The 70,488-nt window shown below is 34.7% G+C and overlaps 9 protein-coding genes and 1 non-coding gene across 10 annotated transcripts in view; 5 read left to right on the top strand and 5 right to left on the bottom strand.

Moving 5' to 3' along the window:
• LOC112723453 (translation initiation factor IF3-4, chloroplastic) overlaps positions 1-3,363 on the bottom strand; it is a 4,255-nt gene extending 892 nt beyond the window's left edge. The window contains exons 1-8 of the mRNA XM_025774837.2: positions 2,776-3,363; positions 2,610-2,649; positions 2,388-2,447; positions 1,565-1,617; positions 829-884; positions 697-730; positions 139-211; positions 1-35 (exon numbers count right to left, since the gene is read on the bottom strand). The exon at positions 1-35 is cut by the window's left edge and continues 58 nt beyond it. Coding sequence (XP_025630622.1) covers positions 1-35; positions 139-211; positions 697-730; positions 829-884; positions 1,565-1,617; positions 2,388-2,447; positions 2,610-2,649; positions 2,776-3,047 — 623 coding nt within the window. The 5' untranslated portion in view covers positions 3,048-3,363. The remainder of the gene's footprint in view (positions 36-138; positions 212-696; positions 731-828; positions 885-1,564; positions 1,618-2,387; positions 2,448-2,609; positions 2,650-2,775) is intronic.
• A 10,288-nt stretch (positions 3,364-13,651) lies between these two features.
• Positions 13,652-16,076, bottom strand: LOC112723452 (heat shock 70 kDa protein). The gene has a single exon (XM_025774836.3). It carries the CDS (start codon positions 15,779-15,781, stop codon positions 13,820-13,822), a length of 1,962 nt encoding a protein of 653 aa, XP_025630621.1. The 5' UTR covers positions 15,782-16,076; the 3' UTR covers positions 13,652-13,819.
• Positions 16,077-33,183: 17,107 nt separating this feature from the next.
• On the top strand, positions 33,184-38,822 carry LOC112723451 (eukaryotic translation initiation factor). Its single transcript, XM_025774834.3, has 9 exons — positions 33,184-33,856; positions 34,711-34,782; positions 35,234-35,335; positions 35,650-35,862; positions 35,961-36,058; positions 36,424-36,511; positions 36,597-36,947; positions 37,047-37,292; positions 37,372-38,822. Exons 1-9 carry the CDS (start codon positions 33,656-33,658, stop codon positions 38,404-38,406), a joined length of 2,406 nt encoding a protein of 801 aa, XP_025630619.1. The 5' UTR covers positions 33,184-33,655; the 3' UTR covers positions 38,407-38,822.
• Positions 34,375-34,479, top strand: LOC112725753 (small nucleolar RNA snoR103). The gene has a single exon (XR_003164839.1). It is a non-coding gene; the product is annotated as a small nucleolar RNA snoR103 (small nucleolar RNA).
• Positions 38,823-41,866: 3,044 nt separating the features above from the next.
• LOC112723448 (protein MULTIPOLAR SPINDLE 1) lies at positions 41,867-44,854 on the top strand. Its single transcript, XM_025774831.3, has 10 exons — positions 41,867-42,034; positions 42,122-42,179; positions 42,252-42,398; positions 42,487-42,552; positions 42,700-42,770; positions 42,869-42,923; positions 43,415-43,528; positions 43,660-43,852; positions 43,990-44,060; positions 44,406-44,854. Exons 1-10 carry the CDS (start codon positions 41,900-41,902, stop codon positions 44,588-44,590), a joined length of 1,095 nt encoding a protein of 364 aa, XP_025630616.1. The 5' UTR covers positions 41,867-41,899; the 3' UTR covers positions 44,591-44,854.
• Positions 44,855-46,539: 1,685 nt separating this feature from the next.
• Positions 46,540-48,352, bottom strand: LOC112723450 (F-box protein SKIP1). The gene is made up of 2 exons (XM_025774833.3): positions 47,709-48,352; positions 46,540-47,364 (listed from the first exon to the last, which is right to left on the bottom strand). The coding sequence occupies exons 1-2, from the start codon at positions 48,062-48,064 to the stop codon at positions 46,791-46,793; spliced, it is 930 nt and encodes a 309-aa protein (XP_025630618.1). The 5' UTR covers positions 48,065-48,352; the 3' UTR covers positions 46,540-46,790.
• Positions 48,353-50,936: 2,584 nt separating this feature from the next.
• On the top strand, positions 50,937-51,749 carry LOC112723446 (UPF0057 membrane protein At4g30660). Its single transcript, XM_025774826.2, has 2 exons — positions 50,937-51,114; positions 51,426-51,749. Exons 1-2 carry the CDS (start codon positions 51,025-51,027, stop codon positions 51,570-51,572), a joined length of 237 nt encoding a protein of 78 aa, XP_025630611.1. The 5' UTR covers positions 50,937-51,024; the 3' UTR covers positions 51,573-51,749.
• A 3,254-nt stretch (positions 51,750-55,003) lies between these two features.
• Positions 55,004-55,782, top strand: LOC112723447 (UPF0057 membrane protein At4g30660). The gene is made up of 2 exons (XM_025774827.3): positions 55,004-55,179; positions 55,490-55,782. Exons 1-2 carry the CDS (start codon positions 55,090-55,092, stop codon positions 55,625-55,627), a joined length of 228 nt encoding a protein of 75 aa, XP_025630612.1. The 5' UTR covers positions 55,004-55,089; the 3' UTR covers positions 55,628-55,782.
• A 1,111-nt stretch (positions 55,783-56,893) lies between these two features.
• LOC112722144 (putative F-box protein At5g55150) lies at positions 56,894-58,012 on the bottom strand. The gene has a single exon (XM_025773115.1). The coding sequence runs from the start codon at positions 58,010-58,012 to the stop codon at positions 56,894-56,896; it is 1,119 nt and encodes a 372-aa protein (XP_025628900.1).
• An 8,779-nt stretch (positions 58,013-66,791) lies between these two features.
• LOC112722143 (putative F-box protein At5g55150) lies at positions 66,792-67,886 on the bottom strand. The gene has a single exon (XM_025773114.1). The coding sequence runs from the start codon at positions 67,884-67,886 to the stop codon at positions 66,792-66,794; it is 1,095 nt and encodes a 364-aa protein (XP_025628899.1).
• Positions 67,887-70,488: the final 2,602 nt, after the last annotated feature.

The raw sequence follows: 70,488 nt of genomic DNA, 5'->3' as shown, positions 1-70,488 counted from the left end.
TTTTCACGACCTTTGAGATTCACAATGACCTTTACCTGAATGTAAGTGATCCAAACGATATGAATAATTTGAATATAATATACTTTCTCTTCTATGTATAATAATAGGGCATGGATAAATAATTCATATATAATATACCTTGTCACCATCTTTCAAGAATTTTCGGGCAGCTTTCAAACGCACAGAATAATCGTGTTCATCAATGTTGTATCTATTAAAAATAAAAGACAAAGCTAAGAAAGAAATTAGGAAAAAGGCACAATACCCCATGTAACTAAAAACTAACCCAGCAAATGAAAACCAATCTCTACCACTGGTCTAATTGAGTTTATGTGATCATTAGGATTCAAAAATTAAAACAAAGCTTAACCTTTATATGATGTAAAATGATATGCCAATCATTTAGGAGTATCTATTTTTAAAGATTAAGATGCACCATATTGTACATATCTTTGGGCATCACAATTATACAAACTCCTCTTCGTGTATCCCATCATAATCAATACAAGTCCAAAAGCATGAAATCATATTGCACAATGAATCAAATAAATATCACATGCCAGATCTAATCATGAAAGAGTATAATATAATTTGGAAATCTGAGAAACAAAATCCAGAACATTTTATTGCCAAATATTCCCTTTGAGATAATAAAAGTAAAGAAGGATTATCTAGGCTCCTAGCCTAGGAAATTACCCCATTTTGAGCTCCTTCAAATCCATCCGACTGGCTACATTTAAAAGATCATTTTGTCAGTAATAAATTATTTGCGCTGAGTTCTTACATAATTCGACGAAAACATCATAGTCCAGCTACTACAATGCTTACCAGCACTTTTCTTCTGCTGATCTCTTTTCTTCTTTTGTTGTTCATATCTATATTTACTGTAAAACAAGGGAGAAACTATTCAAATCACAATCTTCAAGGTCCAACTATCCTCAAAGCATAATATAATTCAAGTAGGTAGGTGGAAAAGTAACTTAAGTCCCCTTCCCCACCCCCTTCCTCTCCCCTTCTCTTCTCTCTCAACAGTCAAAACACTTCCATGAAACAACTACATATATGTGCCAATTCTCCATTACTGATAGCTCAATCTCATTGTGACTTGTGATGATATCCCCCCGCAAAACAAAAAATAAAAGAAAAACAAAACAAAAACAACAAAAAATAAATGAATAAATGAATAGATGAAGAGTGAATCTTAATGAAAAAGTGACCTTTTATAATCGAATGTTCTGACAGTACCAGACAGAAGCACAAAACACATCTATACATAAGTTCAATGCGAATTGTATGCCTAGCTCCCCCACTACTCCCAAGTCCCCCTTGCCTCGAGAAACCAAATTTGTTTATTTGTCTACGAAATGCAGACCGAACTAATGATTATCTGATCTTACGCATAGAAACATGCCATTGACTACTAAATTTATCAACAGATGTCTGAACATTTAAAATTTACACATATGGTCACGTCTTTGAATAACTTCATACATAATAGCCATTAATATTTTGATATGAAAAAAAAAAAGTGCACAGCCTTTCTAAGAACATACGGAGATCATACCTATAATCCATTATGCGAACAACAGGAGGATCTGCATCTGGGGACACTATTACCTGCATAAAATAAGTTTCACTCAAGTCAGAAGTATAACATTTTAACCAAACCCCATTAAAAAATTAAATGGTCCACTGAATCAAATCAAATATTATAAACCAAATTCAAATAGTTCAAACACCTCACTATCACTTCCAGGCTTCCAGCTGCAAACTTGTCTAAGTGAAACATCTTAAATCATTTATCACGTTCAAATTAAGACATTGCAAAGAAAAAAAGTAGATGGACCGAAACAATAGCTATTGAACAAGTCAGGGCAATACAACATTTGCATATATGTCTATTAGGTAGCGTTTGGTGGAGAGACAGAGACGAAAAGACCGAGACTGAGAGACAGAGACTAAGAGACAGAGATTGAAATAAATATCAGTATTCTGTTTAGTGCAAAGTGGGAGACAGAAATTAAAACAAAAATGAAATTATAATTTAATTTGTACAAAGAGTAAAATTGGAATTAATTAATTGAAATGAAGGTATTTTAGGTATAAAATGTTATTAAAATTTACTCTCTATAAATTTTAGTCTACTGTGTCCCCACTTTTTGGAGGTACTGAAATACTACCAGTCTCTGAACCAACAAACATGATAGTCTCAATCTCCCAATCTCTGTCTCAGTACCTCAAAACAAACGCTACCTCAGTTGACATTAAATTACATTGATAGGACAAACTGCATTCAAGTATTTCAGTTAAGAAAAATCAACAGCAAACTTTTTCACTCAACCTATCCCTAAACAAATAAATAACGAATAAAGGGAAAGGCTTCACACCAAGTCAAGTTCAGCATCTTCAGCCATTTGAAGGGCCTGACTGGTAGACACTACTCCTACCTACAAAAACAAAAACAAAAACATCTTCAAATGCCAGATTAATCACTACTCAAGCGTGGCTTTCTTCTCAAAGCACTTTACAAGCCAAAGTAGCCAATTAATTACTATAGAGACAATTTGAGTAAACGGAATTCAAATCCTAAATGCAACGAGAGAACTAACCATATTCTGGCTCTGGTCAATAAGCCTCACGGAATTCGAACTATTCCCAAAAAAAAAAAAAAAAAAAAAAAGAAGCCGAAGCAGTTATTGAGCGCGAAATTCCAGAGGCAATTGTGTATGAGAGTGAGAGAACAAAAATATAGTAGGAAAGAGTGAGGATGGAAACCTAAGAGAGGACATATCGAGAGCTTGGTCGTCGTCGGAATCGTTCCGGCGCTTCCTGAAATTGTTGTAGTCGGAAGAGCGGGAACCGCCGTAGCGAGCGGCAACGTAGGGGGAGGATGTGAAGGAGGCAGATATAGGAGAGTCGAATTTGAGGGAGTTGGGATTGGAGATAGGAAGACCGAAGAGCTTGGAATCAGAAAAAGAGAGAAGAGGAGAGGGTCGAGTATGGAGGTGGTGGAAGGGGAAGGCGGTGCTGGTGGTTATACCAGCCATGGTGGTGCTCCTCTTCGTTCACTGCTCCACACTGATGAAGATTTTGAGACAAAGCTCAAGTGTGAATTCAGCTGACACTAAACTTCAAGTTTGGCGCATCATTTCGTTTGGGGTCCTCTCTCACTCACTCTACTCTACTCTCTCTCTCTCTCTCTCTTATCCACAATTTTTGCTCCAATATCATTCTCTCAAACTGGGCTTCGTAAATCCCTTACTTTGGGCTCATAATTCATTCATGGGCTGAACCTATTCCTTCCGCCCTATATCACTTCTGGGTATACTTTTCAGCATGTATTCGTTCCAAAAATATTACTCTATCCATCTAATTACATAATACTACATTAAAAATAATTACTTTTCACATTCATCACGTAATTATCTTAAAAAACAGATTTAATTAGGTAAAACACTTTATACATCAAAATTAAATTCTTGCTCGTATAATTAATTATGAAAAAAGTATAAAAAAACAACACTTATTATGAACAACGTAAATAATGAATTAAAAAAATATTAAATTAATTTTAAAAATCATATTTTTAATTGATTAGGAGTAATTAAATTTTTAAATTTGGATAATTAAGATTAGACAATTTAACTTTCTCTAAACACACTTTCACAAGGAATGAATCCTCTCAATTGTGGAAAAAAATTGAAGGAATAAAGCGTAATTTATAACCTTTTAATATACTCTCTCATATTTTTTTTTGTCTCACTTATAATAATTAATAATAAAAAATCACACTTTACTCCTTCAATTGTTAAAAAAATCGAGAAAATCTATTTCCCACCTTCACACTACGTCCCGTTCTCTTTCATTGTACTGTCACACTGCGTCTTGTGTCGTCTCCGCCTCCACAGTTTGTCGCTGCCGCCGAGAGAGCTCTATGCAATATGCGCGTTAAAAAAACATCTAGTACAGTGAAAAAAGAAACACCCCAACGTATACAGAAAAAAAATTCTATATTCAATATCAATAATATATATATATATATATATATATATATATATATATATATATATATATAAAGAATAATCTAATATCTTATATGCATAGAAAAAAACAACCTCTGTAATATAAAACTCTTAACTATATACTAACTGATCTTGCCTGTGAAATAGGTCGGCCTCCACAATCTGCGACGGTCGAGCTATAACCTTGGAGACTGAGTGTCCAACAACTCGATTCCGAGCTTTTCCTTTTGCCACAGCGTGATGTAAACAATGAAGAGGAGGGGAGTGTACCTGCAAAGGCACTCCAAAGCTTAAGTCAGTATGTTGTCTTATTTTCAACTTAACCTAAAAGAAATACTTTACCTTCTTTTATATTATGAATTCTTCGTCGGTTATGTTCTCGGCAATAATCATCGGTTACCGAATTGATTTGTAACCGACTTTATTATGCCTGTTCGGATATCGGTTATGATAGGAGCATTAATCTGACCGAGTTATGGCTCATGAAAGGCCGAGCTTATAGCGGGTGACAGTTATAGTTTTTTAGTGACAACAGCTATAATGCCGAGCTATAGCTCGTGTTTAGATGGTGGCCATATCATAGCCTCCAAGCTTGACCTGAGGAGGGATTTTTAATGAAGCAGGTTGAGCTTTTGAATGAGTTATAATTCGGTCAGGTGTTTTATTTAAGTGAGCCCCCAATTCAACGTACTTCATTAAAAAAAAGAATGAGCCTTTTATTTAGGAGAGAGAAAGTGTCCTTGGAGCATTAAAGGCTTGTTAAATTCCCAAGGTAACTGCGTCGTTTGGTGTGATTGAGTTGGCAGTTACTTCTGGATGTGGTTAAGTTCAAATGTGTGGTAAGTTATCTCTGACTCTTGGTTTTTTGCTGCTTGGAAAACATAATGAGTAAAAGAGGTATGCATGCTATTTCTTTCGTCTTCTGCTTTGTCATCTGTGTCTTCTACCTTTCTGCTTTTCTGTTATGGTTCTCGAATGGGTTTAGAGAAGGAGAAAAAAGGGGAGATTGACTGGTCGTATGACTAGGTTAGTGACGATGTGAAGTCTCGTATTTCTTTATTTTGTGATGATGTTGCTATGAAGCAGATAGACGTGAAGAGAGTCGTCAGGGTTGGTTGTGGTGTTAAAGTGGAGTTGTTGCCATGTAGTAGTGAGGATAGGATTTACCATAGGGGACAGGGGTTTGAGTTTTTCTATATGCATAGTTGCGTGTTAGAGGAGTTGCGAGTGAGACTGCCTTTCACTATTTTTCAATGTCAGATTCTAAAACAACTTAACTGTGCTCCTTCACAAGTGCATCCTAATGGATGGGTGTTCCTTCGATGCTTTGAGATATTGATGGAATTTCTGGAGTTGGAGCCTTCTGTAGATTTATTTTTTTCTTTGTTCCAAGCTAAAGGGGTTTGGAAAGGGGGTGGGTAAATTTGAACAGTACTCCTGGGTTTGGTATTTTTAAACTGTACAAATCATCTTTCAAGGATTTCAAGGAGATGTATGTTAAAGTGAGGGGTGTGGAAACAGAATTTCCATTTTATATGGATGAGTTGTTAGCGGAGAGGTTCCCTTTATGGTGGTGCTCGGAACCGCAAAATATCCTCGGCGCCGAGGTTATTACTCCGAGGAATATCTGTATTATTGAGTTTTTAGTTGAACAAATTGATCGGAAAGAGTTGATTTCGATGTTTGAGTTGTTGAAGTGGGATGAGGATAGGAATTCTGTGGTAGAGTATATGGGTGAGTTTTGTTTTTGGTTTCTGTTGTTTTTATTGGTTAGTTATTTGCTGACATTCCGTTTTGTTTTCATGGAACTTGTAGGAGGTAAGTACCCTGGCGTTTCGGCTGCGTCGCTGAGGTCCCGGTTTAAGAGCAAGAACTTGGAAAAGGAAGTTTCTTCTACCAATCGTGAGAAGGTGGTAGTGGCTGGGGAAGTTAGTCAGCCTCCTCATGGTCGTCGGAAAGTGATCGTGAAAAAGAGGAAATCGGACGTGGTGGACTTATCTGACGAGTCTAGTGGGAAGGAACATGGTGTTCCCCTGGAGGAAATTGAGGCTTTTGTTGTAAATCAGAAAAGGCTTCATGAGATGTATGAGCAGAGTGGAGGTTTGTCTGTCTGGGGGAAGGAGTATCCTTACATGGCTGTGGCCGACGAATATTGTCAGTCCTCTGCCGATGTTTCTTTGGCAAATGAGGTTGGTGAGATGGCTGTTGGGCAGTACATGCAGGTAAGATGTTTCTTATATTGGTAGTTTGGTTTTTGCTTATTTCATATACCTTATGTAGTAGTTTTGATGTTTTTATAGGTGGTTGGTCTGAGGCTTGCTAGTTTAGGGCGAAGTCAAGAGCTGAGGCATAAGAAGATTGCAGGTGAGAAAGCAGAATGTGTTGTGTATAAAGAAGAGTTAATTAAGAGTAAGGGTATTGCTGCTGGGTTACAAAGTCGGCTGACTGAGACTGAGAAGCAATTGAAGGAAACAAAAGATAATTATGCCAAGGATGTGGAAGATTTGAAGAAAAAGGAAGCTGATCTGGCGAGTATGGAAACTCGGTTGATTGAGGTTACAGCTCAGCTAAAGGAGATGGAGAAAGGAAAGGTGATGAGATTTTGGATTCTTTTGTTGAAGGTTTCGAGAGGGCATGCTTACAAGTGAAGTTTTTTGTTCCTGATGCTGACCTGTCTGGAATGGATCCTGCGAAGATTGTTCGTGACGGGAAGCTAGTCGAAGATGATGGGGAGGCCGAGGATGAGGCCGAGAATGTTTAGTGGCTTTGCTGTTTGTTTTGTAAAAAACTCTAGTTAATAGTTCTTTTTGTTATTGGATATGTTATTAGACTTTGTTAAGGTTGTAAGCCTGTGATAATTGCTACTTTGTTGGGATATTGATCTTTTGTTTATTTGGTTGAATTGGTATTTAGAGAAGCATTTTGCTTATTTAATTGGAATTTTGTTCAGGATGTTATTCCTGTGTGTATGTTAGTATTGCCGAGTTATTTTGGATTTGATGATTGTTCGTCGTTGTAGACGAGTTTGTAGTTATGCTTTGATTTTGGAAAGCAAGAAAGTGATAGATGCGCATATGTCATGCATATTTGAATATGAAATGGATATGTTTTGATTTGGGAACCTTTGAATACAAAGGTGCAGGTAGGCTAGCCTCGTTAAAACCTCTCCAAGCAAAACCCTCTAGGGATAAAATCTTGGCAGTAGGAAAAAGAGTACAAGCCTGTCCCTGACTTTTTAACTATAGAATTTCTTTAGGGAGGATACATTCCAAGTGTTGGGTAGGGGTGTACCATTTACAGTTTCTAGCTTATATACTCCGTTGCCGAGGACCTGTGTGACTCGATATGGGCCCTCCCAGTTTGCGGCTAGCTTGTCATGTGATGGTGGCCGTTGGGCGACTTCTGTCTTTTGAATGACCAAGTATCCTTTGTCGAATATTCGGCTTTTGACCAATTTATTGTGGCGCCGAGATAATTTTTGCTGGACTGCGCGTTGTCTTAACGTGGCAACATCTTGGACCTCTTCGATGGTGTCTAACTCGGTTCGCCGAGCTTTATCGTGTTCGCCGAGTTGTGTTCTAATTGAGTTGTGGGAGATTTCTAGTGGTATCATTGCTTCAGATCCATATACAAGTCTGAATGGTGTCTCCTTTGTTGATGACTGGGATGTTGTATTGTATCCCCATAGGACTTCAGGTATTAGGTCGGCCCATAGCCCTTTTGCGTCGTCCAACTTCTTTTTAAGTGCGTACAATATCACTTTATTTGCTGCTTCTGCTAGTCCGTTCGTCTGAGGATGTTCAACAGAGGCAAAATGTTGTTTGATTTTGAGGTTCTGCAAGAAAGATTAAAATTTCTGATCGGCAAACTGGCGACCATTGTCAGTTATGACATGATGAGGAATGCCGAAGCGGCAAATGATGTTTTTCCAAACAAAAGAGATTATTTGATGTGATGTGATTTTTGCCAAAGGTTGGGCCTCGACCCATTTTGAAAAGTAGTCAATTCTGACTATAAGAAATTTTACCTGGCCCGGCGCCGTAGGGAACGGGCCGAGAATGTCTAATCCCCATTGGTTGAAAGGCCATGTGACATCGCTATGGTGCATATCTTCGGCTGGAATGTGGATGGTTGGGGCGTGCTTCTGGCAATTTATACAAGTTTGGACTTTGTTCTGACATTCTTGTTTTAGTGATGGCCAAAAGAAGCCGGCGCGGAGGATTTTCGATGTTAAGCTCCGAGCTCCTGTGTGTGTTCCGCAGATCCCCTCATGTGCTTCGGATAGTGCTATCTCGACCTCGAGTCTGCTGAGGCACTTGAGCAATGGGCAAGTGTATCCTCGTCTGTATAAGGCTCCGTTCAGTAATATGAAAAATGTGGCTTGTCTTCGGAACCTTTTGACATTCTCTATGGTTTCTGGGATGCGGAACGTTTGTAGATAATTTATGAAATCTGTTCGCCAATCTGTTTCCTGTGTAACACTTAGCACCTTTGTCAGATCAACACTTGGAGATGTTATAGTAAATTGATGTAATGTGGAGATCTCGGATTGGGTGCTGCCGAGCTTGGATAAAATATCGGCTCTTTGGTTTTGTTCTCTTGGTATGTGTTGTATTTCAAATTCTTTAAATTGTGAAATTAAATCTTTTACTAACAGCAAATATTTAGATAGAAGAGGGTCTCTTACTTGAAATAAGTCGTTTACCTGTTGAACAACTAACAGGGAGTCACAGTATACCTTAATCGTGGGTATATGGAGATCCAAACAAAGTCGGAGTCCTGCGACCAGGGCTTCATACTCTGATTGATTATTGCTGGCCTTAAAAGATAAATGTAAGGAATGCTCAAGGATGGAACCATCATCGACTTCCAGTCGGATTCCGGCACCACATCCTTCTTTGTTGGATGAGCCATCTATGTACAAGGTCCATTGTTTTGTGTGGTCGTCTTCGGTTGGTATTGTAAGTTCGGCGATAAAGTCGGCGAGGAATTGTGATTTGATTGGCCCTCTGGACTGATATCTGATGTCGAACTCGGATAATTCGATTGACCACTTTATAAGCCTTCCTGCAATGTCGGGCTTATGTAGCACTTGTCGTAGTGGGTGATCTGTCTTGATATTGATGACATGACTTTGGAAATAAGGTCGGAGTCTGCGTGCGGAGAAGACTAATGCCAGGGCCAGCTTCTCTATCCTCGGATAATTAAGCTCGGCGTGCTGGAGTGTTTTGCTGACGAAGTATACTGGATGCTAAATTTTGTTTCTTTCTGTTACAAGAGCAGAGCTTATCGCCCAATCAGTAACTGACAAGTATAGGAATAAATCTTCCCCCTGGAGGGGTTTTTGTAGAATCGGCGGTTGTGAGAGAGTTGTTTTTAGTGTGTTAAAAGCTTGTTCACAATCGTCGGTCCATTGAAATTTGTTTTTCTTTTTGATTGTTTGGAAAAATGGATTAGATTTGAAGCTAAACAAGGTACAAATATGGATAGTGCGACAAGCCTTCCTGTGAGGCGTTGAACTTCTTTTATAGTCTTTGGGCTTGTCATCTCCAAAACTGCTCGGCATTTGTCGGGGTTTGCCTCAATGCCCCTGTGTGTCAATAAAAACCCTAAGAATTTACCACCTTGTACTCCAAAGGCGCATTTTTCTGGGTTTAGGCGCATGTTGTAGTGGCGTATCTGGCCGAATATCTCTGTTAAATCATCAATGTGGTTGCTGCCGACCTTTGTTTTGGCGACCATATCATCTACATAGACTTCGATGTTTCTGCCGATTTGTTTGGTGAAAACTTTATCCATAAGACGCTGGTAAGTTGCTCCTGCATTCTTTAGTCCAAAAGGCATAACCTTATAACAGTAGTTGCCAAAGTCAGTAATAAAAGCTGTTTTACATTGATCAGAGGGGTGCATAAGTATTTGGTTGTACCCTGAATAGGCATCCATGAAACTTAAAGTAGCGTAGCCAGAAGCGTTATCTACCAAAGAGTTTATGGATGGTAGAGGATAAGAATCCTTTGGGCATGCTTTGTTTAAGTCAGTAAAATCGACGCATATGCGCCACTTACCGTTTTGTTTCCTTACCATAACCACGTTTGCCAGCCAGGTGGTAAATCTGATTTCTTTGATGAACTCTGCGCTGATAAGTTTTTGTGTTTCTTCTAATGATGCTCTTCTTTTCTCTTCGCCGGGTTTTCTTTTCTTTTGTTGCACTGGTCTCACAGATGGGTTTATAGCTAATTTATGACTGATGATTTGTGGGTCTATGCCGGGCATATCGGAAGGTTTCCAGGCAAATAAGTCGGCTTGCTCTTGCAGGAAGGCGGTGAGGGCCTGGAGCTCCTCTTGTCCTATTGATTTACCTACAAAAGTGAATTTGTTAGGGTCATTGTTAAAATATATCTTTTGTAAGTCATCAGACGGAGTAGGTCGTTCTCGGAAGTCTGTTCTTGGATCTAGGTCGGCTAATGCCGAGCTTTTTTTTGTAAGATCGACGTTGTTAACTTGTTGCTTCGAATGAATTTGGAATTTCATGCCGACGTTGTAACAATGCCGAGCTTCTTTATGATCTCCGTGGATTGTGACAACGTGGTCGTCCTGCAAGGAAAACTTAACACACAGGTTACTGTAGATACAATGGCGCCGAACTTGTTTAAGAAAGGGCGGCCAAGGATAAGATTATATGGACTGAAGCAATCTACTACTAGATATTGAATATCACAAGTTTTTGAAAGAGAATGCTCACCCAGTGTTGTTTGTAACCACACTAATTCCATTATTGGAACTCGTTCGCCCAAGAATCCGACCAGATCTCCCCCTGTTGACTGGAGAATGTTGTTACTGAGCTTCATTTTTTGAAACGTCGAATAGAATAAGACGTCTGCGCTGCTTCTAGGATCTAGGAGTACTTTCTTGACCAGTAGGTCTCCCAACTGAAGAGTGATAACCAAGGGATCATCCAGGTTCTGTATGTTAGACTTAAAGTCAGCTTGTGTAAATGTGACTTGTGAGAGTTGTGTTGAATTCTCAACCTCGCCTTGCGGTCCTTCTAACGAACATATTGCTCGGAATGATCTTTTTCTTGCCGAGCTTGAGGATCCTCTACCGGCGTACCCTCCTGAAATATAATTGATTATTCCCCTTGATTTTTCGTAATTGTTTGGCGTTACCTTTTCTTTTCCTCGGTGTTGCTGTTCGGTTATGTCACTGTTTGTAGAGATCGTCGTGCGCTTTTGGATGTGACCTCCAATATACTTGTCAAGGTGACCTTGCCGAGCCAATCTCTCTAGGAGGTCTTTGGCGACCACACAATCGTCAGTGGTGTGACCGTGCTTTTGGTGGAATGCGCAATACTTGAATTTGTCTGCGTGTTTAGTATCTTGGTAGGTGCCAGCCTTTCTCGGGAGCTTGATCAATTTTGAATTTAGGATTTCCTTTATTATGTCCTCTCTCCTGGTGTTGAACTGCATATAAGAATCAAACCTAGGGGTTAGTTTAAAATTTTGCTTACTGCTCGGCGCCTTATGTTCGTCTCTGTAGATTGTTTTGTCCGACTTCTGAGCTTGTCTGAGTTCCTCGATATCGATTTGACCTTTAGCTTTTTCGCGGAACTCGGCAAGGGTCTTCGGTTTTGCTACCGCAATGGTTTCTTGGAACTTTCCTGGTCGGAGTCCACTTTTGATCGCGTGGAGATGGACCTCGGGGTGAAGGTCTGGTATGCTTATGGCAATCTTCGTAAAACGAGTCATGTACTCCTTCAAGCTCTCATTTTGTCCTTGCTTGATTGTATTAAGATAATCTGAGTCGTGCAAATAAATTGCAGATCCTGCGAAATGTTCCTCGAATAGCTTGGCCAATTGCTGAAAGCGCGAAACAGAACCTGCAGGCAAAGCACACAAGCAATCAAGTGCAGGACCGTCTAAATAATTTGAAAAATAATGGCATAAAACAATATCTGATGCACCGTTGACGATCATTATTGATCGGAACTTTTTGAGGAATTTCTTCGGGTCTCCGAGCCCATCATAAGGTGTGAGAGTTAGTGGCAGGGCGAATCTCTTTGGCAACTCGAAGTTCATCACTTCTTCTGTGAAGGGTCCTACAAGTTTGTCGGACTCTTCCTTTTCATCTTTGGGTTGAATTTCGTCAGCTCGGACAGTCTCCGAGACGTGAGAGGGCTGGAAATGATGCTCATTATCCTCTGGCTGTTGGTGATGAGTATCGTTATGTTCTATCCGAACATGGTTCAGTTCAGCAATTTGAGCAGCCATTATCTGATTTTCATCGGCCATTCGTTGGTTGGCTTGTTGTAGCTCGGTTACCATCCGCATAAGCTCGGACAAGGAAGGAGGTGGCACGTCAGCCATGGGTGTAAGTGAGGATGATGGGACCAAAAAAGAAAGAATCGATTTCTTCGAGCCCCACGGTGGGCGCCAATTGATCTTGCCTGTGAAATAGGTCGGCCTCCACAGTCTGCGACGGCCAAGCTATAACCTTGGAGACTGAGCGTCCAACAACTCGATTCCGAGCTTTTCCTTTTGCCACAGCGTGATGTAAACAATGAAGAAGAGGGGAGTGTACCTGCAAAGGCACTCCAAAACTTAAGTCAGTATGTTGTCTTATTTTCAACTTAACCTAAAAGAAATACTTTACCTTCTTTTATATTATGAATTCTTCGTCGGTTACGTTCTCGGCAATAATCATCGGTTACCGAATTGATTTGTAACCGACTTTATTATGCCTGTTCGGATATCGGTTATGATAGAAGCATTAATCTGACCGAATTATGGCTCATAAAAAACCGAGCTTATAGCGGACGACGGTTATAGTTTTTTAGTGACAATGGCTATAATGCCGAGCTATAGCTTGTGTTTAGATGGTGGTCATATCACTAACCTTTTGTATACCAATAGAGTGAACTAAGACTAACAACGTAAGTGTGGAAACTTGGCCAGAGTTGCGGCGTGGCGAAACGAAGATTCTGGTGCGGCGAGATAGAGGAAAAGGCGAGCACTTTGCAGGCTTCAAAAGCGAAGATTCTGGTGCGGCGAGATAGAGGAAAAGGCGAGCATTTTGCAGGCTTCAAAAGCGAATGAGCAGCCACAGCATAGAGAAGCTTCGTGATTGACAACGATAAATGGCAATAGAAAGGAAAACCACGCTGAAAATGATGAAATTATGATTTAGTTAAGGTAAAAGATGAAAATTAAAATAGGAATGGATAATAAATTGAAATACCTTTTTTTATGCTTATTGACTATTGAGTATGAGAGTACAGTCCGTTGTTCACATTTTGAGAGTATTGTTCACATTATTCACATTATTCATATCTCCGTTTGCAGAACTTCTAATTATATTATTTTGGTTTTCCTTTATCGGGGACTTTTCAGTTTTTTAAGTTAACAGAATAACAGTTTATCGTTCTGATAATCTTTTCGTTCTCCAGTTTGCAAGTAACATTAATTATAATTTCATTTACAAATCGTATCGCGAGCCTTAATCCTCGTTTCATGCTTACATGTTAAATCATCAGAGTTCTGCAAAAATCTTCGCCGGAAGTATTTCGAGTTTTTAACGAATTTAATTTTTGTAGCAGAGATCTTGTTTATCTAGCTCCATATCAGAAAAGAAAAGAAAAAAAAAATATTTTTCATTATTTATCAAACACATCACTGTTACACTACTAGATGCGAAACTTTAACCGAAAAAAAGGGGAGAAAAACAACTGAATAACGAGCTTTCAACATAACCGCTATGAGTTCTTAATCATATAACAAAGATAAAGTCAAGATGCTTCTTGTTTAGTCAACTTCTTCAATCTTGGGTCCAGCACCAGAATCAGATGAACCACCAGCAGGCATGTCATGAGCACCACCCATTGGAGCATCTTCACCACCACCACCACCACCACCCTGATACAACTTAGCAATGATGGGGTTACATATTCCTTCCAACTCCTTCTGCTTGTCCTCAAACTCATCCACCTCCGCCATCTGGTTCCCTTCCAACCACTCAATAGCATCCTCCACCGCCTTCTCAATCTTCCCCTTATCCTCAGCACTCAACTTCCCAGCAATCTTCTCGTCCCTTATCGTGTTCCTCATGTTGTAAGCGTAGTTCTCCAGAGAGTTCTTCGCCTCCACCTTCTTCTTCACTTCCTCATCCTCTGCCCTATACCTCTCTGCATCCTTAACCATCTTCTCTATCTCATCCTTGCTCAACCTTCCTTTATCGTTCGTGATCGTTATCTTGTTCTTCACCCCTGCCGTCTTATCCTCAGCTGAAACATTCAAGATCCCATTCGCATCGATATCAAAACACACATTGATCTGCGGAACTCCTCTCGGAGCCGGAGGGATTCCGGTCAGCTCGAATTTCCCGAGAAGATTGTTATCCTTCGTTCTCGCTCGTTCTCCTTCGTACACTTGGATTAGAACACCAGGCTGATTATCAGAGTAGGTTGAGAAAATCTGCTCCTTCTTCGTTGGAATAGTCGTGTTCCTCGGAATCAAAACCGTCATGACTCCGCCGGCGGTTTCAAGTCCAAGACTGAGCGGCGTGACATCGAGAAGCAGCAAGTCCTGAACCTTCTCGTCACCTTCACCGCTCAGAATTGCGGCTTGAACCGCAGCACCATAAGCAACAGCTTCATCAGGGTTGATACTCTTGCAAAGCTCTTTACCATTGAAGAAATCTTGAAGAAGCTGTTGAACTTTCGGAATCCTTGTAGATCCTCCAACAAGAACAACTTCATGAACCTGACTCTTATCGATCTTCGCATCACGAAGACACTTCTCCACCGGCTCCATGCACTTCCTGAACAGATCCATGTTCAATTCCTCAAACCTCGCTCTCGTGATCGTTGCATAGAAATCAATCCCTTCGTACAGAGAATCGATTTCAATCGTCGTTTGCGCAGTTGAAGAGAGCGTTCTCTTGGCTCTCTCACACGCAGTTCTCAACCTCCTCAAAGCCCTAGGGTTGCCGCTAATATCCTTCTTGTTCTTTCTTTTGAACTCCGCAACAAAATGATTCACCATTCTGTTATCAAAATCTTCGCCACCAAGATGAGTATCACCGGCAGTGGCTTTCACTTCGAAGATCCCTTCTTCAATTGTTAAGAGCGAAACATCGAAGGTTCCGCCACCGAGATCGAAGATGAGAACGTTCTGCTCGCCTTTTCTAGAAGCTTTCTTGTCCAAACCGTAAGCGATAGCAGCAGCGGTTGGCTCGTTGATGATCCGCAAAACATTCAATCCCGAAATTGCCCCTGCATCCTTCGTGGCCTGCCTCTGAGAGTCGTTGAAATAAGCAGGGACGGTTATAACCGCGTTCTTGATCGGATGGCCAAGAAACGCTTCCGCAACTTCCCTCATCTTGATCAGAACCATGGAAGATATCTCCTCCGCCGCGAAAGTTTTCTCTTCTCCTTTGTACGTCACAACGATCATTGGCTTGTCACCTGCGCCAGCAATGACCTTAAACGGCCACAGCTTCATGTCGTTTTGTACGGACGCATCGGAGAATCTGCGACCGATTAAGCGCTTTGCGTCGAAGACGGTGTTCTTAGGGTTCATGGCGACTTGATTCTTGGCAGCGTCGCCGATGAGACGCTCGGTGTCTGTGAAGGCAACGTATGAAGGGGTGGTTCTGTTGCCTTGGTCGTTGGGGATGATCTCAACGCGGTCGTTTTGCCACACCCCCACGCAGCTGTAGGTTGTGCCTAGGTCTATGCCTATGGCTTTTCCTTCCTTTGTAGCCATGTTCAACTATCAGTATATAGTATAAACCTCAACTTCAAATTTAAGGGAAAAAAAAAATAGAGCTGTCAGAAACAATGAAGCAAGTTTTTGGTTGCAGACTGGTTTCTATTTTTATTAACTGTAATGAGGGAGAAGGGGAAGGTGGTTTTTATAGTAGGAGTTTGAGGAAGAAATTCGAGAAAGTACGAGGTTATGAAATGGAAATATCAGAGGTGGGTAGAGGGTTCTCGAGCGTTTGATGGGGTTCCAGAATATTGCAGTCGGTGGAGAGGTGGGTAAGTTTTCTTTGATGGGGTTCTCGTTGACGTGGAAATTAATGTGAGTATTATTAAGTAACTAACAAATATTATTATTTTTTATTAATATTTAGTTAATAATAATTTATATTTCTATTTATTAAAATTTATATATATATATATATATATTAATAAAATTTATTTATTAAAAATAATTTAATATTTATATTAATTAAATAATGATTTTTTTTTTAATCAAAGATAAGAGATTCGAACTCGCAACCTCATAATTGAGTATAGGGAGACTATGTCATTTGAGCTATAATTCATTGAGTTTTCTATAACTTAAAAATGAGTTATAACTTAAATAATATAGTCTCTCCATACTCATTTAAGAGGTTGCGGGTTCGAGTCTCTTATCTTTAGTAAAAAAATTAAATAATGATAAAAATACTAAAAATTAATGGCGTTGAATTTACGGGTACGTGCCAATATTGTTGTTTACAAATGGCAAAGGACCTAGTGTTAATTTGGTAATTTACGGGGACAGATAAATATAGACCAAAAGTCCGAAAAAGACTAATAAGTGCATATGAATATGATGATGATGTGGGAAGTGTGGTGTATGAAGGCGAAGTGAAGAGTAGTGTTGTGAAGGAAGGTGATTTGAATGAACCACGTGGGGATGATAAAGTGTTGCGATAGGGTGTACGTGGATGTACCTGATGGTTTTCTGAAACACTTGTTCAAAGAGAGGACTATGGATGAAGAAGATGGCGAAACAAGGAATCAATAGCAACTTTGGCCTACATTGGGGAAATAAAAAATGTTAAGTGATTAGAAATTATATATAAAAAAATGCTATGTCTATATTAAAAACCAGTCACTAATTATATTATAAAGAGATATGCTACGTTGATAAACAATGAATCAATAGCAAGTTTGGCATACCGCATACACATAATTTCTGTATTTTTAACGTATATTTTACTTTAAATATATATTGTATATAAATTACTGATTTAGTGTGCCAACGAGCAATAGCTCAAATGGCATAGACTCTCCATATTCAATTAAGAGGTTGCGGGTTCGAGTCTCCTATCTTTCCAAATTTTTTAGTCACCAAAAAAAATTACTGATTTAGTGTTAATTTTAATATATATTTTATATAAATAATTAATTTTTCAATATATAATACATTTCTTATATTATTTTTGAATATCTTTTTTATATTATAGAAAAGATCAAAATAAAAACTATGTTTAAAAAAATCTTATTTATTTTAATGATTCTAATATTACTAATATATTTTTAAATCTACTTAATATACTAAAACTGGGTTTTCCCCCGACTAATAAAGGTGACGTGGCGATCCCTCGTGAGTCCGTTTTCCCTCCAAAATGCATGAAATTTTTCATCTATTCTAAATTATTTTATAAAAAAATATCTTTATTATAATTATACCAATTTAGGAACATATCTTCATTATTATTATATCAAGTCAATATTTAATGCACTATTAAACTACTTTTCAATTATCAATTAAAAATATTTTTAATCATTTTAATAATAATAATAATAATAATAATAATAATAATAATAATAATAATAATAATAATAATGGCACCGGTCGTGGTAATCATGATAATATATCTCTATCCCTTTTCTATTTCAATATGTGTATATTAGGTATAATATTTTTATTTATTGTCCGAGATTTCTCTAATTATGATTGAAGATAATGATTCTAATTATGATATGATAAAATTATATAATTTTAACAAAATTAATATATGATGCAAAATTACTGTATATAATAAAAAAGGGTAAAGTATATTTTTTGTCCCTGAAGTTTACTAAAAGTTTCAAAAATACCCCTAAGTTTTAATTTGTTTCAATTTTATCCTTAATGTTTCCGATTTGCATCAATTTTATCCTTATCTTCAAAATTTTTGGTCAAACTACGGTCAACATTAATTTTTTCCAATAACACCCTCCAAACCCTATTCTCTTTCATCATCATCCCCAAACTCACTCAGCAACATTCCCATCCCTCACTCCCTCTCCGATTGTCTCTTCTACCGTGTAGTCTACCTCCAGAAGAACTCCCTCTCCAGCCACCTCCCTCCGCCGCTCCTCAACCTCACCAACCTAACCTCGCCAACCTCCAACTACTCAACCTTGCTCACAACCTCCTTTCCGGCACGCTCTACCCCCTCCCTCCTTTCCCCTTCTTTCTTCTTCTTTCTTTTTCCTCCATCCTCCTCCGCCACTGTTTCCCCCCCCCCTCCCCCCCGCGCCACCACACGACGCCGCCACCGTCCAACCGCACCCCCCTTCAACCAGCAACACCACCCCTTTCCCCCCTCCCTTCCCATACCCCCATCACTCCTTCCTTCCCCCTGCCGAACAGCCGCACCGCTGTGCCCACCACCGCCAGCTGCCATGCTTACCACCTCCCAACATGATTTCAATGAAGATGATAAAGGTAGAATCTTTTTGTTGAAATCTTTGAGACCATGCTTGAAGATACGGTACCCACAAAGAAGAGAAAGTAATTGAGAATCAGAAGAGACATGTACCTCTTATTTGTTATGGAGTTTTGATCTGTTGTTGCATGGAGCTGTTGTTGTGTTTTGTTATTGTTGATGTTGCTGTTGCCCTTTTTTATTTTGCTTCTTCTTCTTAAATGTTGATGGATTTGATTTCAAGTGCTTCATAGCACTTGTTGGTTGGAGCCATGGTCAGGGATTGGTGGTGGAATGCTGGGTCTTGTAATGGAGTCTTCTCCATGAAAGAGAGAAGGAGGTTATGATATACATCACTTGCGGTGGCCGGAGTTGGGACACAAACGGCGGCGGAAATGTTAGGGAGGAGTTGTTCTTGATGATGATGAAAGAGAATAGGGTTTGGGGGGTGTTATTGAAAAAAATTAATGTTGACTATAGTTTGACCAAAAATTTTGAAGATAAGGATAAAATTGATGCAAATCAAAAACATTAAGGATAAAATTGAAACAAATTAAAACTTAGGGGTATTTTTGAAACTTTTAGTAAACTTCAGGGACAAAAAATATACTTTACCCAATAAAAAATTACCTTAATAATAAATAATTTACATATTTATTTTTGTTTTACTAAACTCTATATATAGTGTTTTTCTGTGATACATGAATCTAAATTTGAGAGTCAACTCATAATTTTATATTTTTTTTTACTACTTCATAGAATAAAAATGTATTCTTCGTTTTTTATTGAAGTTGATCCTTTTAAGGTACAATTTATAATTTTTTATAATGTTTTTCATATACTCATCATTCTATTATATTATTCTTTTGATAATGTATTAATTGTGGTTGCTCTAAGTTATTTTTATCGTCTAATGTTCCAGTTCGATTGTCTTTTGCCACAATCGTTTACAATGCATCACATCCATGAAATACCTCATCGAGTTGTCTTCACTGATTCGGGTTCAAAACACTGGTTCTCTCTCCTTGCTTCAGAAGCATGAATAATTTTCTTTTGTATCTCCTTCTATGTTGCTAAGTTACTTACTTCCAAGTCAACTTCTCGAGCTGTGTGCTTTACCAACTTACCCTTTCATTGTTTTCAATTAATCCTTGAATTAGGAGTTTTGAATCTGACCCCTTTCGCTTGATCGAAAGCCTTAGGTGAGCAGAGAAAAAATTGTTCAATGATAAACCCAGATCTAAACCCTTGAACTGCAACTTTATCCCAAAAAAACAATTTTGGTTTTTGATTCACAGCAGTGATTATCAGAAATCACTTTCTCCATTTATCCCAAATTGAAATAGCAGAGAGTTAAAGAAGAAGAGAGGAAAGTAAATTGGATGCAAATAGAAATGAATCACCTTTAACTTCTGACTTAGCTTGAAATTGTTTGATTTGGGTGATTAGACCTTTGCCTTTTGGATTAAGTTTTCTCTTTCTTTCTTCTATGGTGAAAAGAGCAATTGGACGAAGCTCTCTCTCTTTTGTTCTGATGCTGACCGAAGCAAGTAGAGAGAGGTGAGACTTCAATATTAAATGAGAAGTTTGATGTAGTCAACTTGGACTTGTGTTGAATATGTTTTCATTCAGTCCAGTTGAGTTTTACAATATTTTGTTGGGCTTTGAGTGTTTGAAAGCCCACTGAGAGACTTGTTTATTTTTCTATGTGTTTGGGCTGCTGCAACTATTTTATTTCTTTGGCCTGCAACACTAATTAAATACAATTAAAGAACTAATTGAATTTTTAGCCTAATAAAATAATGTTTGTCATCATCAATTGAAATTAGTTAATTTCTTAACTCAACAATCTCCCCCTTGATGACAAACATAATTGTAACTTTGATCAAAAGGAATTGAATTTTGGATAAGATTAAGAAACTTCCCTTTGAGTAATGTTACTTACTTTTGTGTTGTTCCCCCTTTCCTTTTCAAGAGATGCTCCCTCTGTATGTATGCTCTTTTCTTCTTTCCTGTTTGCATATACTTTTAGGGGTGGCAAAGCGGACCAGCCCGCCCCAGCCCCCCCAAAAAAACCAAAATTTCTCTAATCTTCTGTCGTTTCTGCTTCCTCAATTTCCCACTTTCATCTAATTTCAAAATCGAATTCCATGTTTTCATTCGCTAATTGTGATATTAATTTTCGATTGGCTTCAAAATCCTTTATTATCACTTATCTTTAAAATTTGCATAATTAGGGTATCTAACGGTAATTTTTTTGAGAATTTTTCATTTCTTTTATTTCAGAAGAAGTGGGTTCGGAAGAGTTATTCCCAGATAAGTGTTGAAGAATCGAAACTGACAATATGGAAAGACAAAGATCCACAAGAGGTAGGATAAGAATGTCGTTTTCATCTGTTAACAATTGCACGAATGAACAGAAGCAACTTCAATAAACATATATCTCTAATGGAGAGTGGGTTAGGATTGTGAATAGAGGTGCATATCTCTATTAGAGTTTGTGAACAATGGAGACAATGTTCTTGTGTTTTCCTTGTTTTACTTGTTAGTTAGAGATTTCTAAAGATAATTGGCTTTTATCCATGTTCACAAGGTACGAGAAAAACACAGGAGGAGGAATAATAGGAAAGGCAAAAAGAATTAGAACTTGAGAATGAGTGATTTGTAAAGAGTAAACTATGGGTATAATGATAAATTTACTCTTCGTTAACAATTTTTTATGTTTGCCGTCAAGAGGGACCTAGTTAAAAAAAATTGGTTTAAAGACCCAATTGAAAAAAAAAAGTATAAAGACCTAATTGAAAATTTGACAAAATTTTAGGGACTAATAGAATAATTAAATCTTATTATATTAAAAGGTTAATATAATAAAGTCTTTGATTAAATGTAGAGATTTATCATTAATTCATTATGATAGTAATCATAATAGTAAGAGACAGATATTTTATATTATAATCTAAACTGTTCTTGATTATAGGATTATTAAAAGGGACATTAATAATTTGGATAGACCAATATATATATAATGATTTTTATTGAATGAAGATTAATAGATCTTATTTATTAAAAATTATATATAGATGGTGCATATAGAGATATGACTAGGGGTATTCGCTGTGCGGTTTGGTTCGGTTTTAAGGGAAAAAGTCATCCGATCCGAACGCTTAATTTATATGCGGTGCGATTTGGATTGGATGAAATCTTTTTGGAAATCCGATCCGATCCGATTACAAGCGGTTTAGATTTGCGGTTTTTTAAATAAAAAAATTAAATACATATAACAAGTCTCAACATCAAATTTTAAATAATCAACAATGACATAACAAATCTTAACAATATCTTAAAAAACTAACGATAACATAACAATAGAAATAAATATAATAATAAAATAATAATATTATAGCACATTGTGCAATTTGGATTGGATTGGATCGGTTATGAAAAGTAGATTCGAAATCCGATCCAATCCAGCGGTTTGCAAAAAATAGAATCCAATCAAATCCGAATTAGTGCGGTTTTAATCGATTTTCAGTTTGGATCGGATTGGATGAGCGGTTTAATTTGGATCGGTTTGGATTTGAACACCCCTAGATATGACTATTGAACTGACTCACTTTGAAAATTCGTAATGGTTATAGTTATCGCATATTTGTCAATAGAATATTTTCAAGATGAATATGAAAATAGAATTTCATTTGACTTGCAACTGTCATAGTAATTAAAAATGTATTTATTATACTTTGATTATGGACACCTAATGTCCTATGATGCTAGTCGAATGGATATTGGATATGATTTAAATACTTGTAGAATTAATGATTAATCAATAAGAAATCCGTTAACCATCGTAAAGAGTTTGATCTTTATGATTATACTTTGTAGGGGTGTTCATGGGTCGGGTGAAATCGGGTTTGTCCTGACCCAGACCCGATCCTAAATATACACCGGGTTTATTTTTTAGATCATAACCCGACCCTACACCCGATGAAACCTAAACATTTTCGGGCCACAACTATACCGGGTCCAAATCGGGTGAAAATCGGGTCTTTAAAATTTTAACAATAATTTATAAAGAAACTTATTTATGATGCACTTATTTATAAATAAGAAACTTGTTACTAAAATGTTAATATCCATATTTGAACTTGAATTTGTCCATTAATTATAATTTGATGCTTCTTTGATCTATTTTCTAATTCAACAAGTGTGATTAAAAATAAAACAATAAGCTTATAATTAATATAACATAATATTAAAATTAATTTAAAACATATATATCTTTTTTAGTTCTCTTAGGGTGCACATGGTTGGGTAAAAGTCAGGTTCACTTTGACCCGTCCCGCCCCGAAATAATGTCCGGGTCTATTTTTGAGACACTTACTCGACCATAGACCCGGTGAAATAACACTAAATTAGTTCATAAAATGTTCGAGACCGGGCCATGTGCACCCCTAATACTTTGTTCTTATTGGATTTTTAGTAAAAATATATTACTTCATACTATCGGATCTGATATAAAAAAAATACTATAAGATTATTAAAGAGTATTGATAGATGCCAATTTTAATTAGTAAAGTTAATATGACTAATTTACTACTCGTTTAATGCTAAACCTCACACTTACATACTAACGAGTATTATAATATTTGCTAAAAAATAATTTAATCAATAAATATATTAATTTAAATAGAATATTTTATATTTTTTGTTAGTACTAAAAATATAATAATAATATAATAATTAAAAATATTAAATAAAAATAAAAAATAATTAATTATTTTATTTTAAAATTATATCTAAATTTGGATGAAATTTTAATTGATTATTGTTCATACCCTAACCCAACGCTAGGGCTCAGGATCCAAGTAAGAAGGCCCAACCCAAAGGGTTGAGCCTCACCCAGCACCAAATCAGCCGCTACAAAGTCGGTTTGCACCACGACTTGCTCTAAGGAAGTCGGGAACGAGGATTAGCTGGCAGATAAGCACTCATTTGAATGAGTAACTGCCCCTAGAATCTCTCTAACCACTTCACGAGCCATATCTTAACTTCCCTAAGATAAAGGGACGGTTAACACCCTAGAAAAGTGGCACTACTCCAACGGTGGTTATTGACTTACCACTATAAATACACTGACACCCCTCAGGTATCTCTAAGTCCCAATACTCTCTAGACCTGCTAACCCCTTTGCTGACTTAGGCATCGGAGTGTCTTTGCAGGTACCACCCCCCATTCACTCATACTCACAAGTCGGACGGAGGCCCCCAAGGCGCAGACCCTGACAAAGGCTTCCTCCCTTAGACGATTGGGCCAACCAGCACCATCCAGCCCATTAATCTCCGGTTACCTACCGTAACATTGGCGCCGTTGTCGGGGACCCGAGAGATCAACCAGTGATGGCGGACGGATCCCCTGAGGAGGGTCATGTGGAAACAGATTCTGAACAAGAGAATCTGGACACCAGAAATAGTGACGCGGACCTAACCCTCCATCAGGAAACCAACGATCAACACAAAGAAGGAACCTCCGGAGTCAAAATCCCGAAGGTGAATTCCTCAGAAGGCCGTGAGTCAGAGAAGGACGGACAGTCCCATTCAACTGAGCTTATGGGGTTAGTCCATATCCACCAAAATCGTTTGGAACAACTAGAACAGGAACAGGAGCGACAAAAGGAGATAGAAAAGCGCCTAAGAGAGGAGATGGATAGACGAAAAGAGTTAGAGGAAAAATTCTTAAAGCTAGAATCCTCCCTCAAAGGTCGGAACTCCCGTGATAGTAAAGAAGAGTCCCCCCTAGGAGGAGAAGATCCTTTTAGTGAGGACATAATGAGGGCAAAAGTTTCGAGAAACTTTAGAAGCCCCGATATGGACCTCTACGACGGAACCACTGATCCAAAGCATCATCTGAGCAACTTTAAAAGTCGGATGTATCTGGCCGACGCTTCCGATGCTACGCGATGCAAAGCTTTTCCGACAACCTTGTCAAAAGCAGCGATGAAGTGGTTCGACAGCCTCCCCCCGAGGTCGGTCACCAGTTTTGAAGACCTCTCAAGGAAATTCTTGATGAGGTTCTCTATCCAGAAAGACAAAGTTAAACATGCACCAAGCCTCCTGGGAATAAAACAGGAGGTCGGAGAATCCTTACGAGCCTATATGGAAAGGTTCAACAAAGCATGTTTAGAGATTCAAGACCTGCCCACCGAGACAGTCATAATGGGGCTAGTCAATGGGCTCAGAGAAAGTCCCTTCTCACAGTCCATATCCAAAAGACATCCCATCTCTCTAAGTGATGTACAGGAAAGAGCGGAAAAGTACATCAACATGGAGGAAAATGCTAAGTTAAGAGACCTGAGTTGGCGACCTGGGCACCCTCCCTCAACAAAAGAAAGAGAGAGGGAAACCAAAAAGAAAGAAGAACTCGGTCTCGATAGACCAAGAAAATATCACTCTTATACTCCTCTAAAGGTCTCTATAGTGGACGTATACAGAGAGATTTGTAATACTGAAAGGCTACCACCCCCCAGACCCATTAAAAATAAAAAAGGGGGGAGCTGCAGCGACTACTGTGAGTATCATAAAATATATGGTCACTCCACAAACGACTGCTACGACCTTAAAAATGTGATAGAAAAGCTGGCTAGGGAAGGTCGGCTCGACAGATATCTCATAGAAAGGTCGGACAGTCATGGAAAGAGAAAGCGAGACGATATGGATAGAAGAGACCCACCACCGCAGACTCCGGAGAGGCATATCCATATGATCTCAAGAGGGTTCGCGGGAGGGGGACTCACCAAATCCTCTCGCAAAAGACATCTCAAGAGAGTCTACCAGGTCGGAGGAGAGTCATTCGACCTCCCTACCATTTCATTCACAAATGAAGATGGGCAAGGAATAATCCCTGGACACGATGATCCAGTGGTAATAACTATGATCCTAGCAAATGCTCATCTCCACAGAACCCTAGTAGACCAAGGAAGCTCAGCGGACATTCTTTTTAAGCCCGCTTTCGACAAACTAGGGTTGGATGAGAAAGAATTAAGAGCCTACCCTGACACCTTATATGGACTAGGCGACACGCCAATAAAGCCACTAGGGTTTTTGCCCCTCCACACCACCTTTGGAAAAGGGGAAAAATCAAAAACTCTAAGCATAGACTTCATAGTCATCGATGTAGGGTCAGCATATAATGCTTTAATTGGCAGGACTACCCTTAATCGACTCGGAGCGGTGGTATCCACCCCTCACCTTTGTATGAAATTCCCAACTTCAGCGGGGATAGCAACGGTAAGGGGAGATCAGAAATTAGCAAGGAAATGCTACAATGAAAGCCTAAACCTGAGAGGAAAAAGCCGAGAAGTTCACACAGTAGAGCTCGGAGGCGCAAGGGCTAGAGAGGAGCTGCGTCCACAACCGGGAGGAAAAACCGAGGAGATACAGGTCGGTGAAGAGGAGGGAAAAAATACTTACATAGGGGCCAACCTAGGGGAAACCCTAAAACAAGGATTGACTAAGCTCCTAAGAGATAACTCCGATCTCTTCGCCTGGAAGGCCTCCGACATGCCTGGGATAAACCCCGAGCTCATGTCCCATAAGCTCTCGGTTTACCCGGGGTCCCGACCTGTACAACAAAGAAGACGCAAGCTCGGCCCAGAACGAGCCCTGATAGTAGAAGAGCAAGTACAAGCGCTCCTAGAAGCCGGCTTCATTAGAGAAGTCAAGTACCCAACATGGCTAGCCAATGTAGTGCTAGTCAAAAAACAAAATGGCAAATGGAGAATGTGTGTCGACTACACCGACTTAAATAAGACATGTCCCAAGGACCCTTATCCACTACCAAGTATTGACACCCTAGTGGACTCCAGCTCGGGGTACCAATACTTGTCATTCATGGATGCCTACTCGGGGTATAACCAAATTCCGATGTATGAGCCAGATCAGGAAAAAACATCATTCATCACGCCCAGAGCTAATTTTTGCTACGTGGTCATGCCGTTCAAATTGAAAAATGCAGGGGCCACATACCAGAGGTTGATGAATAAGGTGTTCGCCTCCCACCTTGGGACCCTAATGGAAGTATACGTCGACGACATGCTGGTAAAAACCAAGAAAGAAGTCGACCTCTTGTCTGACCTCTCACAAGTCTTTGACACCATAAGGTTGCGCGGGATGAGACTAAATCCTGCAAAGTGCGCCTTCGCGGTAGAGGCAGGAAAATTCCTAGGGTTTATGCTAACACAAAGAGGGATTGAAGCTAATCCCAACAAGTGTAGAGCTATCCTAGAGATGAAAAGCCCGACTTGTTTAAGAGAGGTCCAGCAGCTGAATGGCCGACTTGCAGCCCTTTCCAGATTTTTGGCAGGATCGGCGCTAAAATCTCTCCCACTGTTCTCCTTATTGAGAAAGGGATGTCAGTTTGAATGGATTCCTGAATGTGAGGAGGCGTTCCAGGAGTTCAAAAGATTCTTAAGCCAACCTCCTATTTTGACACGACCTATAGCTGGGGAAGACCTCGTCCTATACTTATCTGTAGCAGACAAGGCCGTCTCATCGACCCTGATCAGAGAAGACGAGGTTGGACAGCACCCAGTATATTTCATCAGTAAAGTTCTACAAGGCCCTGAGCTAAGGTACCACAAACTGGAGAAGTTTGCCTACTCCTTAGTAGTAGCCTCACGAAGACTACGGCCTTACTTTCAAGCTCACACAATAAGAGTCCGCACGAACCAACTCATGAAGCAAATCCTCCAAAAGACGGATGTTGCAGGGAGAATGGTTCAATGGGCAATAGAGCTCTCCGAGTTCGACCTGAAGTATGAAGCTCGGACGGCGATTAAAGCCCAGTGCCTCACCGACTTCATCGCAGAATATGCAGGAGACCAAGAGGAAAAACCAACTACATGGGAACTCTATGTAGATGGATCCTCAAACAAAACAGGAAGCGGTGCAGGCATAATATTGGTGGATGAAAGGGGAACCCAGATAGAAGTTTTCCTCAAATTTAAATTCCCAACTTCAAATAATCAGGCAGAGTATGAAGCTCTGATTGCTGGATTGAAGCTGGCGGAAGAAGTCGGTGCTACAAAAGTGATGATATACAGCGACTCGCAAGTGGTGACCTCCCAGATAAGTGGAGAGTATCAGGCGAAGGACCAAAATATGAAAAAGTACTTGGAAAAAACTCTGGAACATCTTGGGCGCTTTGCAGAAACCGAGGTCAAACATATAACTCGGGATCTAAATAGCAGAGCAGACGCCCTATCCAAGTTAGCAAGTACCAAACCAGGAGGGAATAACAGAAGCCTGATCCAGGAAACTCTCCAGAAACCCTCCGTAGTAAAAGAAAAAGACAAACAAGAGGTCCTTGAGGTAGTCGGATTAAACCTCGGATAGATGAACCCCTTGGTCGAATACATGAAATTCGACATCCTCCCTAAGGAGGAAAAGGAGGCTAAGAAGATCCGAAGGGAAGCACAACATTACACTTTGGTGAGAAATATCCTCTACAGAAGGGGGATATCAACACCATTATTAAAATGTGTACCGACCTCAAGAACCACCGAAGTGTTAGAAGAAATCCACAGTGGAATCTGCGGAAATCACCTCAGAGCGAGATCACTAGCCAGGAAAGTAATCCGAGCAGGATTCTACTGGCCGACCCTGCAGAAAGATGCCACGGAATTTGTGAAAAAATGCCAACCATGCCAGATGCATGCAAATTTCCATGTGGCCCCACCAGAGGAGCTCATCAGTATCACTTCTCCATGGCCTTTTGCAAAGTGGGGAATGGATTTGTTAGGTCCTTTTCCCCAGGCGCCAGGACAAGTCAGATACCTGATCGTGGGAATAGATTACTTCACAAAGTGGATAGAAGCAGAGCCATTGGCCACCATCACCGCACAAAGAAGTCGGAGGTTCCTCTACAAAAATATTATCACAAGGTATGGGATACCTCATTCCATTACTACAGATAATGGAACCCAGTTCACCGACTCTACCTTTAGAAGCCTAGTAGCCAGTATGAAAATCAAACACCAGTTCACCTCGGTGGAGCACCCGCAAGCCAATGGGCAAGCCGAGGCGGCCAACAAAGTCATACTGGCAGGGCTAAAGAAGAGATTACAAGATGCAAAAGGAGCTTGGGCCGAAGAGCTCCCCCAAGTGCTATGGGCCTACAGGACGACACCCCAATCCGCCACTGGAGAAACTCCCTTTCGACTAGTCTATGGCGTAGAAGCCATGATCCCAATAGAAGTCAACGAACAAAGCCCAAGAGTGATTCTCCATGACGAGATCGGAAACATACAGGGGCACAAAGAGGAGCTCAACTTGCTCCCCGAAGTCCGAGAAGAAGCCCAGATAAGAGAAGCAGCGTTGAAACAAAGGATGACTACAAGATACAACAAAAAAGTCATTCGAAGAGCATTCACCCCAAGTGACTTAGTCTTGATCAGGAACGACATTGGAGTCAACAAATCAGGAGAAGGAAATCTCGCTGCAAACTGGAAAGGACCATACAGAATCAATGAGGTCTTAGGAAAGGGCTATTATAAAGTAACCGACTTGGACGGCACCGAGTTACCAAGGTCGTGGCATGCTTGTAATATGAAAAGGTACTATAGCTAAAAGCGAACTCTACTCCCTGATGTACTCTTTTCCCAAACTTCATGATTTTTTCCCAAAACCAAAGGGTTTTTTCTAGAGAAGGGTTTTTAATGAGGCATCATAGTAGAGACTAAGGGAAATAGATTGTCAAAAACCCTTAGTAGCAATAAGGTACCTCCCTAATTAATAAAAGATCTTTTTCATATATATCTCTTGCAAATTCCTTTTTTGTTTTTTCTTTCGACGAAACGCGCCGACTTAAGCTCGACAAAACGTGAAAATCCCATGAACCGACCTAGATGGTCGTCAGGATAAAACGACGAGGTACAAGTCGGTGTAAAGAGGTTATAGAAGTTGATCATGTTAAACTCGGAAATATCCCGACTCAAAAGTCGGAATGGGAAACCGAGTAACACAAAAATGAATCACGAAAGTAGCCTAAGTCATAAAAACTCAATGAAACGAAATTGAGCACTAGGAATAACCAAAGAGAGATAGGAAAAAACCTAAGAAAAGATTAAAAGGCTGTCCTAAAGATCCTTAAAATAAAAAAGGTTCAGAAAGGCAGACAAAGCCAAAGAAAAGGTTTTTCCAGAAAAGATCAAAGGGAAGTTCGAAATCAGAGAAACATGCACGCATAAGGTAACTTAAACCCTTATCCAAAAAAGGGGTATTTATTTTTTTAACTTAAACCCTTATTAAAAAAGGGTATTAAAAAGTGTTTTGTTTACGGCCTTAAAAGGCCAAAAAATCGTTCACGCACTACCAAAATTAAATAAAGAGTTTAAAAAGAGGGGACCCACAGGCCGGGCCCCCATATAGCCAACAAAATTATTTTTTAGGAAGGAGAGTAGACGGATCACCATCACCAGAGCCAGGAGGAGCACCACCAGAACCAGGAAGAGAGGCATCCAGAGGAGATGAAGAGGAAGTCGGAGGAACTTTGGAGGAACTCGAGGCGTCCTTAGGGCGAGGAGGAGACTCCATAATCCTTTGCCCCCGAGTCTTCAAATCTGACTCGGAAATAATCTCGGGGACGGGGTGATCCACAATGGCACCATCAATTACAACTTTATCGGGATCTAAAGGAGAGAGGTCCAAGTCAGGAGCAATGACTCCGACCTGCTCCTTAAAGATCCTCCAAGCCTCCTCAGCGCCATCAGCAATAGAGTCCTCCAACTCGGCATATGACTTCCGAGAATTCAGCAGATCATTCTTCACAGACACAAGATCATCAAACAAACTTTGATAGCTAGCCTGTGCTGTCTTCCTCAAGTCCGCCTCCATGTTGCATTGGGCTTGCAACTTCCTCTCCCTATCCCGGAGGTTATCTCTCTCCTCCCTCAGCTTGGCGACTTCCTCCTTCAACTTCCCCTCATGCTCCTGATATATGAGAAGCCTTCCTTCCAGCTCTTCGACCCTTGAGGTCATCCCCAAAGAGATAAGAGGAGCCTTCTCAAAAATATCTAAGAGTTTGCCACAAACCCCCGCCGCCTTAAGGCTCTCCTCAACCAGAGTGGTAAGGTGGCGCCGAACAGAAGCATCATCCATGCTTATACGAGCATGGGGATAGATGTTCTTTCGGACGAATGCAAGAGCATCCGCCTTCACCTTACCAGAAGAGCCAGACTCTAAGGTCTTGCGCTTCTTATTCTCTGGCTCAGAAGAAGGTCGAGCAGAGGGGGGCGGCTGAGAGAAAGTTGAAGAAGAAATCACAATGGGCTGAGAGGGAGTTCCAACGTTCCGAGGAGGAGGAGGAGGGGAGATAACCGCCCTGGCGCCACCAGTCCTGGCGCGAGACCTTGCTTTAGCCTCCTGAACCCTTTGGTAAGACTCCTGAGCGTTTGCCTTTGCCATCTCTGAAAGGACAATAACAGATAGATCAGACAAGTCGGAAAAGTCAGTCAGACAAGTCGGAAATCTAACAAACAAATAAATGCTACCTAGCTGTGCCTGGACAAAGGTCGGAGACCCCTGGAGAAACTTTTTTGTGTCCAAGTATGGGGCCCTCCCCCACACTTCTCGGAGGAACCCCACAATGGCTGCTTCTACCTCATCCAGGTCATCTAGACCATATTTCTCGCAGGGGGAGGCCTCCAGCCAGTATAAAGGAAATCGGGGAGAAGAATTATCATCCAGAAAAAAGGGATGGTGACCTTCTACGGCTTGAACTTTGAAAAAGTAATTTTTAAAGTCATGGAAGGATTCATCAAAAAGGGTAAAAACTCTCCGACCCTGTATGGCTCGGAAAGACACCCATTGTTGCTTATTGTTTAGCCCACTGAAGGGTTTGGTCATATGGAAGAGATAAAAAAAAATCTTCAAAGAAGTCGGGAACTCCAAAGCTTGGCTAATAAATTGATAAATTTTCAAAAAACCCCAAGAATTGGGGTGAAACTGGGTAGGGGCAACTCGGCAGTGATGCAAAACAGATATCTCAAAGTGTGAAAAAGGAAGAAAAACACCCAAACGGGTGATCATACATTCATACATAAAGAAAAAATGAGGGGCTGCCTCATTGACCCTCCCAAAGCAAACCCGGTCTTCAGGACCCGGGACTACCAATTCATATTTCGGCTCGTCATCCTCAGAAGTACAAATTCTGTGGTGAGTGCGAAGGTTGGTGATAAACTCAGTATCAACAGAGGGTTCCACCCCTAGGACCGTGACATCAACCCACTGAGAAAGGATATCTACGGAAGCCATTTCTTTTTCTTAAAAAGGTAGCAAAAAACCTACAAGGAAAAAAGAAAAAGAAAAATAAAAAACACGGTCTCTAAAGGAGGAAGTACGGAACTGAAGTCTACAAACCAACCTATCTACAAAATGAAGGCATGCAAATAGAAAAGCATGTTACAAAAAGAACTAACCTTTATCCGAAAATGAGGGTTGGAGAAAACGAAAGCCTTCGAAGATGCAAAAATGCAGCACGAACGAAAGAAAGGGAAATTTGAAAAATTGCAGAAACGAAACAATGAAAGAGAGGGAAAGTATTTATAAGTACGTTAGGGGCACGATGGTAAAAGCGGAGCAGTCATTAATGAAAGTGCACCGTTACCAAGGCCATCAATCCCTACGCACATCCCTAACGGACGCGACGCTTGATTAGACATAACTGTCAGAACCAAAAGGTCACGAAAAGTCACGTCGGTTTTAGACCATCACGTCGGTCCTCCAACAAGTCGATCACAATCCCGAGTAGAATACTCGAACCCAAGTCTTAAAGAGAAATTGGGCTCGAGTAGGGGCACTGTTCATACCCTAGCCCAACGCTAGGGCCCAGGATCCAAGTAAGAAGGCCCAACCCAAAGGGTTGAGCCTCACCCAACACCAAATCAGCCGCTACAAAGTCGGTTTGCACCACGACTTGCTCTAAGGAAGTCGGGAACGAGGATTAGCTGGCAGATAAGCACTCATTTGAATGAGTAACTGCCCCTAGAATCTCTCTAACCATTTCACGAGCCATATCTTAACTTCCCTAAGATAAAGGGACGGTTAACACCCTAGAAAAGTGGCACTATTCCAACGGTGGTTATTGGCTTACCACTATAAATACACTGACACCCCTCAGGTATCTCTAAGTCCCAATACTCTCTAGACCTGCTAACCCCTTTGCTGACTTAGGCATCGGAGTGTCTTTGCAGGTACCACCCCCATTCACTCATACTCACAAGTCGGACGGAGGCCCCCCAAGGCGCAGACCCTGACAAAGGCTTCCTCCCTCAGACGATTGGGCCAACCAGCGCCATCCAACCCATTAATCTCCGGTTACCTACCGTAACAATTATATTTCAAATTGAATCGTGATATGATATAATTTATAAGATTTTAGTTTAAAATAAGAAAAGATAAGAATCAGATTTAAAATTAGATTGAAATCTTATAACAAATAACAAATCTCAATGGAAGGTAGGTGGATCAAGAATACTGTTATTGAAAAAAAAAAAGCAATCACTATTGTGGGCCGTATCTTGACCACCCGGCCCACTCCCACTTACTCTTAGGCACCTCTATAATACGTAGTATATACGTTTAACATATTGGAACTATACGGTATGCGGTACATATAAATGAGCAAGACGCCAAATCCAAACCCTAAGGAGGCCGTAACTTCAATTTCCGTTTATCTTTAATCTTTAATCTTTGATCTTTTATCGTTATTAACCTAATTTCAAAGGATTTTCCCAAAATTTAAATCTGAACATAATTATAAAATCGATTTTGACATACGGTACGCTATACGTTTGTACGCACGCTCACTCGTAATAAGGGTTTTTTGTCACCCCTTCGTTCTTTCTTCCCTTCTCTCTCACGCTCTCACGCAGTTCTCTCTTCTCTTCTCACTCCGCAGAAGAGAGAGAAATATCCCAACACACTCCCAATCCCAATCTCTATCTATCCTTCTTCATCCCTAACCTTTCCTTCCTCTCTCTCTCTCTTCCTCTCTATCTCGTAAAGTTCTCCTTTTTGGTTCTTTTGAGCCCTCAGATTCGCTCGTCGAATCTATCGTCTCTTTTTTTTATTCATCTGACGGCGGAGATTTCATCTCGAAGCGAGAGATCCTGAGGTATGCAGCAAGGTGATCAGACGGTGATTAGCTTGAGGCCTGGTGGTGGTCGAGGCGGCGGCTCCGGCGGTGGTAGCAGGTTCCTTGCTCCTCGATTCGACTCCTCCTCTTCTGCTTCCTCCACGACTTCTGCTTCCCTTGCCTTCGGCGATCTTCCTCTCCTCCGCCCCCATGGCGGCGCTTCTTCTGCGTTCTCCATCAAGGTATAAATTCCAATCGTTAACTGTTTCCCCCGGATCTACCTTTTCGGTCGCTTTCACCTCTTCATTCTGCAGGCTTTCCATTAAAGTTTAACACTTTCTTCATTTATTTACTTTTTCCGAAACAAAATTGATTGCTTTGTTTTTTCCTCTCTTGTTTCCGTTGTGACATTGAATGTGTCTTGTCACGGTGCTGGAAGGATTATTTGGATATTTGTTTCCAATACGTTATTTCAGATTCTATTTCTTGTTCACTTTTTGGATCCTGTGTTAATTAGGTTGATATCAATGTTCAAGTTGCTTTTTTTTTTTGGTGTTGAGGTTTGGATTGTGAAAATAATATTCTTTAATTTGTGTGACAACATCATCCGGTGCAATACCATAGAGAGCTCTGCAGAGAACTAAAACAGTGGAAGAACTAAATAAATTCAGTTTTACTGCGATTTTTCAGTGTATAGCAGCTAGGGACTTGGCCATTTAGGGCAACATGAGTTGTTGAATGTCCTAATTCTTGGTGGGCCACTAAATATGTGTACCTGCTGTAAATATGGACTAAAAGTAAATTGTGGGCTTTTAGGTGGGTTTGACTAAGTTTCAAATTGTCCATAAAGGACCCACGTACATGGAATTTACTAGGCGATTTTGGTTTATACTGCTCCATTTTGTATATTGTGAATAGAATGGTATTATGATATTTTCACTGTGATATACATGTATAGAACTTGGTGTCATTTTATTCTGATTATATGTTATGATACCTCCTCTTGTTGTGTTCCTGTGAGTTATATGATTGAATGTTTTTTTATATAACCATGTACTGTGGTAGACGCTTTTAATCCAAATGCTCTGTTTTATAGGCTGGAGATTCACGGTTTGAGGGTCGCGAGCGGGTGCGTTATACCAGGGATCAGCTTTTACAGCTCCGAGAGGTAATACATATTTTTTTTTCTGATTAAGTACTATGTTGAGTTTTGTGCTTTAAAATTAGTAATAGCCATCTTACAATATTGTTGTTGCTTATTGGCAAAATAGTGTCTGATCAACATTGTCTGACAACACTGATCACTGGTGGTTGGATTGGTCTCTTACATTTTTTTTTTTCACTCTCTCTGTGGATAAATTTCCTGGTGTGTTGGTCTATGATCTGTTATTAATTTACTTATACCTTTTGACTTAATTAATAATTAACAGCTGTCGGGTTTTTTTTTTTTGGTGGAAATCTCTTGCTGAGTACATACCTGCCTTTTGTCATTGCATAATTTGTCTATTTGCTCTAATGATACTATTGAAATGGCAGCATAATTCAGTTTTTGTGCGACTTGTATATCTTTTGTCATATAACTTGTATTTGTGTGCTAACATCTGTCTGATTACTTGTAGGCTGTTCAAATCCCTGATGATATTTTGAAGATCAAACAAGATATTGAAGCTGAACTTTTTGGTGAGGATCAAAATCAAAGCTGGGGACGCTCAGAGAACAACGTGAGTGCTTTTTTTTGTTTTCTATTTGTGTGTGTAACTTTCTGAGGCTCCAATCCTCTTTCATCCTCTCTGATAAATTGATGGATGAAGTTAGCTCGGTTTTAGTTATTGTTGGTGATGAATATACTGATACAATATGTAGATTTATGAATGAATTTGAAAAAAAAAAAAACTCATGTGCATCACAAGTGCTATTTTTATTCTTTAAACTGCTGCTGTAAATGTATCATGTTAAGATATATGATTTTATTTTGGATCATCTTCAATATACTAGTTTCTAATTTGTTTAATAAGGCTTGAATTATCTTCTGCAGCCTCCACCTCAATTTCAAAATAGATACTCTGAACCTGATAATCGTGACTGGCGTGGCCGGTCTGGGCAGCCTCCTCCTGCAAATGCCGATGAGAGGTCCTGGGATAATCTCAGGGACAGGGAGAATAGGGAGTTTGGCAATACTAGTCAGGTTAATCGTCAAGACCAACTGAATTCTCAGTTTGCAAGGGCACACATCTCATCTAACCAAGTGGTAATATAAAAAGACACAAGTGCTTGAAGCCTTATCCTTTATTTCTTGACCAATTGTATTGTATAATTAATTTTTTCTTAATCTTTGTATTAATTTAGGGAGGACCTTCTCCTACTCTGGTCAAGGCTGAGGTGCCATGGTCCGCTAGAAGGGGAAGTCTCTCTGAAAAGGATCGTGTCCTGAAGACTGTTAAAGGGTAACATATTTTTATCATCTTAATATTTATTGATATTTGAGTGGGTATCCATTGATGTTAACCCGATGTAGATTTTTTAATTGCGGTGTATGCATTACCATTAAATTCCACACCTCAGTAATAGTAATTTGAACCAAGGAACAATTTGAGGGATAATCATCATATATTAAATGTGAAACAAATCATGTTTGATGTTTGTTAGTTGTGATAATTTTATTTACTTATTTCCTGCTTAAACTATAGAATTAGCTTCTAAGTATCGTTATCTTTTCTATTTTTAATTTAATCACTTACACAAACTTTGTTTGGAGTTCAGAATGTGTGGCTTGTGCTACTACTTACTAATGTTGTTAACTGTTTCACAGAATACTAAATAAGTTGACTCCTGAGAAATTTGATCTTCTAAAGGGTCAGTTGATTGATGCAGGCATAACATCAGCTGACATACTTAAGGTGTTTTTTTAAATATTTTTAATTTTGCTGTTGTAATAACATTTTATGTTTCCTTGTTCCTAATTAACTTTGTTTGTAAATGCAGGGGGTCATTTCGCTTATATTTGATAAGGCAGTGCTAGAGCCAACATTTTGCCCCATGTATGCTCAGCTCTGTTCTGATCTTAATGAAAAGCTGCCTCCTTTCCCATCAGATGAACCTGGTGGGAAAGAAATCACTTTTAAGCGAGTACTCTTGAATATCTGCCAGGAGGCATTTGAAGGTGCAGATAAGCTGAGGGAAGAACTTAGGCAAATGACTGCTCCTGAACAAGAGATGGAGCGCCGTGACAAGGAGAGACTTGTCAAGCTTCGTACCCTTGGAAACATCCGCTTAATTGGAGAGCTGCTGAAGCAAAAAATGGTTCCAGAAAAGATTGTCCATCACATTGTTCAGGTTCTAGCATGACTTGAGACTTCACTGATGTAATATTATTTCTTGTTTTGGGGTGTAATATCAAGTTTTGTTTGATTGGTTAACTGTTATTTGGAACAGGAGCTTCTAGGACCTCCTGACAGCAAGATCTGTCCAGCTGAGGAAAATGTTGAAGCTATATGTCAATTTTTCAACACCATTGGTAAGCAGCTCGATGAAAGTCCAAAATCACGGCGGATAAATGATATTTACTTCAACCGGTTGAAAGAGTTGAGCACAAACTCCCAACTTGCACCACGTCTGAGGTTTATGGTTCGAGACGTTCTAGATTTGCGTTCTAATAACTGGGTTCCAAGACGTGAAGAGGTAAATTTAAACAACTTGTTGTATACACATGCCTTAACTTTTGAAGGCACATATTAAGCATTGATGTTTACTTGTGTAGGTGAAAGCCAAGACCATCACTGAAATTCATTCCGAGGCTGAAAAGAATCTTGGTCTGCGTCCAGGTGCTACTGCAAGTATCAGAAATCCCCGTGGTGTAGTTTCTGGTGTTCCTGGAAATACCAACCCTGGGGGCTTCCCCATTGCCCGACCTGGCACTGGGGGCTTGATGCCTGGGATGCCTGGGACAAGGAAGATGCCTGGGATGCCTGGAATTGATAATGACAATTGGGAGATGCCTAGGACTAGATCAATTCCAAGAGGTGACATTTCAGGTGCTCAAACTGCAGGACGTGGCCAGTCTCCTATGTTTTCCAAGTCATCAACCCTGAGCTCTAAGTATCTACCTCAAGGAAGTGCTGGTCTTATGAGAAATAGTGCCTTAGTGCATGGAGGGGGTGGACCTCCTGCTCGTCCATCAAATTATGGTTTTGGTTCTGAGCCTGCACCTCAGGTCGCTTCACCTGTTAAAGCCGCTCCTCCCGCTGTGTCCTCTGAGAAAGCACAGGCTCCAGTTGTAAAATCGGATACTGCTGATCTTCACCGGAAAACAGTGTCTCTTCTGGAAGAATATTTCAGTGTTCGCCTCTTGGACGAGGCACTGCAGTGTGTGGAGGAACTAAAATCACCTGCTTACCACCCAGAGTTTGTCAAGGAAGCCATTTCTCTTGCTCTGGATAAAAGTCCACCCTGCGTTGAACCTGTTGCCAATCTTATCGAGTATCTTTTGATGAAGAAGATCCTTGTGCCTAGAGACATAGGAACTGGTTGCTTGTTATTTGGTTCAATGATTGATGATATTGGCATAGACTTGCCTAAAGCACCAAACAATTTTGGGGAGATAATAGGAAGACTGATTTTGGCTGGAGGTTTGGACTTTAAGGTGGTGAGGGAGGTACTTAAGAAGGTGGAAGATGACCGGTTCCAGAAAGTAATATTCGACAGCGCTATGCATGTCATCAGCTCTGCATCCGGGCAAGCAGTGTTAGAATCGCAAGCCTCGGATATTGACGCATGCCGGGGACTGTTCCAGTGAAACCTGATGGGGATGAAGACGACTATGCATGACCAAATTGTGTATCTGGACGAACATCTCTTCCCTGTTTCACTACTTTGAAGTTCCCAACCCTTTTTACGCTCACACTTGAGTTAAAGAGCATTTTGTATTGCACTATGTTATAAAAGTGGAGTTTCAATTATCAGGTATTTTCCATCAAGTTGTATAATTTTGATTTTGGTCTTTTTGGGGATGTCGTAGAGGTGTTTATTTGTTGAGGGAACAGTCAAAACCATAAATTCTACGGATTTTGTTTCTCCTAGAGAAATTGGCCCATTACAGGGTCCAAATGTTTTTTGTATTTCATTAGTTTCCATTTTATTTTTAATTTTCTTTACAAGAGTAATTGTTAAACTCGTCAGTTCATAAATATCATTGTCGTTATTTCCCCTTGCTATCCTTGTAATTTTTCATAATTGTTTTCTGCCCAAATAAATTATTACACGTTTATTTCGTTCCTATATACGGCCTTAATTTCCTTAGGCCTAAAACAATATCAACAACAATAAATTTATTATTTATTATATATCTCTAATTTTACAATTAAAATGTGTCACGTATCATTTCTACATTATAATTGAAATTAAACTTTCTCCTCTAAAATTAAAGAGTTCTCCATCCTCTCTCTTTCTTTCTCTATTTCTCTCATTTCTTCAACTATTTTATCTATTTTATATATTATTATCAATATTAATGACTAATTACTAATTTGACAATCAACATATGCAACATGACATTCTTTAATTGTATTAAAATTAAAATAAAAATATTAAAATTAAAATTAAAATATACCTATATTATATATAGAGCTGCACATAGATCGGATAATATCTGCATATCCGCGGTAATTATACGCATCCGATCCGAATTTTGCGGATATTATCGATTTGCAGAGTCATCGGATCGGATCGGATCCGATCCGCACTATGATAGGATTGGATTGCGGATTTGGCAGTGATATCAGCGGATTTGATCCGCAAATCCGCACATCTCATAGAAATAGCATAGTTTAAGAAAGTAAACCCTAATGTGATATGAATTTAGTGTGTTATTTTATGAATTTTATAATATCTTGTTTTTAATTTTTTATGTTATACTTCAACTTAGAATAATTAAACTTAAATCTTGTGTTATTATTTTGTTTTTGTTATTCAAGAGAACTTTTATTGATAATATTTTAGAAGTAAATAGGCTTAAACAGGTGAAAAATGAATTTTCTGGATATTTTTTTTTATAAAAACAGCCAAACAAAATCTTAAAATTGTTTTTTTGAATTATGCGGATATACCCGATATCCGATCCGATCCTATCCGCAAGTATGCGGATCGGATCCAGCCTGAAAAATGCGGATATCGTATCCGATCCGATCTGATGAGTGCAGTGCGGATCGGATAGAATTTTATGTTATATCCAATCCGATCCGATCCCTGTGCAGCTCTAATTATATATCATATATCTATTATATATTCTAATTTTACAACCAAAATTTGTCACATGTCACTTTCTTATTGCAATTGAAATCAAATTTTTTCCTCCAAAATTAAAGAATTCTTCCCTCCTCTATACTAATTTTACAACCAAAATGTGTCATATGTCACTCCCTCATTACAATTGAAATCAAATATTTCCTTCCAAAATTAAAGAGTTCTCCCATCTTCCATCTTTCTTTCTCTATCTCTCATTCCTTCAACCACTCTATCTATTTTATATATCATTATTAATATCAATGACTAATTACTAATTTGACAATCAAAATGTACAACATGATATTCTTTAATTGCATTAAAATTAAAATTGAAATATTAAAATTAAAATTTAAATATACCTATATTATGTATATTACTATCTAATTTAATAATCAAATGTGTCACATTACACTCTCTTATTAAAATTGAGCGAAAATATTTTTTTCCAAAATTAATAAACTCCCTTCCTAAATTCTCTCATCTACCTCTCTCCATTTTTCTATTTCTCTCTACCATTTTTACTCTATATATAATTTATATTTTATATTAGTAATTTGACAAATCAAAATGTCATCCGGTATTTTTTTATTATCATTAAAATAAAATTTTTCTTCCAAAGTTAACAAACTCTCACTCTCATTTTTCATCTTTATCTTTCTTTCTCTTTTTTCCCATTCTCTATTTTTTCTACCTTTCTGTTCGACAGAAAATAAAATAATATAATTCAAATAAAAAATATTATTATTATTATATACATATTTTTTTAGTTTTTTTTTTAGTTTTAAATTTTCACCACTTATCTTTTTAATCTATATTTTCATTTCTCTTCTTTCAAATATTTATTACATATAATTTAGAGAGAATATTAATGTTATAATTAAAAGTTAGAATTAAGATTCAATTATTTTAAAAAATTAGTTTTGAGTTAATTTTATAACTATCCGTATAATTTTTTTATACTAATATCTAATTATATTTATATATATAGAGAGAAAAAATATTATTTTTAAATAATAAGTATAAAATTAATTATTTTTATTTGTGCAACAGACTTAACACCTAATTAAATGTAAGTATACACGTTAAATTGTTTCAAATTTTAGATAACGAATGTTAAAATTAATTATTAATAAAAAATGAGACTTTTTATATAAAAATAATAATTAAAAATCTTATTATTTGATTTTTTATCTATTGATATATTGGTCTTCTTAGCCAGAGACTTTTGTCAACCTACGACTTTTTTTTGTAAAAATAATTTGATTTTATAAATTTTTTGTGTGCATAATCTATACGGTCAGAATAAAGTAAACCGTAATTTAAAAAAATGTATATTCTCATAACGTTAATATGAGTAAAAATACTAGTAATATTTAAGCTTTGATATCAGACCGAAAATCGTTTGTCAAATTAAAGTATCTTTGCAATTTTAACTAAGTTAATACAAGTCTAATAAAAAAAGTGCAAGCATGTATCATTTTTTTCCTTGTTTAAGAAGATGATGATAATAACGATGATGACGAGGTTGTTGAAGAAGAGCAAAGAAGCTCGAAGGAAAAATTATTGAATATCTGATTTAGTTAGGATTTGATCTGTAAAATTGCTTAGAATTGAATTGCTTATATATATATATAAGAAAATACTCGCATGAGAAAAATGTTTATTATAAAAAAAAAAAATATCTAATAATAATAATAAGAAAAAGTATAAAGTATTAATATATTATCTGTTAATTTATTGTCAATAATAATTAATTAATATATTTTAAACACATATATAAAGAGATATATCCAAAAAATATATTTAGAAAGATACTTTTATTAAACACAGTCATAAAAAGGATTTTTTTATTAGACACATTCACAAAAATACCTCCATTAAACATAATTATAAATAAAAGTTGGCAGAAGTTGGTAGAAATATTATTGGTAATTTAGCGGGATTGAAAAAAAAAAATAGAGCATGTTGGATACTTACATCGAAGTGTTAAATACGAAAAAAGGGAAATGGCAGAGAAGGAAGGCGGGAATGACGAATCGCTGAAGCTGGCGGTGGCGATATCGCTTCTCCGATCGAAGGTTTTGAATAACAATAACGAGCCTGGTGCGTCTTCTAATGACGCCCTTCGTTGGAAGCGAAAGGTTCGAAACGAATCACTTCCTTCTTTTTCTTCTGAATCCGATGCGTTCTCCGTGTGTTTATTTCTATTTGTGTGTTTGGAATCTTAGGCTAAGGAAAGAAAGCAAGAGATCCTGAGGCTCAGAGAAGATCTCAATGAAGCTCTAGGTTCGATTTCCATCTTTCACATGTACACACGACGCGCTTACTGAAATTAGGAGCTTCTGGAATTTGATGTAGATGCTTCGCACTGCGATCTCTTCCCCGCTAGTGCTTCTTGTAAGTGCTATTTCTTCGACAATTTGGGACAGTTAAACCCTAATCAGCATGGAAGTGGCTCTGACGCCAGATTCAACGATGTCCTTCGCCGTAGATTTCTTAGACAAGGTTTCGCTATTATCATCGCTCTCATCTTATTCGTTATGGCACCGTGATCTTCAATGAACCATTGGTATTGAAAATCTGCTTTCTGTAGTGCGCTTTAAGGAAAGAAGGAGAAGAGTAGGTTCATCTTCTTCAAGTCAGCAGCGACTTACTCTAGGTGCATTATTGCATAGTAACACTCTAACAGCTTCTTGAGTTAAAGGCACATTTCATTATTTGTAACAAGAATGGTGTTACTTCCATATTGAGAATTTGAAAGAGAGTCGCACTAAATTTGTTTTCAATTTTGAAACTGAAACTACAGGTTTAACGGAGGAGGATGAAACAGAACAGCTTAAGGCCTCTGTTGACTTTCTTGTGGACCTTTGTGATTCTGTATCACCTGGCATAGTGCTTCACTTTACCATTTATTTTCAATTGCATTTATTATTTACACAGAATGGCAAACCTTTTCTTCCCGTTTTCTTTTTTAGGTAGATGATTCCAAGTTTGCAAACCTGGCACATCAAGCTGAAGAGTTTATATTGGGTATTCTGTGCTTTTCAATGTTTGTGTACAACTTGTTTTAATTAGATACTTATAATTTACAGCAAGCGTTTATAATTAAGTTCCTGTATGGGATCAATATTTTCTATTAGGTTGCTATTTTTAAATTTTTTCTTATACCATAAATTTGTGGCTTCCTGTGGGGTTTCATTTGTCTCCAAAAGGAAAGCCCAGTTCGTATTTTGTTTTACGAAATGCATCAAGTAAATGAATATTGGCTGTGAATGAATAGCTGTATGAGCCGAATGAGTTAATTTCAGCTGTATTTGGCAATACTTCATGCAAGCCCGTACACTGGGCTAGTCTCCCACTCTTGCAAACTTCTGATTAGCATCAAATTTTGACATCTTGTGCGCTTATTATGTTTCATTCGAATTTTTATGGCTTCATTTTGGATGATCATGTTACGAACTACCCACAATCCTGTATCCTTATTGTCCCCACTAAAGATTATTTTATGCCTTTTTCTGAAGTTACATTGAAGAATCTTCTATCTAATGGGAGGAACCTGGAACTTATCGAAGGAATTATCAACAGCCTAGTTACACGTTTGGTTAGGCAGATGTGTTTGCCCTTGTCAGAAAATGGTATCAGTACTTTTAGATTTGCTTACCCTTTTTTGCTAAACTTTTGTAGCTGTGTAATATCTTTAATTTTTCTTGCCTTGGTCATTCAATTGATTAGCATTTTGTTTTTTTTTTTAAATAATTTAATCTAGGATCTCAACACTCGGATGCGAATGCACAGTATTGTATCCAGCATTTGATTCGTAAACTTGGAAGTGAGGGCTACATTGGCCAGCGGGCAATACTTTCAGTTTGTCAGAGAATTTTGGTGCTAGCCGAACGTTTGCTTTTCTCCGATCCTTTTGATGATGCCTTTCCCGATATGCATGAAAGTATGTTCTTAATGTAAGTTCTATGCAAATGCATGTTAGCATTCTTGACTCGTAACCCTGAATTTCATTAACTTAACGAATAGTTCAGTATAGGTTGAGCCCGAGGAAGTGTTTTTTAAGGCTAATTCTTTTTTTATTTATGGATGACAGGATCCAACTCATCGAGTTCATGGTGTCAGATTACTTATTAGAGTGGTCAAAATCTGAAGATTTTGATAAAGGTACACCATAGTTTTACCTATGTTTATTATTAGCAGGGTTTTCGAATTCCTTTACTTCAATTGAAAACTATTTATTTATTTTTTCCTTTTGCAATAAATACATTATAAATGCATTGAAAATTTAAAAATTTTAACTCTGCGATAAAATCTTTCTATATTAAAAGTCTTGACAAACGGCCTTAACAAAATTGTTATTATTATTCTACATAAAAAAAATGATAATGTTCAAGTATTTTCCTACACATATTCTTCCCCTATTTAAGTCTTGCTGATTGATTGTAATAAGAAGATAAACCAATTATAACAACTATAACTAACTAATAACCATGACATTACACTTCACAGTGCTCCTTGAAGATTGGGTGTCATCAATTATCCAGGCAAAAAAAGCATTAGAACTTCTGGAAAGTAGAAATGGACTGTATGTACTCTATATGGACCGAGTAACCGGAGAATTGGCAAAACAATTTGGCGGGGCTTCTCTTCAGAAGCTTATTAAACAAGATATTTTCAATAGCTTGCTCTACTAACCATTGGTTCAATATAATGTTGTAATATGGTGATTGATGACCCTGTTCGTGGTCCATATAGGAAAAGTTGTGTTATAGATGGAAAATGGAAGGAGTATGATTCCTAAACATTGAGTGAACTATACAAGCAGGCATTACTGGATCTGGATGGATTTTCATGTGTTAATGATCGGCATCTATCACTGTCATCTAGTCATTGTTTTCGCTACTTTCGGCCACTGTCTTTTTCTTCAATACAAAAGTTATAGTTGGTTGTATCTACAATTCAAACTTTTCCTTTTCTTATGTTTACACTGTTTCTGTTTGCCTATGCCTTGTATTTGATACTTCTTTTTTTATCAATACGTGCACCGTCTATTAGTTGTTTTTGGTATTAGATACGTATTAGAAAACTCTGCTTCTTCAATATTGCTTTATTTAGATTTTCCGGACAAAGTTGGGATTTGCAGCTTTAACCTGATACATTGCTATTTTACCTGCATAAATTATAATAACCAAGTATCTCAAAAAAAAAAAAAGATCACGTGAAAAAAAAAAGGTATTCACTCCATGTATTGGTATATATATTGCACTGTATTGGAGCTTCTTGGCAAAAGGCACAGCTATGAGGCACACAAGAGGCATGCTTTGTGCTTGCTTCGTCGCTTTGGTGCTATTCTCACTGTGGCTACTAACTTCAGCAGATGATATCAACCAGAAAGCAGCATCACTAAGTGCAGTTGTTTCACACAAGAGTCTAGTACCGACATACCACAACTTTTTCTCTCAAAACAGAAAGTTTTCGCCTCGTTCTAGAAGAAGGGGCCCGCGTTCCTCAGCAATCAGAACTCGAATATCAATGTTGCAATACGGCTTCATTCTGTGCACATCTCTTTTGTTTGGTCCATTCCTCAATTTCATGTAGTAGTAGTAGTGTCATCATTCATTTGTTTCCTCATTTATATTCTTCATGTGTAAAGGATCCACCAGGATTTCTAAATTTGACTATCACAATTCCGTTAATTTCTTTTCTTTTCCTTTTCTTTGCTAGTTTATACTATACATGTATTCATTTAATTTGGACCAAAATCTTGTCGACAAAAAGAATAAAAAATCTCAATCTAATCTTAATCTCTGCCAAAATTTAAAAAGGATAAAACAAAGTCCACTAAGTAACCGAAAGGTTCCTCTTTATCCCTTTACTTTTTTTGCCACCAAACCGTGCCGTGCTCAAAGAATAAGTTGTCATGTCATATTGCAGAATTCACTACTATTCCCAGGAATGGTTTGTTTAGTTAGGAATCTCATTCCTAAAGTTCAGAAATTCCTAAGCAGTATCGTTTGGCTCTTATAAATCCAAGTGCACCCTACAACAACAATGCAACTTAAATTTGCCTACTTAACAGAGATTACTATTAGTCATTTATCACCTTCAATCAAGTTCAAATATGAGCAAACCATTATTAGTTGTCTTTATTTTCTTCAACATCCTCAAGTATGGGAGCACATCTGATGCAGACACAGCTATGATCATGGAATCAAGCAAACTAGGCATTCAAAGAACATCACCAGTACAGCATGCCGTCCAAGAAACAAGTTCTTCGCGGTTCGGAAAGGCAGGAGGTTATACTTCTACGGTGCCAAAGACCATAAATCAGCCACGCAGTGGCCGGAGAAGTGCAAGCTGTTCAATCAAACCTCCATCCTTTTTCATGGCTGCACTCAATTATGTCATTTTGGGATTATTCCTCATTACTCGTTTCTTCTGAGACCCTAAACTTATTCTCCATTACATTGGTACCCCAAACATTACTTAGGATTTAAGCCACCAGTTAATTCAAGTTAAGTCATACAATGTGTTCCTGCTGTTATCTAGTGTATTATATTGTGAACGAAGTTAACTTGTGAGAGAGAAATTAGAAAACTCATTCTATGAAGATGAAAGTTGAATATGTGAAAAAAAATTAGTATAAACAAGAACAACATTATTTGGTAATATATTATATCAATTTCAGACAATGTTCTTCTATATAATACATTAAAGAAAGCACAACACGGAAGGGATACAATACAACCAAATAGGAATTAAATAGACACAGATCATAATTCCTACAAGAAACATATGATAATAACTGCAGAAATTTCACTGGAACCAACCATAGATCAACAGAAATAAGATTGAATAAAAAAGTTAACTTCTTGTACTGATCTTCTTCGATGCTCAGATTCGAAAAACATCAGTTTGGAACCTCTCATCATACAATCTCCAATGCCCATACCTTTCAGTGTGAAAGACAGACCTGGGAATATAGAAATTTGGCTTTTTAATCTCTTTCAGGTGTGCCAAATTGGGCGTTGCATTCACAATGTCTCGACTGGTTAAGTTAGCGCACCCAGACAAATCCAAGAACTCAAGGTTTGAACACCTTTCACATATCAAACTAAGGCCTTTAGCTGATAATTTAGAGAACCTAATCTCCAGAGACTCTAGATGAGGCATAGAATTCGCAATGGCGGCAGCTTCTGATTCTCCATCTTGTGGACAAGCATTTAGATACTCATCCGGAACTATCCCTATGTGCTGGGAGGGATCAAGCCAATTCATGAGATTCCTCTTGAGAACCTTAAGATTGGGGCAATTTTTTCCAACCAATGCCAATGAAACATGGGATATTTCATAACAGTAGCTGACATCAAGCTCCCTAAGCTTTGGACACCTCAAAGCTATTCTAGAGATAGAGTCATCAGTAACATGAGGGCAGCTCCTGATCGACAACACCTCAAGATTTGGGCAACTGAAACGCAGTTCAATCATATTCAAAGCAGGCAAGCAGCAACAACAAAGGTAAGGCTTCATATGTTGGAACATAGAAACTTGAAACCACCATATAAGAAACTATTGAAAATAGTAAATTACAGCATGCCCAATTTGAAGTTTCCAACAATCAAATCATAAATCCACACGGAACAATTAAAAGCACGAAATTTTGAACCTCCAATACAAAATAACGAGAAAGAGAAAAGAGGGGGGGGGGGGGGGAGAAAACAGAGGTATGCAAACGGTTACCATTATCCATGACTCTCAAAACGAAACACAATTGAAGGAAATGGGAATCCAAATTGAGAGGCAAGTTCGCACCTTTCGGCGACCAAAGCGAGAGAGCGATCGGAGCAGTGACGAACGCGGATCTCGGTGAGAAATCCATGGCTCCATCGGACGACGGAAGAAAGCATGGAATCGATCTTACGCTCGAAATGAGGGGCCCACCAGGTGGGAAGCTCGGGGGGAGGGTCGAATTGGGGGTCGAGGTTGAAGATGGTGTGAAGAGAAGGGTCCTTGAAGGCGCGGAGCCATGACTTGCAGACAAGCATGGTGCCTCGCCATCGGTCCTGGATGGTGAGTCGGGAGAAGATGTTGGTGAGGCACTCGTGAGTCAACTCGGCCCAGTCTGGTCCTCCTGACTCGCTGCTTTGTTCTTCTGCGTCGGCTTCCATGGTCTCTCTCTCTTTCTCTTCCAGATAGCTATATGTTTTATGTTTATATGAAGGAAGCCTTTCTTTTGGGAAATTTTCCAAGAACAAATATTTAAATGTTACTTAAAAAATCTTCCTTCCCCAACACTTAATCTTTAACAAATTTGTATAATTGTATTCAGTCCATACGGCTCATTTTTTTTTTTTTTTAATATTGAAAACATGTGTATTGTGCCTGACTGTGGAGCTGTGGGGTGCTATACAGGAGTGTAGAGCAACTTTATCTAGATGGTAGCGATAAAATCGGACCGTTTTTTTTGGTTAAAAAAATTAGGGTCACAAATAGGATGGCGTCCGATTTGTGTGGAGAAAAAATTTTAAAATTTAGCCATTGTAATCGGACCATTCGATTTTAATAAAGTTTTTTTTATTTCGAAAAATTTAAATCGAAGCGTCCGCTTTGATTATAATATATATTATTTCAACGGACAAATAAAAATCAGTTGGTACGATTTGTTATGTTTATATGTATATATATACACATGTGTGTGTTACGAGTTTGCAAATCTCTTCTCCTTCGTGATGTTAGGTAAATAAATTTTAATAAATTTGTTATAAGATAATTAAATTTTAGGGTAAAGTATATTTTTTGTTTCTGAAATTTACTAAAAGTTTCAAAAATACTCTTAAGTTTTAATTTGTTTCAATTTTATCCTTAATATTTTCAATTTGTATCAATTTTATCCTTATCTTCAAATTTTTTGGTCAAACTATGGTCAACATTAATTTTTTCCAATAACACCCCCCAAACCCTATTCTCTTTCATCATCATCAAGAACAACTCCTCCCTAACATTCCTGCCGCCGTTTGTGCCCCAACTCCGGCCACCACAAGTGATGTATATCATATCCTCATTCTCTCTTTCATGGAGAAGACTCCATTACAAGACCCAACATTCCACCACCAATCCCTGACCATGGCTCCAACCAACAATACTATGAAGCACTTGAAATCAAATCCATCAACATTTAAGAAGAAGAAGCAAAATAAAAAAGGGCAACAGCAACATCAACAATAACAAAACACAACAACAGCTCCATGCAACAACAGATCAAAACTCCATAACAAATAAGAGGTACATGTCCCTTCTGATTCTCAATTACTTTCTCTTCTTTGTGGGTACCATATCTTCAAGCATGGTCTCAAAGATTTCAACAAAAAGATTCTACCTTTATCATATTCATTGAAATCATGTTGGGAATCAACAACCTTCTCTTCTCATGGGGCGTTGTATCTTTCAGTTTGCAATTGTTGAAGGTAAGATCCCATAGAAATTGTTGGAGTCAAGCCAGAGATGCTTGAGCTTCTTTAGAACTCCGATGGTGACCGAAATCCCACCGAAAAAGTCATTGTAGGACAAGTTGATGAGTTGGAGTTGAGATTTGGAGGAGAAATTCATTGGAATGTCGCCGGAAAATGTGTGGGAAGACAAATTGAGGTACCAGGGGAAGTTCATTATGTCGCCAAAGAGCGTGCCGGAGAGGAGGTTGTGAGCGAAGTTGAGTAGCTGGAGGTTGGCGAGGTTAAGTTGGTGAGGTTGAGGAGCGGCGGAGGGAGGTGGCTGGAGAGGGAGTTCTTCTGGAGGTAGACTACACGGCAGAAGAGACAATCGGAGAGGGAGTGAGGGATGGGACTGTTGCTGAGTGAGTTTGGGGATGATGATGAAAGAAAATAGGGTTTGGGGGGTGTTATTGGAAAAAATTAATGTTGACCATAGTTTGACCAAAAAATTTGAAGATAAGGATAAAATTGATGCAAATCGAAAACATTAAGGATAAAATTGAAACAAATTAAAACTTAGGGGTATTTTTAAAACTTTTAGTAAACTTCAGGGACAAAAAATATACTTTACCCTAAAAAATATTATTATAAAATAAAAATTAATTTCTTTTTATAATAACGAAGAACTAATCTGTTAGATGTAAATAATTCTTAAAAATTTATAAAAAATAAAAATTTATTACAAATTATTAGACTAATTTAGTTATTTTTTTATTTGACATTAAAATAAAAAAAAATTTAAAAATTAGTAATTTTAATTTGTACTCACTAACGTTTTTATTTAGTCGTCTAATATTATATTTTTAAATATTAATAATTAATTATTTGTCAAAAATAATAAATTATATTATTTTAAAATAAATTAAAAAATGCTATAGGTAACGTATAAGACTTCTTAAACATTTCTTAGCGGCTAAGAGTGCTTACTCCTTCTTAGCGAATTATTTAGTTTTTAAAATTGTTAAATTCTTGTGAATTATTCTTTTCGTGTAAAAATTAAAAAATAATTATTTTTATTGATGTCATATTAGATAATTAAATGAACTTAAAATTATTTTATATTAACAGTATATTAAAATTAAATTTAAAATAAAATAATAAATAAATTTTTAAAGATTTATATTTTAAATAGATTAGTTTTTAAAAAAATATTAATAAATTTTGTATAATAACAAATGTAGATAAATTAGTTTAAATTAAAATTTTTTATTTTAAGTACCTAATTATAGAAATTAATTTAAAAATAATGTGTTTATATACATTATTTTAAAAAATTTTATTGATATTTTTTGAGTGACTAATTTATCCGAAATATAAATTTTTAAGAATTTAATTATATTTTATATTAATTTTAAAATTCTCCAAATATAGATTTTGGATTTGGACGTGTACGAATCTAATCTTCCAAAAGTTCCATTGGCCTTTGAAGCCCTTTGTAGAGACATTTTCCATTTAATTTAATAATAATTTAATTTAATAATATAAACAAACCATGAATCTCCACGTGTAACACGTGGCATCTTGGATCTTCGTTGATATAACTTAAACTTAGTAGTATCAAATAACAACCAACAGTTTCCATTCCAAAACCCCAATCCATTCCACAAAGAACAAGAGAAGCTTATCAGAGTCAGAGGAAAATGCCAACCCGATGTGAAATTTGCTGCGAGATTTTGATCGCCATCTTGCTCCCCCCACTCGGTGTTTGCTTCCGCCATGGTTGCTGCAGTGTACGTCTTCATTTCTTACTCTCGCCACATCTTTTCTCTTTGGATCTGGACTTCTAGGATCAGATACTAACACCCTTTTACTTATTTTCACTGTTTTTGTAGTAAAAATCTCTTTTTTTCCTTCTGGGTATCATTGTTTTTATCTCTTTTTTATCTAGCTACTTGAAAGTAGTTATTTTTCAGTTAAATGGGAATTTTTTTTTCAGGTGGAATAATATTTGATCAATCTGGAGTTGTATGCTACCATTACTCTATTGGTTCTGTGTGTTTCCCTTGTAGATTTATTGATAGTGGATGCATATTTTTTGCAGGTTGAATTCCTCATCTGCTTGCTGTTGACTATTCTAGGGTATATCCCTGGGATAATTTATGCACTTTATAGCATTATCTTTGTTGATCGTGATCAGTACTTCGATGAGTATAGGCGCCCTCTCTATGCACAATCTAGCACCAATTAATGTGGGGTTGGGTTTCCTTGTTCCCTTTATGTACTCTTGTGTAATTGTGTTGCATCTGAATCCGAAATGGAACTACACTAAAAAGGTAGAAATTTAGATGCAGCTAAATGAGTGTGAAATTGACAGGTGAAAATGGTCAATTAATTTAATAAGTTTAATTAAATTATTATTTAATAATTTTTATTTATCAATTTTATATAAAATTAGTTGAATCTGAATTTTTATTTTTTTAAAAAAATTAATTTTGTAGAATAAATTAATTTTTATATTATTTTTAGTTAACCGATTTTTTAAAGATATATTTTTTATTGCATAAAAAAAATTATACTTCAAGCACAATATTTTAAGACAAAGGAATTTTTTTAACTAAAATGTTAAGGAAACATTTTACCAAGGATAAAGGTGATCTCTGTTTAAAAGAAAGTTGACAATTCAACCTTTTAACTTTTTTATTTCGAATAAGATTTTTTTTGTTAAAAAATTCGTTAAATAATAACAAAAATTAGTTTTATGGAAGTTTTATTTGTATTTTGTGGGAGATTTTAAATTTTTACAAAATTCTTTTTAACAATTTAACCAAATACTACTGTTACCTTCTTTATCCTCATTATTATCACTCCTATCTCTATTATTTTTATTGTTTTATCATCATCATCTCTTCTACCGTCATCATCACCAATATCAATATTATCAACATTAAAGTTCTCTTTAGGTTTAAAACCTTCACAAAATACAAATAAAATCCTCACAAAATTAATTTTTGTTATTATTTAACGGTTATTTAACAGATTTTTTAACAAAGGGATCGTATTGTCCCAAAATAAAAAGGTTGTCCCAAAATAAAAAGGTTGATGGTTGAAGTGTCCATTTTTTTTGGACAGGGATCGCTTTCTCCTTCGTAAAAATGGACAAGGAACGAATTTGGTATTTACTCTTATTTTTAAGAGAAAATAACAAATAAGTTTTTAATCTTTTGTCTTGCGAACATTTTCGTTCTTGAAGATTAAAAAATATATTTAAATCCCTAACCTCTTAAAAAATCGGACATTTAGATCCCTCCATTAAATAGGGTCCGTTAAACTCAACGAAAAAATTTGACTTGACTCCCGTTGAACTGACCTAGTCGTTACAGTGTCCTACGTGAAGGGAGAATTTTCAAAACAGGACAAATTAGTCTTCCCTCCTTTAAAACGACGCCGTTTTGAATAGTACCTTTTCCCTTCAAAGGCTCGTCCCTTCCCACTGCCACCATACACCGCTGCAACTTTCACAACCATTCTCCCACCGATGCTCTTACTCTTTATTGCTACAAATTTTCGTCTTCTAAACTCAAAGATTTGAATAATGAATACCCTTAAGCACCACACTAAGAAGAAGAAAAATGGGTGATACGTTGAGATGGTGGTGAAGGCAAGTGGGTATATGCGACCATCAAGAGTGACAACTTTAAAACCAACATTTTTACTTGAGCTTCTAACTTCACCTGCAAAAAAGAAGAAATAATTACATGATTTTGATAACCATAGCATGAATTCATAGAAACAAGAAGAATTTGGATAATTTACGAGTGTAAAAGCCCTGAAACTTGAGGTGAAGATGAAAAGTTTTGAAAGACTTAAAGACTCTGATTATAAAAGTTCTTTTTCTAATACTCTACAATTGAATGATAAGTCAAATTAGGAATTAGATGATGATGATTCAAAGTGAGACTGGTGACGAGGAAGCATTTGTCGGGAGCGGCCATTGTTCCTCTGACTTTGTTGTTGTGCCAATGACATCGGAAATTGAAAGTAAGAGTGAGAATTTTTCTTATGTAATACTATTGGACTGAATTTGACTACCACATGTGGTGGTGTTGGTGCCAAATCTGCCATTGGAGGAGGAAAAGCAAGCTTCGACCAAAAAAAAAAAAAAGAACAAAAAGAATAAGAACAAAAACCCCAACAAACATGAAGAAAACCCCTCCACCGACGAGCACGGCAACGCACGAGCAATAGGATAGCAGCGGCGAGTAGAGCAGCACACGAACAACAACAGCAGAGAAGAGTAGACGCAGGATCAGATGATCCATAAGGGAAGGGGTACTCACCAAACGAAATCGTTTTGAATGAGGGGGACTAATTTGTCCCCATTTTAAAAACTCTACCTCTACGTAGGACACCGTAACGGCCAGGTCAATTTAACGGGAGCCAAGTCAGTTTTTTCGTTGAGTTTTAACGGACCCTATTTTTAATAGAGAGACCTAGATGTCCAATTTTTTAAGAAGTTAGAAATTTAAATATAATTTTTAATCTTTGAAGATGAAAATGTCTGCCGAACAAAAGATTAGGACCTATTTGTTATTTTTTTATTTTTAATTAATTGTTAGTGTGTTAGGTAAATAAATTTTTAATAAATTTTATTATAAGAGAATTAAATTTTAAAAAATATTATTATAAAATAAAAATTAATCTCTTTTTATAATAATGAAGAACTAATTTGTTAGACGTAAATAATTTTAAAAAATTTATAAAAAATTAAAATATTTAATTAGATTTTATTAGACTAATTTAATTATTTATTTTTTTATTTGACATTAAAATAAGAAAAAAATTTAAGAATTAGCAATTTTAATTTGTATTCACCAATATTTTTAATTAGTAGTCTAATATTATATTTTTAATTAATATTTTTAAATATTATTAATTAATTATTTGATAAAAATAATAAATTATATTAATTCTAAAATAAATTAAAAAATGCTATGGGTAACGTATAAGACTTCTTAAACATTTCTTAACGGTTAAGAGTGATTACTCATTCTTAGTTAATTATTTAGTTCTTTTAAAATGGTTAAATTCTTGTGAATCATCCTTTTCGTGTAAATGTTAAAAAATAATTTTTTTTATTAGTGTAATATTATATAATTGAATTCACTTAAAATTATTTTATATTAATAATATATTAAAATTAAATTTAGAATAAAGTGATAAATAAATTTTTAAAGATTTATATTTTGAACAGATTAGTTTCTAAAAAAATATTAATAAATTTTTTTATGATAATAAATATAAATAAAATTGTTTAAATTAAAATTTTTATCTTAAGTCTTTAGCTATAGAGACTAATTTAAAAATAGTGTATTTATATTTATTATTTTAAAAAAAATTATTAATATTTTTTTGAGTGACTAATCTATCAAAAATATAAATATTGAGAGATTTATTTATCCCTTTATTCTTAAATTTATATTTTATATTAATTTTAAAATTCTCCATGTATAGATTTTGGATTTGGACGTGTACTAATCTAATCTTCCCAAAGTTCCATTGGCCTTTGAAGCCCTATGTAGACATTTTCCATTTAATTTAATAATAATATAAACAAACCATGAATCTCCACGTGTAACACGTGGCATCTTGGATCTTCGTTGATATAACTTAAACTTAGTAGTATCAAATAACAACCAACAGTTTCCATTCCAAAACCCCAATCCATTCCACAAAGAAGAACAGAAGCTTATCAGAGTCACAGGAAAATGCCAACCCGATGTGAAATTTGCTGCGAGATTTTGATCGCCATCTTGCTCCCCCCACTCGGTGTTTGCTTCCGCCATGGTTGCTGCAGTGTATGTCTCCATTTCTTACTCTCGCCACATCTTTTCTCTTTGGATCTGGACTTCTAGGATCAGATACTAACACCCTTTTACTTATTTTCACTGTTTTTGTAGTAAAATTCTCTTTTTTTCTTCTGGGTATCATTATTTTTATCTCTTTTTGATCTAGCTACTTGAAAGTAGTTATTTTTCAGTTAAATGGGAATCTTTTTTTCAGGTGGAATAATATTTGATCAATCTGGAGTTGTATGCTACCATTACTCTATTGGTTCTCTGTGTTTCCCTTGTAGATTTATTGATAGTGGATGCATATTTTTTGCAGGTTGAATTCCTCATCTGCTTGCTGTTGACTATTCTAGGGTATATCCCTGGGATAATTTATGCACTTTATGCCATTGTCTTTGTTGATCGTGATCAGTACTTTGATGAGTATAGGCGCCCTCTCTATGCACAATACTAGCACCAATTAATGTGGGGTTGTGTCTCCTTGTTCCCTTTATGTACTCTTGTGTTGCATCTGAATCTGAAATGGAACTACACTAAATTTGTTTTTATCTATATATCATTTATGTGAGAACAAGCTTTTTATTCAAGTTATAATGTTTGACACTGTTATTCAGTTTGCTATGATGTTCTTCAAATTAGAAGTAAAAAAGAAAAGGTGATTACTTGTAAGACATAATACACAGGTTTCTACCAAAATAGACCAGAATAGATTACTAGGAGGAAAGAAAAAAGACAAGGTATTTGATAGAGTTCTCTATAAGAACTGATGGAGCTCTCTAAAATATTTATGAATTTGCCCCATCTCACTATCCTATATTCACTTATTGGCAACAAAATTTTAATGAATTTATTAACAACCTGTGAGGGCGATTCATGCACTCCCAAAGGGCACCTCCACCACCATAAGTCCATCATGGACGATTCCTGGAATTGAATGTTAGGAGGAAGATTGCTTGCTAATGTTGTGCCTAGTCTGGGATAGTATCTTGTGATTCTGGTGTTGGTTATAGGTGCTAATCAGATCAACAATTTTTTAGAACTCTGTGGATGGGGATTGAATATAATGTCTTACTAATTTGTTAGGTGTTATTGATTTTTCCCAATTTAATATTTCGCTTGTTGAAAGGTGAAATGATATTTGAGATTCCAAGCTCATTTGAAACAGAGTATGTTGAGAAAATTTGTGTCTATTGTTAAAATCTATTGAGAAAATTTGCAAGCAGATATAATCTTGGGAAATTTAAAATTCTCAATTTTTATAAGTAACTTTTTCTTTTTTCCCTCTCCTAGACCTATCATGATGTTTTACACTGGGAGAAATTATTTTTCTTACTATTCTTATACCAAAAGTTGAAATTTTCTGTGACCTGTGAGGTAGAATTCGGTGTTGCAGATTTGATTTGTGGGAATTGAGTTTGATTTGTGGGAATCGATTAGGGAAAATTAGGTGCTAAATTTGTAAATAGAATAAGAAAATTTAGAGGGTCAATTTGCGAATATGCACTATAATGAAAAAAAAAAAACCGTAAAGTGTCATATGCACTAAAAAAAAGCTAGTGAATCTTTAGTTCTTAACATAATTCTTTGAATCGTAGAGAAGAAACAAACAAAATTAATTACAAAAGAACCATATCATTCTAAATGACAAATCCTAAATTATAATGGAATAACAAAGATAAGGGTGGATATCCAATATAGGCCTATAGCATAATCGAACATTTTATGCATGCAAGTTACTACAATCCTGTGGAACTGGAACTACCCAAATTGGTGGAGGATCAATCCTATCTGCACATTGTACGAGGCTCTTAACATATTTCTCTTGAAGATTAAAAACACCCCAATCATGTCCACCATACATGTAATCCAAATTCATCTCTTCCCACCTATCATCTGTAAAGTAGATTGAATTTGCTTCACACCCCAAACAAGTTTTAGCATCCATTGATACAGACTCATTAGCATCCAAGAACAGAATTTTATCATGTAAAGATTTCATCTTTTTCCACTTCTTGTCTTCAATATCAAGCTTATAAACAGTAAAATATTTGGTTTTATAAGGACAAATTAATGGTTGTGTATCTTCAGAGGATAAAAGATCTTCTTCTTCTACTACTAACCCATCATCATTAACAAAATTTCCAATAAATCTTTTTACCAACAAGATATCTTCCCCAGATACTACCAAATACAAATTTGTTGAGAAGTTATCTCCAAAATATGATTTCTCCTCTTCATAATTCACTACCATAGTCGGTGTTAAAAAAATCCATCTTATAGGAATTGGCCCAGAAATATTCCAAACTTCAATAGAACCATCTTGTGTCAAAGCATAAAGATGGTTGTTGCTGAACACAATATCACAATAAGATTGTCTATCATTAGAGAGTTCAACCCAAGTTGTAGAGTTGCAGTAAGCAATCTTACGGTTGCAACCATATATGATAGCAAGAGTGTAGCTTGAAGGAGAGGAGTAACACATTAAGATTGCTTTGACTATGAAGGTTTTCCTTAAGTGTTCAGCAAAGTAAGAATATGTGAGAGGGTGCAAGAATGAAAGGGGAAGAGGTGGTAGGTTAATAATAGTGGAAGAAGAAGGATTTAGAAGAAGTGGAACTCCATTCTGATCAAGAAACACAATCCAACCATGAGAAGAACCAATACACCATGCTCCAACATGATCCTTCAACATGTTCTTCCACTCATAACGCTTCTTCTCTGCTAAACTGAAGATGCTTCGGTCAACAGTCATAGGATCATCATCATCATCATCAATAAGCTGTGTTTGTTGAATACTTGGAAGAATGGCATAGGGAACTGAGAGAGAAAGAGAAGCCATTGAAGTGTGAGTAGTATATTTTGTTCTTTTCTTGACACGGTTTAATTCTGTGGAAAAAAGCTTTGAGGGTTAAACTTTAAATAGACTCAGGTATGTACATTAAAACAGGAAACTAATATCTTATTAAAATTTAAAATCTCATTAATAAGATAAAATATTGTTGAAGATTCAGCACGTAAATAATATAAGAAGCTGTTCCCGTGTTCCTACATTATTAGAAAGAATTGAGTAGTCTTAACTCTAAGAATTAAGATTGTTAATTTAACATTAAAAAAAGCTGATTTCTCCAACATCCCAAATAATTAAGAGCAAAAGATATTCCTTTTAGTTAGGATCAGTTAATGTTATATCATCAATAAATTAAAAAAAAAATATTTAAATCCAACAATTTATATTTTCTTATTTTTTCTTAAATATTAATTAAATTTAAAAATATATTACACATTAATTCTCATACTAAAATATCTTTTTAATTAACTGAAAAAAGATTAAAATATCTTTTTGAGTAATATTACAAAAGGACTAAGATCTTTTTTCAATATATCTAAAAAAAAAAACAATCTTTTAGGATTAGTTTCTAAAAAAACTAAAATACCCTTGTAAGTTAAAGGTTGTTAAATTATATTAAAAATTTTTAATTTGAATTTAAATTTAAAAAGATAATATATCCACATCAACTATCATAAGAGGCTAAAAATATCATATATTTTAAAATTTATACCTAAACGGTTAAATACCGTTAAAGATTAAATAAATTTCGTTTGCTTCTTAAAATCATATATTTTAAAATCTACACCTAAAAAGTTACTTTACTCTTCGAAAGATAACAATTATCCTTTTTAGTTGGCAACAATCAAAATTGAACATGTAATCATTTATTGTTATATTATTTTATTTTAATCAAAGATAGGAGACTCGAACCGCAATCTCTTAATCTCTTAATTGAGTATGGGAAGACTATGCCATTTGAGCTCTTACTCATTGGCATTTATTGTTATATTATCAATAAGTAAATAAATTACATTTAAATTCACTAATTTATATTTTTACTCTAATTATTAATTAAATTAAAAAATATCATATATTAACCAATTAAAATATCTATACCAATATATAAAGTCAATATTAGAGTTTGGTATCCAATTTTTGTAGACACCATTTATCCTTAAATAATTTATTTTACAAACTAAATTTATGGACAAAATAGTAATAATATATTTTTGTTTTTTAATTAAAAAAGTCATTAACCGATGAAAGAGTTAAATAACTACCGCAATCGTGAAGAAATTAAATAACTGCTCCACTTACAAACATCTATCCATGTTGTTGTTCGATCTTCTTTTTGCTTGCTATCTTTTAGTTCTGACAGCATTTATTAAAAAAGGAAGAATTCAACAAATCAATCAGCAATCACGTTGTCAAGAACAAATGCAACAGGTTTATTTTATTTTTGAGTACTAATTTTTAATTTTTAAAAGAAAATTTAAAAGATAAGTACTTTTTGTCTTATTCTATTTTTACATCTAAAGTTTATTTTTTTTATAACTGTAGATCGAGTACTACTACTCAATATTTCAGAAAGTTTCTTATATGAATCAGTTTCAAATCTATAACAATATATAATGGCAATACATGAGTTTGGTGTCCAAAATTTATTTCCAATATTACCCTTTCTATTAATTTCTCCACTACGTGCTTGACATAACTTTTACCTGTTATCTTTTACCTCTCATCTGTTTCTTTCTTCTCATCTCATCTCTTATTAGTATTATTGAATATAGATAGAAATTTTTTTATTTAATTTGCTTTTAATCTATTTTTTTTAAGATATCACAAACAAAAATAGACATATGTCTAGAATTATTGTCCTTCAATATTTTACTTGAGGTACTCCATCTAAATTAATTATTATAAATAATAATTTTTTCGTTTAGATCTATATTTTGATTATTACTATTATATTGTTTTTTACTCTTAGTAGCTATGATTTATATAAGAAATTACTTTATTTTTGGTAAAATTTAAAAATAACAATATATAATGACAATATATGGATTTGGTGTCCAAAATTTCTTTCCAGTATTACCCTCTCTATTTAACTTTTCCACTATTTGAACACTTTAACATAACTTTTATCCGTTATCTTTCGTCTCTCATCCGTTTCTCTCTTCTCATCTCATCTTTTATTAATATTATTGAATACAGATAATTTTTTTATTTAATTTACTTTTAATCCATTTATTTTTTTTAAAGATATCACAAACAGAAATAGACACATGCCTAGAATGATTGCCCTTCAGTATTTTACTTGAGGTACACTATCTAAATTAATTATTATAAATTATAAATAATAATTTTTTCATTTAGATTTATGTTTTAATTATTACTATTATATTTTTTTTACTCTTAGTAGCTACGATTTATATAAAAATTACTTTATTTTTGGTAAAATTTAAAAATACATTAATCTCATATCAATAATATATTTGCTTTTTAAACATTTAGATACTGAAAATAATAATAGAATTGGTCCAAATCCAAGTAATAGATGAAACACTAATAACATTAGTGGGTATAAATTCTCATTTTTTTAAAAGCTTTAATTCATAATTAGTAAACTTTTAATTATTTCTAATATAATATGTTACATATATCTATAATACAGTGTATTATGATTGATAATTGTTCACTTAAAAAATTAACACTATTAATTTTATATTTGAATTTTTTATTATAATACTATTTTAATGTACTCTAGATTTTTATTATGTATTTATAATTTTGATAAAAATTATTCTTAGAAGAAATATTAATCTTATTTTTTAATTTTTTTGGTCCAGACAATATTAAATTATTTATATTAAAAGATTTAGATAATTCAAAAAATATTATTTATATATTAATAATCTGTTTTTTAGATATTCAAGTATTAGAATTAGTCTAAATAATATACTGAATGATGATAACATTGGTTAGTTGTATATATATATTCCATTAGTTTGTTAATTTTATCTTTTGAATTATTTTTTATTATGGTAATATTTTAAGATATTCTAATTTTTTATTGTGTATTTATAATTTTAAAAATAATCATTTTTAGAAGAAATATTAATTTTATTTCTTAATTTTTTTAGATCTAACAATATTAAATAATTTATATTAAAATATTTAGATAATTCTAAAACTATTATTTATATACTATAACAAAATAACAATATACAAAGGGATAAAAGAGTTTGATGTTCAACTTTTTTTTTCTACTATTCAGTGAATTTTGTATGACAGTTGTTGTATAAAATATTTATTTAAAAATATTAGTAATTTTTTATTTAATTTATACGGTAAATAATAACATTTTATGTAATTTTACTTTATTTAATATCTAATAAATTTAGATTTGAATTTTCTTTTATTTTTTTCGGCATGGTTGAACTGAAATAGTCTCATTGTATGATTAACAACTTTAATTTCTATTAATTTTTATTTACTATTTTTTTAATTTATGTCATAATGACTTTTTTTATTCTAATAATAATTATTCCATACAGAGAAGTGCATCTTGAATTAGAAATAGAAGTAAAAAAATGAAATAAATTAAAACGTAAATTAATAGAGTAAAAAATTAAAGAAGAGGTTACACGTAATTTTTCTACAACTGTTACAGAAATTCAGATGAAAATAAGGTAGAGAATATGAATTGTGTTCACCGTAAAGGTGGTTTCTTTATGTAAAATGTAAGGGAGAAGTTCTACCATAAAAGTTAATATTAAAACTTAAATTTGGACATTAAAATTTTGAAGTGAGTCATGTCATTTAAACTATGTGCAATTATTGTCAGGTACAATAGTAGTCGTTTTATAAAATATTTATTTATTTATTTTTAAAAATATAATTTTTTTAATTCTAAAAGTATTGGTATTTTTTTATTTAGTTTAGAGTGCAAATAATATTTTAGTTTATTTTATTTAATACCTAATAAATTGAGATTTGAATTTTTTTCACATGATTGAATTGAAATAGTGCTATTGTATGATTGACAATTTTAATTTTTGTCATAATAACTATTTTCTCCTACTATAATGTTTTGGATTAAATATTTTTTAATTTAATTTATACTATAAATAATAATATTTTATTTCATTAGTTACCTAATAAATTAAAAGAGATATAAGAGTTTGGTGTCCTATTTTTTTTTTTAATTTTACTTCTATCACTATAATCCAAAACAACCGAAACAGTTATCATTAATTATTATATTCTCCTATTTTGTTTATTAATCATTCTTATAGTTTGATATTTAAAAATAAAAAAAATAAGTATTTTCATTTCTTTAGTTTTTTCACTATTTACAAAGAAATGAAGACCTATTCAGGTTTAAATCTATATTTTGGCATACCACTTAAAAAAAATGAAGGCAAATATGAAAATCCACGACATTTAAGCAAAATTATCTTTTATAAATAACTAACATATATTTTGGTTTATGTATACTCTTTTTAAACCAGGATAATATTATTATCATTATTTTTAAACTATGTTTTTTTTTTTTTACTTTTTTATTGTGTGCTTTTATAATTTAATATTTTAATAATTTTTTATAATAATTTTATGGTAAAAAAATATGATATAAATAAGATTACGTTAATATTAAAATAATATAAAAATTTTTATTTAATAAATTTAAAGAGTAAATAATATATTAACAAAATAAAAATAAATTAATTTCTTAGAAAAATAGAAAAGCGGCTGATAGTACCTGTTGAGCCGCTAATCTTTTTATAGTATGATTTATTGATTCTATTAGGTAAAGTAAATTAAACAAAAAAATTAACTATAAATAACAATAATAGTAAAAAATTATAGCATACTAAAAAAAGAGTACTAAAAATACTAAAAATATACTATATAAAAATATTATCAAGAACTTTTAAATTTGTTTCAATTACTACAAAATAAATATTTAATTTTTTTATTATTTTTAGTACTCTTTTTTATAATTGTAATTCTTGTATACTATATTTTAGTGTAATTTTTTATAATATAGATTATGATTTTATTAAAAAAGATAAATTAAATAAAAAATTAATCATAGATAATAATAAAATCATAAACTTTGGATTCCAAATTAATATTAAGAATAAGATTATTGAGAGTACTAGAATAAGAATATGATGTAAAAAATACTAAAGTAACATTCTTACGTTAATACTTAAAAAATGTAACATATTTGATTAAATATTCTTTTACACACATATATATATTTAAAAATATATTTTATCTATTTTTATATGTTATTTTTATTTTAGTAAGTAAATATTAATTTTATTATAAAATTAACTAATAAGATCTATTTAAATATCTAAATTAAAATAATAGGATAATATAAAAAAATTATTTAAGTTGATATCCATTTTAGTCATTTTTTTAATCTAAAAGTGAGTTTGAATGGTAAAAGCCAAACAACATTTATTTTATTATAATCCATTTTGATACAAAAATTACCAAACATAAATCATTTTAACAGAAACTTATTTTTTATTAAAATCAAGTTTGCAAAATCAATTTTATGCAAATTTTCATTTGTAAACAATAATTCAAACACACACTAAGTGTGTGTTTGGATTACGGTTTGCAAACTGAGGTTTGTATAAAATTGATTTTGTAGAATTGATTTTGATCAAAAGTGAGTTAGTATTAACGTGGTTTATGTTTGGTAATTCTTATTCAAAATGAATTATAGTAAACTAAATATTGTTTGGATTACATTATTCAAAATCACTTTTAGTTAAAAAATTACAAAAAAGAACATGAATTTAAATAATTATTTTATGTTATCTTATAATTTTATTTTAAATATTTAAATAAATTTTAATATTTTTTTTAGTACTCTCAATATTTTTTAGTACTCTAATAGGATTAATAGAATTATAATACAAAGTAAAAAAAATATTTCATACAAAAAAAAATAACAATAACAGTAAAAGAACTCATATAAAAAAACAGAAATTTTATAAAAAATAATAATATACATAAGAGAGTATTAGAAAAAAATACTATAAAAAAATAAACATATGAATAATGAAGGATATAATTGGTACATAGAACATAAAGTTCAATCCAACGTGAAAAGGTGAACGGAAAAGCTAGAATTTTTAGCTTTTGGTAAACCTGGGTTGAAGGCAGAAATCACTTCTGCGTTTACAGCATAAAAATATTGCCAAACATAAAGATGAAGCTTTCAAGAAACTCAAACGAGCTTCTCTCTTCTCCAACGCAAATCCAAACACACCCTAAGTCATTAGATGAAAATTTAACTATTTTCAATTAGAGAAATTCTGCACCTTCTTCCTCTTGCTGCACGTTATTCTTCCTCTTCCTCTTCTTCTTCTTTTCTTTCATTTCTTGCCTTCTCTTTCTTCTTCTTCATTTACGTGCTTTTCTCTCTGTTTTCTTTCTTCGTTATTCTCGATTTCCATTGTTTTTTGATATCAAGCTCTGAAATCATTTTTGAAGAAAAAGAAACAGGAGGAGAAAGAGAAATAGTTCTGAATTATGCATAAGATGTACTTCAACGAATTTTGGGTGTATTTCTTAAATCCTTTGGGTGTAGTTTTGTAATCCTTTGGGTGTATTCTGTAATTTTTTGGGTGTATTTCTATAATCGTTTTGGTGAATTCATGTAACCGTTTGGGTGTATTTCTGTAATTCTTTGGGTGTATTTCTGTAATCGTTTGGATATATTTCTGAAGTTCCATTATCTTCAAATTTGGCAAAAAAACTCGTTTTCATGGAGGAAGAAGAAGAGTCGTTCATAATCCATGGTGAGTAGCGCGCTTTGGAAACAGGAAGCGGTTGAATAACGCGTGCGTTTATTTACTCTTGAACGTAGACTTGTGCCAACTTGTAAGACTTGTATGTGTAGCAGGCCTCTTTCAATTATCAACTTTACGTGAAGTTGATTGCATCTAAAAATTTTAAATATAATAATAAAATAATAATATTATATCACATTAGATTGAATCAATTTTAATATGTCTTTTAAAATAAACTCTATAGATATTTTAGTATTTTTAAAATAAAATTTAAATATCTAGTAATTCATAGATTCAAACATTATTAATTAATCATATAAGATTATTTTAATATTTTTAAATTAAACCTAAATTTTTTTATTTCTTTTAAGAAGTAATTATAAGAGTATTTTAGTCTTCTAAATATTAAAATTTATCATTTTAAATACATATTAATTTAAGTTTAAATTACAAAAATATTTTTTTAAAATTAACTACTATATATTTATATTGTTTTTATATATTTTTATTTATATTTTATATATTAACATATATTTAACTGATTCGATGATTGATTTTTTTTAATATAGAATTATTGTACTTGTTTGGGTACCATTAAATCGATAAAAAAAATTCAATGAAAAAAGATTTTTTTTTTATTTGTTAGTGTGTTTGGTAAATTTCTAATAGTAAATGTAAAAGTACTAAAAAATAAAAAAAATATTTTTTTAGAAATTATAATTTATATCTTTTTTTAAGAGATCTTTTTTCTTAAAAAAGATATTTTTATATAATAAATAAACAAAAACTTTTATCTTATTTTACCCAAATATAATTGATAAATAATTTTTTTTACATAAAATCACTTTTATTTTTATAAAAATTTTTAAAATAATATCATTTAAAATAAAAAATTTTTAAAAAATGGCGCCTAAATAAATTCTAAATTTGCAGCCGTTCAAAAAGTGATATACTTGTCAATTTAATCCAATAAATAATCTTTGACACTGTTATTCAGTATATGTGAGAACAAGCTTTTTATTCAAGTTATAATGTTTGACACTGTTATTCAATTTGCTATGATGTTCTTCAAATTAGAAGTAAAAAAGAAAAAAGTGATTACTGTAACACATAATACACAGATTTCTATCAAAAAAGACCAGAATAGATTACTAGGGGAAGGAAAAAAGACAAAGTATTTGATAGAGTTCTCTATAAGAACTGATGGAGCTTTCTAAAATATTTATGAATTTGCCCTATCTCACTATCCTATATTCACTTATTGGCAACAAAATTTTAATGAATTTATTAACAACCTGTGAGGGCGATTCATGCACTCCCACAGAGCATCTCCACCACCATAAGTCCATCATGGACGATTCCTGGAATTGAATGTTAGGAAGAAGATTGCTTGCTAATGTTGTGCCTAGTCTGGGATCGTATCTTGTGATTCTGGTGTTGGTTATAGGTTCTGATGTGGGTGGGGATTGAATATAATGTCTTAGTAATTTGTTAGGTGTTATTGATTTTTTCCAATTTAATATTTGGCATTGTTGAAAGGTGAAATGATATTTAGAGATTCCATGCTCATTTGAAACACAGATAAAAATAATTCTAGCTTACTCTGAGTTCTATTGAGGAAATTTGTGTCGATTGTTAAAATCTGTTGAGAAAGTTTGCAAGCAGAGATCTAATCTTGAGAAATTTAAAACTCTCAATTTTTATAAGTAACTTTTTTCCTTAGAAGACTTTGCCCAAAAAAAAAAGATATACTGTAATGTGTCATATGCACTGAAAAAAAAAGCTAATGAATCTTAAGTTCTTAACATGATTCTTTGAATTGTCAGAGAAGAAACAAACAAAATTAATTACAAAAGAACCATATCATTCTAGATGGCAAATCCTAAATTACAATGGAATAACAAAGATAAGGATGGATATCAGATATAGCATAATCGAACATTTTATGCATGCAAGTTATTACAATCCTATGGAACTGGAACTACCCAAATTGGTGGAGGATCAATCCTATCTGCACATTGTACGAGGCTCTTAACATATTTCTCTTGAAGATTAAAAACACCCCAATCATGTCCACCATACATGTAATCCAAATTCATCTCTTCCCACCTATCATCTGTAAAGTAGATTGAATTTGCTTCACACCCCAAACAAGTTTTAGCATCCATTGATACAGACTCATTAGCATCCAAGAACAGAATTTTATCATGTAAAGATTTCATCTTTTTCCACTTCTTGTCTTCAATATCAAGCTTATAAACAGTAAAATATTTGGTTTTATAAGGACAAATTAATGGTTGTGTATCTTCAGAGGATAAAAGATCTTCTTCTTCTACTACTAACCCATCATCATTAACAAAATTTCCAATAAATCTTTTTACCAACAAGATATCTTCCCCAGATACTACCAAATACAAATTTGTTGAGAAGTTATCTCCAAAATATGATTTCTCCTCTTCATAATTCACTACCATAGTCGGTGTTAAAAAAATCCATCTTATAGGAATTGGCCCAGAAATATTCCAAACTTCAATAGAACCATCTTGTGTCAAAGCATAAAGATGGTTGTTGCTGAACACAATATCACAATAAGATTGTCTATCATTAGAGAGTTCAACCCAAGTTGTAGAGTTGCAGTAAGCAATCTTACGGTTGCAACCATATATGATAGCAAGAGTGTAGCTTGAAGGAGAGGAGTAACACATTAAGATTGCTTTGACTATGAAGGTTTTCCTTAAGTGTTCAGCAAAGTAAGAATATGTGAGAGGGTGCAAGAATGAAAGGGGAAGAGGTGGTAGGTTAATAATAGTGGAAGAAGAAGGATTTAGAAGAAGTGGAACTCCATTCTGATCAAGAAACACAATCCAACCATGAGAAGAACCAATACACCATGCTCCAACATGATCCTTCAACATGTTCTTCCACTCATAACGCTTCTTCTCTGCTAAACTGAAGATGCTTCGGTCAACAGTCATAGGATCATCATCATCATCATCAATAAGCTGTGTTTGTTGAATACTTGGAAGAATGGCATAGGGAACTGAGAGAGAAAGAGAAGCCATTGAAGTGTGAGTAGTATATTTTGTTCTTTTCTTGACACGGTTTAATTCTGTGGAAAAAAGCTTTGAGGGTTAAACTTTAAATAGACTCAGGTATGTACATTAAAACAGGAAACTAATATCTTATTAAAATTTAAAATCTCATTAATAAGATAAAATATTGTTGAAGATTCAGCACGTAAATAATATAAGAAGCTGTTCCCGTGTTCCTACATTATTAGAAAGAATTGAGTAGTCTTAACTCTAAGAATTAAGATTGTTAATTTAACATTAAAAAAAGCTGATTTCTCCAACATCCCAAATAATTAAGAGCAAAAGATATTCCTTTTAGTTAGGATCAGTTAATGTTATATCATCAATAAATTAAAAAAAAAATATTTAAATCCAACAATTTATATTTTCTTATTTTTTCTTAAATATTAATTAAATTTAAAAATATATTACACATTAATTCTCATACTAAAATATCTTTTTAATTAACTGAAAAAAGATTAAAATATCTTTTTGAGTAATATTACAAAAGGACTAAGATCTTTTTTCAATATATCTAAAAAAAAAAACAATCTTTTAGGATTAGTTTCTAAAAAAACTAAAATACCCTTGTAAGTTAAAGGTTGTTAAATTATATTAAAAATTTTTAATTTGAATTTAAATTTAAAAAGATAATATATCCACATCAACTATCATAAGAGGCTAAAAATATCATATATTTTAAAATTTATACCTAAACGGTTAAATACCGTTAAAGATTAAATAAATTTCGTTTGCTTCTTAAAATCATATATTTTAAAATCTACACCTAAAAAGTTACTTTACTCTTCGAAAGATAACAATTATCCTTTTTAGTTGGCAACAATCAAAATTGAACATGTAATCATTTATTGTTATATTATTTTATTTTAATCAAAGATAGGAGACTCGAACCGCAATCTCTTAATCTCTTAATTGAGTATGGGAAGACTATGCCATTTGAGCTCTTACTCATTGGCATTTATTGTTATATTATCAATAAGTAAATAAATTACATTTAAATTCACTAATTTATATTTTTACTCTAATTATTAATTAAATTAAAAAATATCATATATTAACCAATTAAAATATCTATACCAATATATAAAGTCAATATTAGAGTTTGGTATCCAATTTTTGTAGACACCATTTATCCTTAAATAATTTATTTTACAAACTAAATTTATGGACAAAATAGTAATAATATATTTTTGTTTTTTAATTAAAAAAGTCATTAACCGATGAAAGAGTTAAATAACTACCGCAATCGTGAAGAAATTAAATAACTGCTCCACTTACAAACATCTATCCATGTTGTTGTTCGATCTTCTTTTTGCTTGCTATCTTTTAGTTCTGACAGCATTTATTAAAAAAGGAAGAATTCAACAAATCAATCAGCAATCACGTTGTCAAGAACAAATGCAACAGGTTTATTTTATTTTTGAGTACTAATTTTTAATTTTTAAAAGAAAATTTAAAAGATAAGTACTTTTTGTCTTATTCTATTTTTACATCTAAAGTTTATTTTTTTTATAACTGTAGATCGAGTACTACTACTCAATATTTCAGAAAGTTTCTTATATGAACCAGTTTCAAATCTATAACAATATATAATGGCAATACATGAGTTTGGTGTCCAAAATTTATTTCCAATATTACCCTTTCTATTAATTTCTCCACTACGTGCTTGACATAACTTTTACCTGTTATCTTTTACCTCTCATCTGTTTCTTTCTTCTCATCTCATCTCTTATTAGTATTATTGAATATAGATAGAAATTTTTTTATTTAATTTGCTTTTAATCTATTTTTTTTAAGATATCACAAACAAAAATAGACATATGTCTAGAATTATTGTCCTTCAATATTTTACTTGAGGTACTCCATCTAAATTAATTATTATAAATAATAATTTTTTCGTTTAGATCTATATTTTGATTATTACTATTATATTGTTTTTTACTCTTAGTAGCTATGATTTATATAAGAAATTACTTTATTTTTGGTAAAATTTAAAAATAACAATATATAATGACAATATATGGATTTGGTGTCCAAAATTTCTTTCCAGTATTACCCTCTCTATTTAACTTTTCCACTATTTGAACACTTTAACATAACTTTTATCCGTTATCTTTCGTCTCTCATCCGTTTCTCTCTTCTCATCTCATCTTTTATTAATATTATTGAATACAGATAATTTTTTTATTTAATTTACTTTTAATCCATTTATTTTTTTTAAAGATATCACAAACAGAAATAGACACATGCCTAGAATGATTGCCCTTCAGTATTTTACTTGAGGTACACTATCTAAATTAATTATTATAAATTATAAATAATAATTTTTTCATTTAGATTTATGTTTTAATTATTACTATTATATTTTTTTTACTCTTAGTAGCTACGATTTATATAAAAATTACTTTATTTTTGGTAAAATTTAAAAATACATTAATCTCATATCAATAATATATTTGCTTTTTAAACATTTAGATACTGAAAATAATAATAGAATTGGTCCAAATCCAAGTAATAGATGAAACACTAATAACATTAGTGGGTATAAATTCTCATTTTTTTAAAAGCTTTA

Source organism: Arachis hypogaea, chromosome 11 (genome assembly GCF_003086295.3).
Source record: "Arachis hypogaea cultivar Tifrunner chromosome 11, arahy.Tifrunner.gnm2.J5K5, whole genome shotgun sequence".
Classification (NCBI taxonomy): domain Eukaryota; kingdom Viridiplantae; phylum Streptophyta; class Magnoliopsida; order Fabales; family Fabaceae; genus Arachis; species Arachis hypogaea.
Note: the sequence above shows the minus strand (reverse complement) of the source record. Positions and strands in the feature narration are given on the sequence as shown.

What these genes read in the sequence shown, in the direction of transcription:
- LOC112722144 (XM_025773115.1), bottom strand. Translation starts at nt 58,012, where the DNA reads ATGGCTTCTCTTTCTCTCTCAGTTCCCTATGCCATTCTTCCAAGTATT.
- LOC112723447 (XM_025774827.3), top strand. Translation starts at nt 55,090, where the DNA reads ATGCCAACCCGATGTGAAATTTGCTGCGAGATTTTGATCGCCATCTTG. An exon ending in TCCGCCATGGTTGCTGCAGT is followed by an intron (nt 55,180 to 55,489) that starts GTATGTCTCCAT and finishes TATTTTTTGCAG; the next exon opens with GTTGAATTCCTCATCTGCTT.
- LOC112723452 (XM_025774836.3), bottom strand. Translation starts at nt 15,781, where the DNA reads ATGGCTACAAAGGAAGGAAAAGCCATAGGCATAGACCTAGGCACAACC.
- LOC112723451 (XM_025774834.3), top strand. Translation starts at nt 33,656, where the DNA reads ATGCAGCAAGGTGATCAGACGGTGATTAGCTTGAGGCCTGGTGGTGGT. An exon ending in AGCTTTTACAGCTCCGAGAG is followed by an intron (nt 34,783 to 35,233) that starts GTAATACATATT and finishes GATTACTTGTAG; the next exon opens with GCTGTTCAAATCCCTGATGA. An exon ending in GTCCTGAAGACTGTTAAAGG is followed by an intron (nt 36,059 to 36,423) that starts GTAACATATTTT and finishes ACTGTTTCACAG; the next exon opens with AATACTAAATAAGTTGACTC.
- LOC112722143 (XM_025773114.1), bottom strand. Translation starts at nt 67,886, where the DNA reads ATGGCTTCTCTTTCTCTCTCAGTTCCCTATGCCATTCTTCCAAGTATT.
- LOC112723446 (XM_025774826.2), top strand. Translation starts at nt 51,025, where the DNA reads ATGCCAACCCGATGTGAAATTTGCTGCGAGATTTTGATCGCCATCTTG. An exon ending in TCCGCCATGGTTGCTGCAGT is followed by an intron (nt 51,115 to 51,425) that starts GTACGTCTTCAT and finishes TATTTTTTGCAG; the next exon opens with GTTGAATTCCTCATCTGCTT.
- LOC112723448 (XM_025774831.3), top strand. Translation starts at nt 41,900, where the DNA reads ATGGCAGAGAAGGAAGGCGGGAATGACGAATCGCTGAAGCTGGCGGTG. An exon ending in CCCTTCGTTGGAAGCGAAAG is followed by an intron (nt 42,035 to 42,121) that starts GTTCGAAACGAA and finishes TTGGAATCTTAG; the next exon opens with GCTAAGGAAAGAAAGCAAGA. An exon ending in AGATCTCAATGAAGCTCTAG is followed by an intron (nt 42,180 to 42,251) that starts GTTCGATTTCCA and finishes AATTTGATGTAG; the next exon opens with ATGCTTCGCACTGCGATCTC.
- LOC112723450 (XM_025774833.3), bottom strand. Translation starts at nt 48,064, where the DNA reads ATGGAAGCCGACGCAGAAGAACAAAGCAGCGAGTCAGGAGGACCAGAC. An exon ending in CTCGCTTTGGTCGCCGAAAG is followed by an intron (nt 47,365 to 47,708) that starts GTGCGAACTTGC and finishes ACTGCGTTTCAG; the next exon opens with TTGCCCAAATCTTGAGGTGT.